The sequence below is a fragment of the Rhinoderma darwinii genome, chromosome 2 (genome assembly GCF_050947455.1).
Source record: "Rhinoderma darwinii isolate aRhiDar2 chromosome 2, aRhiDar2.hap1, whole genome shotgun sequence".
In the NCBI taxonomy this organism is placed as follows: domain Eukaryota; kingdom Metazoa; phylum Chordata; class Amphibia; order Anura; family Rhinodermatidae; genus Rhinoderma; species Rhinoderma darwinii.
The window spans coordinates 103,069,353-103,141,441 of record NC_134688.1 but is presented as its reverse complement, the minus strand read 5'-3'; the positions used below and the strand labels follow the sequence as shown (position 1 = coordinate 103,141,441).

Below are 72,089 nucleotides of genomic sequence, written 5' to 3'. Positions count from 1 at the left end.
TTCACATATCTGGATAACGTCTGTCTACTCCAATTAATACGTTCACATTATTCAAACCAGAAATTTCAGTTCAATGATCTTTTCTTTTTCTGTTTACTTAAAATGTGCAACATTTTCCAGTTGTCTGATTTTTGCTATGGCTCCGTCCTAAGACATGTATACTGTATGTGCATACATTGACGTACAATTTATACTCTAGTCTACACTAGATAGAAAATATAGCTGTAATGTTATATATATGTTCAGGGCCGTTCTTAGGAGTGTTCGAACTGTGCAGTCACACAGAGCATATCATCTACCCTTGCTGTAGCGGGCACCACAATTGACCTGGCATCTGAGACTTGAGAACACCACGAACCCAGATTGATTGCATAACAGTTTTATCTAGACATTGTATAAAACTGTTAGTAGGTTACTGTATCCATAGAACTGTTATTTTTATAATAGAGCTCTGTATTGTGGTATTTACATTCTGTGGCACTATTTTTGAAGTGTATTGTGGTGGCAGCGCTGTATAGCATTTTACTTATACAACTTTATAGAACAGTTATTTTATTTGGCAAAACTATGGCACTGTTTTTTGTGCCATACTGTATGACACGTCTAGTTAGTTTCTTAGACTAACATCCTCCAGTCAGTCTGAACCTCCCGTCTCCAGGATTTTTCTTTGCTGCGCCAGCTCTCTAGAATGTGCTGCCCGGTCCAACATCCATCGTTTTTGGTGTGCCCTAAAAACACATCTTTTTAGGGAGGCTTATGAGATTCCCTAATTTAATTTCTATTGTTTTAACTACTCCTTCTGTATTATTTCACAGAACTCAATGTCTCTATTCAGCAATATCTCTCACACTCCTTGACCTTAATGCCCTTTATACCACAAATACTGGCTGGGTGACTGGCTCATGCAGCTTTATGTGTCTTCCCCAATTTTGTACAAAAGATGGCTAGATCATAGTACCAATCAAGCCCCCCTACATGCTCTTAGATTGTTAGCTCTTGCAAGCTTCTCTAGTTTGAGTAGTTAATTACTTGTCACTCTGCAATGTCTGATTTTGTCCCCAACTGTTGATGCCTTTTAATGGCTAACATAAAAGATGATGACTAATAGCAAGCTCTCGAGACTACTTAGTTTCTTCATCAGGCATGGTTTAACACAAAATCTGAACAGTCACATATTTATACACAACAGGACAAATCACTAATGTAGTATATAAGATAAGTGATGTAAAGCAGAACCATCAGTATAGGTAAATGAGTAAACAGTTGTAGCAGTAAATAGTTGAAGTAGATCATGGATAAGGAGTGTGAAAGTTTTCTTGTCCTGATTGAGATTTGGTCCATGGTTTTGGTGCCCCCACAAGCTCCCGAGGGAAGCGGAACATGTAATGTGGAATGATATAAATCTATGCGACACATTTATTCCTGTTCTGTGTTTGTCAAATATTGTCATAAGTTTGTACTTCCAGACTCTCCTCTTTCTCTGAGATTTGAAATTTTCTTGTAAAACTGGTGTCCGAGATGTTGTGGCTAGGGCTACAAAAATGTTTTGCCACAGGTAGATCTGTCCTTTTTTCTTTTATTGTGCAACGATGAGAATTCATTTTTGTTCTTAGCTTCTGACCTGATTCACCTACATAGAGACCCCTGCTGGACATTTAGTACATATAATTAAATGCTATGTAAACCTTTGAAAGTGCTTTTTTTTTTTTTTTTTTTACTAAAAGGTCAATCAGTGTGTTTTGTGCAACTTTATAATTAGTTTTTAGTAGGCATTATTTTTACTTTTTGAGATACAGCTGCTCTGTATTCTGTATACAGAGCAGCTGTGTCTTACGCTGAATCCTGTACCCGTCAGATCTGTGGGACTTATGGGTTCAGTGTCAGCGGGTCCTCGTATCTCTAACACGCAGGAACCACCTGTTCTCCATCACATCTAAACTCATAACTTTAATGTGATCGATTACAGATGGATCGACACGCAGGACCCGCTAACACTGAACCCGTCAGTGACCCGGACCTGACAGATTCAGGTCTTAGCGCACAATAAAAATTGCTTTTGGAGGTTTACATAGCCTTTAAGTAGAACGCATTTGGTGTAGTGAAGGTGAAGGTACCTGCAATCTTGTAATCCTAAAGTGTGTTGGGAATCTTTATCTTGTCCCTGGTAATTATGTATATGGTGTAGATAGATTTTAAATTTTCTTCGGTTGCAGGGAACTGTTCCTGTTGTTGTTGGAGATGACAGTGAGCTTCTGGACATCATGTTTCTTAGAATAGGTGGCTGCCTATAACACAGAGGAGGGGTTTCTGAAATATTGATTTTAAACTCTCATCTCCCTGTAATCTTGGATAGTTTCAGCTCAGCTCCCCTCAGCCTTTCAAGATGTGGATTGTAGATAACTTCCAGAAGTATTCAATGGTTTTCTTGTTTAGTTTTGTACTGTAGGAGCTCACTTCTTGGTATACTAGTAGCTCTGGGAATTTGATTTTCAGCTGTTTAAATGTCTTCTAAAGGCGGCCAAGTACCAGTCTGTGGGATTGAAAAATATATGGTTGTGTCTAATAGCTGGATTGTAGACTATGGATTTTTTTTATGTGTTTGGGATGGTATCTGTCCCGTACTGTATGTGGGACGGTCAAATTGGATTCAGGTCTCTATTTTATTGCTCTATATCTTGATGATGGTGTCCAAGAAGTTTATTTTAGTATAGGAGTAGATGAGTGTTAAGTTTATGGTGGGATGAAACTGATTGAAATGCTCATGGAATGTTTTTCGGCTGTTGCTCGGACTCAGTCCAGATAATAAAGATTTTGCCAATGTAACGATAGATTGCCAGAAGCCTGGTGGGGCAGGAGAACAAGAAGTCAATTTCAAGCATGGTGTAGCGTCCATGGCCGCGGGCCGTCGGGTCCACTGAAATCATCATCATCATTAACTGCCCTGATTTTCTGGTCTATAAGAAGGCCCCAGGCCTTCTGATCCTTGCCTGAGCGTTGTTAGTCTATCCCAGTCTGTCTCGCAAATGGTTCCTTAGTGTTTCCCCGTTCCAGCTGTTACCCGTGCCCTGTTATCCGTTCCTGTATTCCGTATTGTTCATGTGCCTACCAGCGTTGGAGTCGTGTCGTCTGCCACGTCCAGTGTCGTTTGCCACGTCCAGTGTCGTTTGCCACGTCCAGTGTCTTCTGCCACGTCCAGTGTCTTCTGCCACGTCCATTGTCTTCTGCCACGTCCAGTGTCTTCTGTTTCATCGGATACTGCCCGCCACGTCTGGCGCCACTTGCCGCACCAGCCTCCATCCGTGCTGAAGCCACAGCCACCGTCCGGACTATTTCAGGTACCCAAGCGTTACTGTCTGCCATTTGACTTTCGCATAGACTGTGACCTGGTCAGCTGCCTCCCCGCTATGGCGGAGCGGCCTAGTGGGTCCACATACCCTGTGTCCGTGACAGTACGCTCAGGCCATGGAACCCGCTGGCCAGCCCAAGACCGCAGTCCAGAAGATACAGACAGAGATGCATGACCTACGCACACGTCAGGATCAACTCCTTGAGGTGGTGAATTCTATCCTGGTCCGCCTGGATCTACTCACTGTTCCACCTCCAGTTCTTCCTCCTGAAGCTGTTGCTGTGCCACTGCCCGTTGCTCCTCCTGTTTGTTCCGAATCCACAGTTCCTCTGCCTCTTCCTCCTCGCTACGAGCATGTAGAGGATTTCTCAATCAATGCACGGTGCATTTTAGGCTATGGCCTTATCTCTTCCCCTCCGAGGAGGCCAAAGTGCCGTTTATTATCTCCCTCCTCGCTGGCAAGGCCCTCGCATATGCGAACCCAATCTTGGAGCAACAAGGACCTGTATCCTCAGACCTAGCCTTGTTCCTGCAGTCCTTTCGTGCCGTGTTCGAGGAGCCGGGTCGAACATCCTCTGCCGCAGCCACTCTATTGACCCTAAAGCAAGAAGGCTCCACAGTAGGGGAGTATGCTATCTCCTTCCGTACCCTAGCAGCCGAGCTGGCATGGAACATTGAGCCACTGGTTGCGACCTTCTGTCAGGGACTGTCCTCTCACATCAAGGACGAACTGGCAGCCCGCGACCTTCCTTCTACCTTGGATGCCCTCATCCTGTTAGCCACCTGGGTTGATATGAGAATCCGGGAGCGCTCTCAAGAGGTTCGACAGGAGAGCCGGATCCACAGACCAGCACCATCAGTCCAGAGACCACTATTGTCCACTCCTAGTGCGCTGCCTGAAGAACCCATGCAGGTAGACAGAGTCCGGTTATCTGAACAGGAGAAGCAGCGCAGGCGCTCCTCTGGACTTTGTATGTATTGTGGCCTCAAGGGTCATTTTGTGCGCCAATGCCCACTGAAACCAGGAAACTCCAGTACCTAGGGTTGATTGGAGAGGCAACTCTAGGTGGAACGTCTCCAAACGTTAAAACCTCTTCCAGATTATCGATTCCTGTGGCCATCGTCACCGGAGAGACATCACATCCTTCCTCCGCCTATCTTGACTCTGGAGCGGCTGCTAATTTCATCCAGCAGGATCTAGTGGATCATTTTCGTCTACCCACATTCCATCTGGAGAGACCCCTGGATGTTGCCTCTGTGAATGGTCTACCATTGCCTGATCCGATCATGCTCATCACAGAGCCGTTGACACTACGGGTCGGAGCTCAGAACAGATCTCCTTCCTGGTACTACCCAAGGCTATCAATCCTATCCTGCTGGGTCTGCCATGGCTCCGTCTACACACCCGACACTTGACTGGAATTCTGGAGAGGTTCTTCAATGGGGTTCCAGATGCCATAGCCATTGCCTGTCACAAGTCCGTCCTGTTGTGCCTCCTCTGCCTCAGTCACTTTCCGGTCTACCATCTCAGTATGCCAGTTTTGCGGATGTCTTTTGCAAACGAGAGGCTGAGACGTTGCCTCCACATTGGAATTATGACTGTCCCATTGAACTGGTTCCCAATGCTTCTCTTCCCCGTGGACGAGTATATCCTCTCTCCTTGCAAGAGACTTTATTGATGTCAGCCTATATCAAGGAGAACTTAGAGAGGGGTTTTATTCGAAAATATTCCTCCCTGGCCGGGGCAGGCTTCTTCTTCGTTAAAAAGAGAGATGGATCTCTCCGACCCTGCATTGATTACCGTGGTCTCAATCAGATCACGGTCAAGAACAAATACCCATTGCCACTTATTTCCGAGCTCTTCGATCGCATATGAGGAGCCAAAATTTTTTCTAAGCTAGATCTGCGGTGGACTTATAATCTAATCCGGATTCGACGGGGTGACGAATAGAAGACGGCATTTAACACCCGTGATGGGCACTACGAATACCTAGTGATGCCCTTTGGACTGTGTAACGCTCCCGCAGTATTTCAGGAGTTCGTTAATGATATCTTCCGAGATCTCCTCTATATGTGTGTTGTTGTAATTATGGGGGTAGGGAAACGGACAAGTAGCCCTAATCTACCCGCCACTCTGTCCCTGCCTACTTGCAACGACCCGCCCTAGGCGACGGGGTACAACTGGGCGGCGGTCCCTACGCTCAGTAAGTGCACGAGACAAACAGACAAGGGTGCACAAAGCTAGGGGAAATGGGGCAGTTGCCCACGACAACACCGTGAGGAACAAGAGTGGTGAACGAGCCGAGTCAAACCAGGAGTGAACGAGGTACCAAACGCAGAGCAGGAGAGTAGTCAGAAAGCCAAGGTCAGTATGGAGCAGGATCAAATAGTCAGAAGCTGTAGCTGGGCCAGGAAACCACACGAGAAGAATCACAAGCCAAGGAGGAACAGGAAAGGCAGGTATAAATAGACAGAGGGCGGGAGCTAGCTCCGTCTGGCCAGGCTGCGATAGGCTCTCCCACTCCTAAGCCTGCCATCCTGAGTGGTGGAAGATGGAGTCAGTCTCAGAGGCATAGACTCAGGTGCAGACTGATTACCTATGGGCGTATACACAGAAGTTGTGCCTGGCAGATCCTTTACAGTTGTAGTTTATCTTGATGATATTTTAATTTTCTCCCCAGATCTGATGACCCATCGGAGGCATGTTCGTCAAGTTCTTCTGCGACTAAGAGAGAATCGCTTGTATGCCAAGTTGGAGAAGTGCACCTTTGAAAAGAGGTCTTTGCCCTTCCTGGGCTACGTCATCTCGGATCAAGGCCTTAAGATGGACCCTGAGAAACTAAAGTCTGTCTTGGAATGGCCACGTCCTCAAGGCCTAAGGGCCATACAACAGTTCCTGGGATTCGCCAATTTCTACCTGCAGTTTATTCCAAACTTTTCTTCTCTGACGGCTCCCTTCTCTACCCTTACCAAGAAGGGTGTGAACGCCCAGGTGTGAACTCCAGAGGCAGAGTCCGCATTCATTAGCCTCAAGAAAGCCTTCACTTCAGCTTCAATCCTCCATCACCCTGACGTATCTCGGCAGTTCTCACTAGAAGTGGACGCTTGCTCTGTTGGTGCAGGCACACTTCTGTTCCAGAGGAGCTCCAAAGGGAAGGCAGTGGCATGTGGCTACTACTCAAGACTGTTTTCTTCTGCTGAGCGCAATTACTCCATTGGAGATCGGGAGCTACTGGCTATCAAATTGGCCCTGGAGGAGTGGAGACATTTTCTAGAAGGCGTAGCTCACCCCATCCTGATCTTCACCGACCTCAAGAACCTCACCTACCTTCAGTCCGCTCAGAGACTGAATCCTCGTCAAGCCAGGTGGTCACTGTTCTTCACCCGTTTCCAATTTCTGCTCCACTACCATCCCGCTGACAAGAATGTGAGGGCCGATGCCCTGTCCAGATCATTTGAGACGGAAGACACGGTGGAGTCCCTTCAGACTATCGTAGACCCATCCTGCGTTGTCACCGCTAATCCTCTGCAGCTTAGAAATATCCCTCCGGGGAGAACTTTTGTTCGGTTGGCAGACAGAAAAAGAATTCTCCGCTGGGGACACAGTTCTAAACTAGTGTCCGTAAAACCCAAGACCTGATTGCTCGTCACTTTTGGTGGCCCACGCTACCTAAAGATGTTCTGGACTTTGTTTCTGCTAGCACGGTGTGTGCCTCTAACAAAGTGACTCACTCCAAGCCTGCCGGCCTGCTTCAACCTCTGCCTGTACCCAGTGCCCCCTGGCAGCACATCGCAATGGACTTCGTCACAGACCTTCCTCCCTCAGCAGGATGCAACACCATCTGGGTGGTGGTGGACCGGTTCTCTAAGATCGCACATTTTATCCCGCTGACCGGCCTGCCTTCTGCTCCCCGACTGGCGAGTCTCTTCATTCAGCACATCTTTCACTTGCATGGCTTGCCTCTTCACATTGTGTCTGACCGGGGGGTTCAGTTTACCTCTAAGTTCTGGAGAGCCCTCTGTAAACTCCTGGATGTTAGTTTGGACTTTTCCTCTGCCTATCACCCCCAGTCCAATGGGCAAGTTGAGAGGATCAACCAGATCATGGAAAATTATCTCCGCCACTTCATCTCTTCACAGCACGATAACTGGGTACAGCTTCTTCCATGGGCCGAGTTTTCATACAACAACCACACAAGTGAGTCCACCACTTCCACTCCGTTTCACATCGTGTACAGTCAACATCCCAGAGTCCCTCTTCCTGTGTCGACTTCATCTCAGGTACCCGCTGCTGACTCTGCATATGGGGATTTCCTGCAAATCTGGCAACAGACCCGGTCCTCTATTTTGCTGGCAGTAGATCGCATGAAGCGAAGGGCAGATACTAAGAGAAGAGAGCCGCCTAGGTATCTTCCGGGGACTAAAGTTTGGCTGTCCTCTTGGAACATTCGCTTGAGGGTGCCTTCATACAAGTTTGCTCCCAGGTTCCTTGGTCCTTTCGAGATCCTGCAACAGATCAACCCTGTCTCCTATAAGTTGTGGCTGCCCCCTACCCTCAGAATCCCTAACTCCTTCCATGTGTCCCTCCTGAAACCAGTGGTCCTGAACCACTACAGCAAGACTTCTAGTTCCACAGTTGCCCCCAGCGGTCCTTCTGATGTATTCGAGGTAAAAGAGATCCTGGACTGCAAAAGGGTAGGAGGAAGAACTTTCTATTTTGTGGACTGGAGAGGGTTTGGTCCTGAGGAGAGGTCCTGGGAGCAAGAAGAGAACCTCAGCGCTCCTGCTCTTATTAAAAAATTCCTCTCTCGCTCTGGCCCCAAGAAGAGGGGGCGTAAGAGGGGGGATACTGTAGCGTCCATGGCCGCGGGCCATCGGGTCCACTCACCTCCCGACGCCCGCAGCCATGGATCCGTGAGCGCTGGTCCCAGTCTCCCTCCTAGGAGACGCCAGCGCTCACTTCCGCTCCGTTCGGCTGTGTCCCGTAGGGCCAGCGCGTGCAAATAGGAAATCGTCATCATCATCAACTGCCCTGATTTCCTGGTCTATAAGAAGGCCCCAGGCCTTCTGATCCTTGCCTGAGCATTGTTAGTCTATCCCAGTCTGTCTCGCAAATGGTCCCTTAGTGTTTCCCCATTCCAGCTGTTACCTGTGCCCTGTTACCCGTTCCTGTATTCCGTATTGTTCCTGTGCCTACCAGCGTTGGAGTCGTGTCGCCTGCCACGTCCAGTGTCGTTTGCCACGTCCAGTGTCGTTTGCCACGTCCAGTGTCTTCTGCTTCATCGGATACTGCCCGCCACGTCTGGCGCCACCTGCCGTACCAGCCTCCATCCGTGTTGAAGCCACAGCCACTGTCCGGACTATTTCAGGTACCCAAGCGTTACTGTCTGCCATTTGACTTTCGCATAGACTGAGACCTGGTCAGCTGCCTCCCCGCTACGGCAGAGCGGCCTAGTGGGTCCACATACCCTGTGTCCGTGACACATGGCCATAAAAAGATTTGCATATTGTGGTGCCATTTTACTTCTCATTGCTGTTCTGCTCTGTTGTAAGTATATGCTGTCACCAAATAAGTAAAATAATGATGGTTGCCAATTAATTTGGTAAGTTCCATCACAGATTCAGTTTCAATTGCTTTATTCTCCAAGATGACCTGGCAAGCATTTAATCCATCGTGGTCATTCATGGTGACCAGGATGGTTCCTTCTGCTAGGGCACCTATTGCTGCTGAGTTTGTTTGTACATGTATCCTCCGAATTGCAAAGTGAGGCCAATAGGAACCAAACGCCGAACGTATCCTGCAAACGCAGTGGGAATAGACCCTAATATGGCACACGTAAAAGTCTATAGGCTTATACTGTACCTATGTATGCCTCCAATTTCATAAGGAACCCTACAAAGAATTATTTTCTTCAGATTCCTACACAATCCAAAAGAAAAAAAAATCATGCCATCTTCCATCAGATGCTATGTGAAAAATATATTCTACGCTAGAAACATTGCTTTTAGGGGAGAATACCTCCATAACAGTGAAAATATATAGAATGTATTTATTTGCATAGTTCATGGTATAGACCAGTGGTTCCCAAACTTTCTGACACCGGGACCCACTTTTGGCTGAGACTTTTGTGTCAGGCCTACCATACTTAGCCCCATTTCGTCTGACGTATGTCAACAGTATTCGTAGCTAGATGCCGGTACTTAGCTCAATTAGAAAAATAAGTCCCTGCAACATTGTAAACTATAATTGTGCGGATCAGGGAGGGGCGTGATCAAAGTATCCTGCTGAAGTGCCTCGCTGAAGCCCAACTATGATGGTGAGTCATGTGACCTGACCCATCCATCAATGACCATCAGAGGCATAGCTAGAGATAGCACAGGGGGATGTAGCACAGGGGGATGAAACACATCTGAGTGTGCCCCAACCCAGTGGGCCCCCCACACAGTATAATGATCCCTTAGGGACCCCCACACAGTATAATGTCCTTATAGCTGCCCCCACACAGTATAATGCCGTAATAAATAACTGTACCATAAGGCAGGAAACAGAGTGCCTACGGCTCCTTAGTACGAAACCATAGGGACTCTGTAGGCCTATTTGTACATTAGGCTTAGGAAAACCTATTCCATTAGTATTTATAGTGAATAATGCACATAATGATTTTATGCAGATCATACAGAATTAATGTAATAAGTCACATGTGCTGCAGTTGACCAATTACTGGCAGGTGCCCACATGGAAACAGTGTGGGCGCTATTACTGCGACCAACTGCTCTGGATGCGATTTCATGCTACCGAGAACAGCTGTCACTTACCATAGGCTTTCCTGAGGCCCATCAAATAGCTCCATATAGTTGACAATCTTTGTTCCACAGGCACTGCAAAGACGGCTGTACACTATATCCTGCAGTTTACAGATGAACTCTAAGAGAGATTTTTCCCCTGTGAATGCCCTTCTCTTTATTTGGATCTATCGCGCTTTCACTAGAAGCATGTTCTATGAGGGAATTCCTTGACATTTCAATAATATTAAAACTTACATAACTCCCACGTTAGGGTACTCATCACAAATTCTCCCTCTTTTTTATAAAGCTGTTGGTCCTGTTCTGAAATGCAAAAATTGTGTCTCACTCTGCTGGTTAGTTATACAAAAATTGAGATTATAATCATTCATAGTCATGACAGTGGAGATCATAGTCATGCATAGTCATGACAGTAGAGAATATAGTCATGAAGGATTTGTATACGTCCTGTGGTTAATGTAAGTCAACATCAACAATTATTTGAATTATTTATTTACTTCATTTTTACTTTATATTTGCAAATTATATAGTAAAATCCATTCATTTTCTTAAAATTTAACATGGGGAATACAGATGACTCTTTCTATCAGGCAATATTTTAAGACAAAAAAATCATACTTGTGTATAATTTCAGAATACTTATATGAAAGAAATATTCCCCTCATGTCTGCTTGCTAGTTCATCTAGAGGAATGACGTGTCATAAGACTTCTGGTCTGAACAGGATGACACCTTGCAGAACAGTTGGACCAGAAAGTGTGTCAAAGGTTCACAAATGGAATTGCAACATGCAGTCATTATAGAGTACGATATGCTTGAAGGAAAATAAATCATTAAGCTGCTTCATGCTGTATAAATGAATTGTAAGGCCAATTCCATATAGTTTCGCTTAGTGCCGTTTTATATGTCAAAACCACTATTAAAACTGCATTAAGTGAACACAGCCTAAACTGAATGTCCACCTTCGAACACCTTTTTTTTTTTTTTTATTACTATGTAAATAAGTTCCAAATTGTGTGGTTATTTATTTTTTTATAAATCTTTATAGTGGTCAGAGCTCTGTTTTTCAAATAGAAAGCCCAAAACCCCCTGCATAGACCTACAGTTAAATTATGAAAACTCAATGGGGGAATTTAAAAATGTTGATGTTTGTGCCGTTTCCGCCATTCCCGAAACTTTTTTTTAAAAGTGGGGGAAGCTTAGTAGAAGGGGACGTGGTCACCCGCGGCCCGACAAATTTATCATAATTTACGCCAGAAGCTGGTATAAATTATGGTGCAAATCTACTTCAGCTCATAACTGGCGTTGATCTGACTCTCTGGTGCATGGAAGGACAGGGATGTGCTTAATTTATAAAGAAGAATGAAAAACATTTTACTCCAATTTTCTTTATATTAAGACTGGAGCATGAAACGCAAGCCCTAATAAATTTCCCCCTGTGTGCCTGTAACCACCATAAGGGGGAGCTTAGGAGCTAACTGCATTCATGGAACTCAATAATAAAACAGTATGCAATAAGCTACTAAGCAATCCCTAGTGGTGACTACAGGCCACCAGAATTTCAGAATGCCTATGTAGGGGATTCGTATCTGAATCAGAAGAATGGAATTCCAACCAATTTTTAAAATCTAATCGAATTAGTTAGCACAGAATGATGGCACTAAATATTACATGCTGTTAAAATGTGGACATTCTCTTTGAGGTCAAGAAATATCCTTACAGAGGCATATCCTAAAATACTTGGACACATTACAAAAGCTTATAAGGGCTTTCCGAGCTATACAAAAAAGTAGAAGGGGCAGGAGAGATGCATTAAAAAAAAAAAGAAGAAAAGCCATTACTCACCTCACAGATTTCTGGCGTTCCAGCACCGCCGCGCCGGTCCTCCCCGCTGATGTTTAATGACATGGCTGCAGCGATGATGTGCCCTTAAACACATGCAGGGCCGGCCTTAGGGGTGTGCGACCTGTGCGAGTGCACAGGGCACTACACCCTCCCAGCATGTAGGGGGCGCCACTGGGCTCTGCCTCTGCTCTGCCTTCTGCTCCTCATTACGCCCACAGAGGAAGCAAGAGCAGATGAGGAAGCTCCACCTACAGCCCGTCCTGCAAGAAGCCTGTGATCCTGTCAGCAAGGAGAGATGGTAAGTTTCTATGTGTATGTATATGTTCCAGTATGTGTGTATATGTGTATATATGTCTCAATGTTAGTGTGTATATAAGAATGCCTCTGTGTGTGTTTATATAGGTGTGGGTATAGTTATCAGAGTGTGATATCTGTGGCGTTACATAGAACTGCACTTAAAATCTACTACATTATCTGTACTCAGAGAATTATCACTGTGTGTTAACTGTGGTATTACATAGGACTGCAGGTAACATCTACTACATTATGCGTACTCAGAGAATTATCATTGTGTGTTATCTGTGGTATTACATAGGACTGCAGGTAACATCTACTACATTATCTGTATTTAGAGAATTAGCACTGTGTGTTATCTGTGGTATTACATAGAACTGCAGGTAACATATACTACATTATCTGTACTCAGAGAGTTTTCACTGTGTGTGTTAACTGTGGTATTACATAGGACTGCAGGTAACATCTACTATATTATCTGTACTCAGAGTTATCACTGTGTGTTATCTGTGGTATTACATAGGACTGCAGGTGACATCTACTACATTATCTGCACTGTGTATATATGGGTATGTATGTGAATGTGTCTTAGTGCTTGTGTATATGCACATTTTATGTTTTTGTATATGTGCCTGACAGTGTATTTACGTGCCTGTGTGTAGAAGATCCAAACATAGGAGCAGCACTGTGTCAATAGCCAGAAACGGTTGGTGCTAGCTTCAAAATATCAAGGAGTGACGGGCTCCTCATGCATATATCCAAGAAAAAGAGACTGGAAGCAGCACTCAGCAAAGAAATGTGAATTTATTCACCCAACACAGCAACGTTTCACTTCCTCCATGGAAGCATTTTCAAGCAATAAATGAAAACCACACATTGCACCGCCGCGCCGGTCCTCCCCGCAGATGTTTAATGACATGGCTGCAGCGATGATGTGCCCTTAAACCCATGCAGGGCCGGCCTTAGGGGTGTGCGACCTGTGCGAGTGCACAGGGCACTGCACCCTCCCAGCATGTAGGGGGCGCCACTGGGCTCTGCCTCTGCTCTGCCTTCTGCTCCTCATTACGCCCACAGAGGAAGCAAGAGCAGATGAGGAAGCTCCACCTACAGCCCATCCTGCAAGAAGCCTGTGATCCTGTCAGCAAGGAGAGATGGTAAGTTTCTGTGTATGTATATGTTCCAGTATGTGTGTATATGTGTATATATGTCTCAATGTTAGTGTGTATATAAGAATGCCTCTGTGTGTGTTTATATAGGTGTGGGTATAGTTATCAGAGTGTGATATCTGTGGCGTTACATAGGACTGCACTTAAAATCTACTACATTATCTGTACTCAGAGAATTATCACTGTGTGTTAACTGTGGTATTACATAGGACTGCAGGTAACATCTACTACATTATGCGTACTCAGAGAATTATCATTGTGTGTTATCTGTGGTATTACATAGAACTGCAGGTAACATATACTACATTATCTGTACTCAGAGAGTTTTCACTGTGTGTGTTAACTGTGGTATTACATAGGACTGCAGGTAACATCTACTATATTATCTGTACTCAGAGTTATCACTGTGTGTTATCTGTGGTATTACATAGGACTGCAGGTGACATCTACTACATTATCTGCACTGTGTATATATGGGTATGTATGTGAATGTGTCTTAGTGCTTGTGTATATGCGCATTTTATGTTTTTGTATATGTGCCTGACAGTGTATTTACGTGCCTGTGTGTGTGTCTGTATATACAGTATGTGTATGTATGTTTATATATTTACCTCTATGTATGTATATATTCCAGAATGTGTGTATACATTTGCCTGTTTGTCTAAATATGTCCCTCTATGTATGTACAGTATTTATGTTCCAGCATGTGCGTATCAATATATGCAGTTAGTTTGTGGAGGGCAGCAATAGTGAGTCCCGGAGAGGGCGTCATCCAACCTAAGGCTGGCCCTGTACCCACGTAATTGCTATAGCCAATCATTGGCCTCAGCAATCCTGTGCCATATATCCACTGAGACCAGTGATTGGCTGCAGCGATCATGTGGGTCTACAAACACGTCATCGCTGCAGCCATGTCAATCAACTGCGGCGGGGAGGACCGGAGCTGTGAGGCTGGAACGCCGGTGATCTGTGAGGGGTGTAATGGCTCTTTTTTTTAATGCATCTCTCCTACCCCAGCCACTTTTTTTTAATAACTCGGAAAATGCTTTTAACAGGCATCAACCTCACCAGCAAGCTGTATAGGATCTATATACAATAAAAATATATAGAAAGTATTTATTTGCATAGTTCATGGTATAGACCAATGGTTCCCAAACTTTCTGACGCCGAGACCCATTTTTGGCTGAGACTTTTGTGTCGGATCTACCGTACTTAGTCCCATTTCGTCTGACGTATGTCAACAGTATTCATAGCTAGATGCCGGTACTTAGCTCCATTCGAAAAATAAGTCCCTGCAACATTGAAAACAATAATTGTGTGGATCGGAGAGGGGGCGGGCTCAAAGTATCCTGCTGAAGTGCATCACTGAGGCCCAACTATGACCACTGATGGTGAGTCATGTGACCTGACCCATCCATCAATGACCATCAGAGGCGTAGCTAGGGCTTTAGAACAGGGGGATGAAAGACATCTGAGTGTGCCCCAACCCAGTGGGCCCCCCCCACACAGTATAATGATCCCTTAGGGACCCCCACACAGTATAATGTCCTTATAGTTGCCCCCAGACAGTATAATGCCCCTATAGCTCCCTCCACACAGTATAATGTCCCTATAGTGCCTCCCTACATAGTGTAATGCACCTAAAGCTGTCCCTACACAGTGTAATGCCCTTATAGTGCCGCCCTACACAATATAGTGCCCATAAAGCTACCCACACACAGTATAATGCCCTTATTGTGCCTCCCTACACAGTATAATGCCCCTTTAAGCTGCCCCCACACAGTATAATGCCCCCATAGCTGCCCCAACACAGGATAATGCCCCCACAAAGTATAATGCCCCCATAGCTGCCCCCACACAGTATAATGCCCCCATAGCTGCCTTACACAGTATAATGCCCCCAAAGCCACCCCACACCATATAATGCCCCCATAGCTGCCCCCACACAATATAATTCCCCACTGCTGGCCCCACATAGTATAATTCCCCCATAGCAGCCCCAATAGCTGCCCCCGAACAGTATAATACCCACCATAGCTGCCCCCACAGGATAATGCCACTTTAGTGTATCCCCACATAGTATAATGTCCCTATAGCTGCCTCCAAGGATAATGACCATATAGCTTCCCATGAAGTATAATGTCACTATAGCTGCCCACACAGGATAATCCCCTATAGCTGCCCCCACACAGTATAATGCCCTTATAGCTGCCCCCACACAGAAAAATGCCCCCATAGCTGCCCAACACACTATAATGGCCCTATAGCTGCCCCGACAAAGTATAATGCCCTAATAGCTGCCCCCACAGTATAATACCCCCATATTGGCCTACTCTATACCCAGTATAATGTCCCATAGTACCTAATAGAAAAATAATAAAATAACTATTTACCTATTCTTGTTCCCACGATGAGTGGAGGAGATCCTTCTCCTCCTTTGGTCTGTGCTATGAGTGACTTGGCGCAGACATGCGCGATGACGTCAGTACATCGCCTCTGTCTGCACCGAGCAGCCCACGGCTCACCACATAGTGAATGCTGGAGCAAGGTGCCATCAGCTCCTTGCTCCAGCATTGAATACAACTGTATCTGCATCTTGAAGACATCTGTAAGTGGCTCGCGACCCACCCGGAGGTCTTCACATGACCCCCCATGGGATAGCGACCCACAGTTTGGGAAAAGCTGGAATAAACAATTCAATATGTTACATTCTGTAGCTATGTTATGGTTGCATAGCTGAAAACCAATGTGTTAGGACACTATAATAACAACAGTACCATTATTTTTAATCCCACTTGTCAGTATCTAGAAATTTGCTTCCTAGTTTAAAAGGGTTTGAACTTCAAGAATCCACAAAACAAAATGACCGAAAAAGCTTGTTTGAGACCTCCAGATGAATTTTGGTGAGAGTTTTCCTCTTTGGTGACTATAATTGCATTTATTGGTAAGACATTGTAATCCACATTTTATTATCACAGTGGTAGATGTCTTTATTCTTAGTGGTGGTGTTGGACCAATGACACTGAAAATGTAGGTGATGAATGTATAGAAGAGGTCCCATTAACCTTGAAAAGTTGTTTTGGAAGGGTTATGGCGATATTGTTCTGAGACCATAATAAGGCCATTTCAGATAGAATGTACTGCATATCTGACAAGTATGGGACTAAAAAAGATCTGTAGATATGAAAATGATGGTTTAATAGTGCAAAATAAACTAATCACTATAAATTTTACATAACATATATGTCATATAGAAAGTGTAACGCATATTTAAATTATTTAATAGTTGGGCTCGAATTAAAGAGAACCTGTCACCTGACCAAAAAAAACTGCAGTTGATATCTCAGTTAGTTGTGGCGCCCCATATGCAAAAGAGGCCTTTGACTGTAGAGTGGGCGGTTAACACCGCTTACTTGCGGGAAAGTGAGTCTTACCACTCTGTGCTGTCTAATTAGAGCGTACATTGTATGAGCTGCTCTGACGGAAAGGAAATCATATAGAAGTAACGAAACATCAAAGTGCAAAGTTGGGACTCTGACCTCTAGCACGTGTGTTACTGGAGTTCTCTGTCCGCTGTACATGTCACTGCATTAGACGTGGCTGCTACTAGTTGTATACAGTAGCATACTATGTGTGTCAGCACATGGCTGGAAATGTTGTCTGTGTCCTGCTTCAAAGTCTGTAGTTCTTCCTATTATTGATGATAAATCAAGTTTTATGGAGGTAGTATAAATTAAGCGATAAAAATCTATCTAGATTAACCTTTTCATGCCAAGTGAATTTTTATTATGTCTGGAAGGAAAACTTTTTTTATATAGCAGAATAATTTAATTTAGCTCATCAATTACATAAAAATATGAATCTAAAGCTGGTCATACATTTCTGATAGATGTCGGCCAAATGCTTATTCCGCAAACAGCTATACCTCCCGACACATTCATACACATGCACGCTCGGCTTGGCCGAGCATGCACGCGTTACCAATAGGTAGAAGCCATAAAGCTCCTCTGGCAGCGGCTTATCTCCATGCAAACAAAAGGACTGAGCATGATTCGTCGAGGGTGAGTCGGGACACCGCCATACACATTAGATGGTTGGCCGGTCCCACCGAAATCGCCAGGTACAGCCATGGCCACCATCAGGGCAGTACTGCTGGTACTCGGGGGCCCGGCAACAAGGATTAAAAGAAGGGGCCCGTCCGCTACTTTAAACATTTTATTGAGGGCCCCAGTGTTAGTTACTTGGAGAAAGGAACGGACCCTGCAATGTAACGGGCCGTTCTTTACTCTGAAACTTACGCCGGGGCCCTGAGAGGAAGATGCTGCATGAGCAGGAAACAGAAGCTCCGTGTCACGTGTGGAGGGAGCCACCCACCAGACAGACAGGTCCAGGGGAGGGAGGAATAAGGACGAGCTGGAGAGGAGCAGTGCCACGCAGTTCCCCCCTCCTGCCTGCAAATTGTAACTGCAACTGGGCCACCTTCTCACCTCACTGCATCTCCCTCCATCACTTTATGCTCAATGCACATGATGCATATTACGTACGGTTTTGCTGCTCGTATTTGCGTGTGGCGAATCCGCAGCGTAATAAAGTACCAGCATAATCAATGAGATTCCATGAAATCTCATGTACACGCTGTAGTATTTTTCGGGACAGAATTTATTTTTCCATGGAAACAAAAGATCTGCAGACTGCACTTTTGCTTCCGTCAAAAAAATAAATAAATAGGAAACCTAGCAAACGGAGACAAACGGAAAGCAACTGAAACAAAAGAATTACCATTGAAATCAATGGTAATTCTAACGGAACCGTTGCTTTCCGTTTAATCTTTCAATCCTATTTTCCTCTGTCAGAAGAGAGGTAAACGTATAGTAACGGAAGTGTGAACTTAGCCTTAGAAAGGTACAGGTGGGTACCTGCGTAAATATATCTGCTACGTCTTCAGGTACAGGTAAGAAAGAGAAAAGAGTTAAGAAAATACATTAATGAAGAAACTACACCAACCCCTTAGCAGTCACCCCTTACATACACAGTTTCTTATCCTAAACATATACTATTACAATAACTAATGCAAAGTTAAACTAGCTCTCTTCCTATACTCCAACCATTTATCGTTTGACCCCCTAACTGGTCTGGATAAGAAAATTGTCACTAATTATATCACAATACCATAATATAATATTTTTTTGTAATCTAAGCTAAAATATGACAGGTATTATTGAGTTTCAATTGCACACATTAGTGGCCCAAATTCACCTCATTGCTGAATATTGACCCTGTTCATATCAATGGCATTATCATGAGACTTACTGTAAGATGGTAACTACCCTCCACACAGGACACATTTTGTTAAGGTTAGGTAAAGAAGCCACATAGGTAAAGATGTACAGTAGGATCTGAGCAAATGAAATATTGATAAATCCTTCAGCCCAGACAGAATTCATTCACAGGTATTAAGGGAACTGAGTTCAGTAATGGACAGACCATTGTATCTCATGTTCTTAGACTCTCTTTTAACAGGATCAGTGTCACAGGTATGGAGGACGACTGATGTCGTACCAATATTTAAAGGTAAGAAGGTGGAACTACCGTCCAGTAAGTTTGACATCTGTGGTATGTAAAACATTTGAAGGTATTCTAAGAGTACCCACACATGTAGCAGATTTGTTGTGCTAGTTCTTTCGTTTTGAAAACAGTGTAGCTCGTTGGGCTACTCTGTTTTCATAAGTTTTATTCACTTCTTGGGAAACAGCAGTGCAAAACGCGCTTGGTTGTTTCTGGAAAACCCGGCCACATTCTAACTTAGTGGACTGAGCCCAGCGACAGCTGTAGAAGGTAGGGCCGTGGTAATGGGACCCCATTCTAGCGATTGTCCCAGAGATGGGACCTGCATTTACCGAATACCCCTTTAGTTTGTTTGTAAAATATTACTGAAAAACAGAAATAAGCTAGCAGCAAGGGCAAATTATGGCAGATGAATTTTAATGTCGAGAAATTTAAAATAAGGCAAGTACCAAGTGAGCTCCAAATGGGATGGTTTTCTAATAGACCTTTTGGGACCCATTTTTGGGTCAGAGTCTGGGCCCACCGGAAGATCCTCTGGTACTTTGGTGGACTAGTCTGACCCTGGACCTGAACAGATGATGTTATAAAATGCTGCTTTAAACCAGCAATGCAAAAAGGACAAGGTTCCTTAAAGGAATTGTCTCACTGGACAAACTTTTTCCATATGAGGGCATGTGTATATAATCGTAATCCCATTATTGTTTACTAGCCAGAGTAGAGCACTGCTAACATGAAAGCAGTACTTACCCTGATGGATTTGGGCTATTCATGTATTACACCATGGGTCATTCATTTTGATGGCTGGCATGTAATACTACATTTGCCATGAACTGAGCTGATCACCAGGTACATTTAATAAAAAAAAAAAAAGAGGTTGTCTGGAAGAGACAACCCCTTTAATTTTATTAATAGTGAGACAGGCATTGTATGGTAGCACAAGACCCAATTAAATAAATGAATAAAAGACCAAGACAAATAAATTTGGATTAAAAATGGCCGTGATGTGTATTAATCGTAACTTTAAAAATATAAATAGCAATCATTTAATAATAAATATAATAAACCAATAACTGTTAAAAGAATCAATAAATAAATGACCAAGCCCTCCCAGCATTAGCTGGGAGACTGTACCCCATCTGAAAAACATTGCGACAAGATTAAACTTTATTAAACCAGGGAGGGAGCGCGGGCTCTGGTCCTGAAGGTCCAGGAAAACGGGCACCTGAACAGCTCAGCGATTGCCTATTTCAAGGAAAATCTTCCCGCCATAAATTCTGAAGCTCCAATCAGAATATATCAATATTGAAACAGAAAATTCCAGAACCTGCTCGTATGTTCCATACAGCTGACCTTAGATTGACCTCATAAGGTAAGAACCACTGTCGGAATAAAAAGGAGGGGGGAAAGAGAGCAGGAATAAACCAAGTACCAAAATAAAACATTAATTAAAAATTTATAATAGGGCTGTGCTACCGTGTGTCCCCCAAGCAAATTGCTCTGGGGGGCCCCTCTCATTATGTACAGTGACATCAAATAAGAGATTAAAGAGTTAATAGGAATTGTTCCATGTCTGGCTGACTGCCAAAAGTCCACTGTGTCCAGGTCCACACAATGTCTTGTTACAATCTAGGCTCATAGGTCAACCTGGAGAAATATACCTGGCAAGATTCCAGAGTGATGTAATGCCATACAGAAATCTTCCAGCTTACTCAATCAAACGGCTGGATTGCATATCACCAGGCTAATAGGTTCGTACTATGAGCTGTTAGATGAAGAAGATAGACATTATTAAATATAAAATATTATTTAAAAAAAAAAATGAATATACTTCCTACACTGGGTTATCACAGATTACTTTATAACACTGTGCCTATACTTTTATGACATGAAAATAAGATATTTTAGAAGCAAATGTTATGGAAATTGTATAATTTCGAGGTATATTTTATAAGTTCTACATGTAATCATATTAATAATCACATAATAATTATGCTACCACACGCTAAGTGAATTTTGTCTGTTGTATCTATTGAGATAATTGACAGTCACCACAATGTTTTAGTATCAGTTAATAGTATTATCTTGCATAAGGTACTAATTGGTCCTAACCTGTAATATAGTATTTATAATTAGGCCTCATTCACACATGGATAAAAATAGAGCAGTACTCCACGGAAACCACTTTGTCCCAGCAAATAAATGGTTCCTTTTGAGTTCACCAGAATGGGAACTGCTCTTTCTAGTCACTTTCTGCTTTCACTAACCCCCCCACCCCCTAAAATGTCCATGGGGGTTTTTAATATTACACTGGAGTTTTCTTTTTAGTGTAAGAACAGATGCTATATACTATAATAGTCACAAAAAATCAGCAACTAGTATAACCTATAATTAACTAGAAAAAGAAACAAGTCATGACCAAGTAATTGAAAAATTACAAACAATCTTTATTACAGTCAATTAGACACAGAGAAAACACATAACAACTGTACACAGTAAAATGACATGGACCCTCGTAAGAAGATGGAATCCGAACATAAAAGCAGCCTGGCCCCCCAGATGTTAAGCTGGTCACACGATCCCACAAAAAGCTAAAGTGCATAAATCTATATTTTTAGGCAGGTGCTAGGCATGGTACATTTGCACAGATAGATACCTATATAGAATAAATGCAAAGTGCAGTCTTAGGCAAATATGACATACAATGAGCAGTATACCTACACCTACGCAGTGGAGAATATGCAGGAGATCAGGACCGAGAGGGGAGACCGCTCCTGGACCCGACGCGCGTTTCACTGGTGCTTCATCAGGGGTTTAAATGCACTTTGCATTTATTCTATATAGGTATCTATCTGTGCAAATGTACCATGCCTAGCACCTGCCTAAAAATATTGATTTATGCACTTTAGCTTTTTGTGGGATCGTGTGACCAGCTTAACATCTGGGGGGCCAGGCTGCTTTTATGTTCGGATTCCATCTTCTTACGAGGGTCCATGTCATTTTACTGTGTACAGTTGTTATGTGTTTTCTCTGTGTCTAATTGACTGTAATAAAGATTGTTTGTAATTTTTCAATTACTTGGTCGTGACTTGTTTTTTTTCTGGTTTGTTATATTAGTCACTAGGACCACCGGTATAATTTGGGGCATTGTTCGGTTTGCTATAACCTATAATTGTAAGGCCTGATTCAGACGAACGTGTTTTGCGTCTGTGCCGGCCACGTGGTTTTCACGCGGCTCACGCAGACCTATAGTAGTCTATGGGGGCATGCAGACAGTCCTTGAGTTTTGCTCAGCGTGAGTCCGCTGAAAAAAACTCACGACATGTTCTATATTTAGGCGTTTTTCGAGCATCACGCACCCATTGAAGTCAATGGGTGCGTGAAATTCACGCATGCCCCACGGAAGCCCTTATGTGGGACAAGCGTTATTCACGCAATAACAGTAAAGGAATGAATGTAAACAGAAAAGCACCACGTGCTTTTCTGTTTACAAACATCCAAACGGAGTGTCATAAAGATGGCGGCTGCGCGAAAACCACGCAGCCGCGCATCCATATGAACAGGGCACACAGAGCTGTCAAGTGCCTTTTGCGCACGCAAAACGCCGCGTTTTTTGCGTGCGCAAAACGCACACGTTTGTCTGAATCTGGCCTAAATGGTATTTTATGACATTTAATGATATACTATATGACCTAAAGTTATATTGTCAACCTTTTCAATTGTCATTAAAACACACTATGAATGTGCAAAGCTACATCGGTGATTGTCAATGACATGATGAGGAGAGTTCTAAGGGTCCTACTACACGACCCAATATGGGCCATGAAATCAAGCGACGATCGACGAGACAGATCGTTGATCGGCGCTCGTTTGCTCCTTTCCTTCTGTATGGGGACGAGTGATCGTTACTAAGATCGTTTGTACCCATACTTTTTTATCATGTCGGCAGCACATCTCCCTGTTTACACAAGGAGATGTGCTGCCGACAATGATGATATTTAAAGCTGCATAATCGAGCAGATCAGCCGTTGAACGAACGTCTTCTCAATAATTGGCCTGTGTAATGGGGCCTTAAGACTTTCTCAATACTCGGAAATAATTTCACATATCTGTTATTTAATATTATATCTAAAATCAATAATGTCACGAGACAAGTTGTTGGTGGTTTCTCTAATCATTATTATTGAAATATAGATATAAAGATAAACCTGTAGGCAGTCAAGCCATCTGCTATCCTTCCCGAGTTTTGACCCTCAAATGCCTTAATCCTTAACCTGGCCTTGCTTGTGTAAAGGATTAAAAAGGAAGGCATTTCATAATGTAGATGTTCTTGGTACAGTTTAGAGGCCAGGGGCATTGACTGAAGTTCCTTAAAGTTATTTGAATACTTAGCTTGAAGGGATTGTCCTCTTTGCGCAATCCTTACTTGTCAGAAGGGCCCCTGGACAATAAACTGATTACAAAGTATCGCCCTGCTTGGACCCCAAGTGATCAGCAATAATCTGTGGGAAAACCTGGTAGTAAGTGTTCAATTACCCTGCAGCGCCACCGCAGGTGAAATTAAACAGTATACAGTGCCCATTCAAATCAGTGGGTTGTCTGTGTAATGCATGACAGGATAGGTCATCCTGCGCGAAATACACTCTTTGTAACCCCTCTGGCCAGGAGATGAGAATCCAGAATGGAGAACCTCCTTCTATTAAATATCACTAGCTAGAGGTAATGCCCCCAAATGTTCTGGAGGGGGAGATTCCAAATAATTTATTTTATCCTTTGGACCAATTCCTGTGGTCCACCAATATAAACCCCCGCTATCGCTAATCAGTTACCTGCAACAATGTTTCAACTTTTTATATTCTATTTTCAGAACAGGAAAAATAATAAAGTGTTTTAAAACAAGCTGCGGTTTAACCGTCTTTATTTTAGCTTTGAATAGGCTTGTTTTAAAACGCACTTTCTTATATCTACCTATATTACCTCAGAATTCTCTAATAGGGGACATGAAAATGGGGTTTCTAGAGTAGACAGCCCCTTTAATATCCCTAATGGCAAGTAGCCAACATTTCGCTGGATGAGAGATTATACACCAATGTAAAGAGCATTGCTCTTTGTCACTCAGATTGGTCTTCCACCTCCAAGTTCAGTAAGGACAATATCCACAGTATGTTTCAGTTTGATCATTACTTAGCAAATACCAGAAAATACTCAGCAGTTTTGCAACCACAGAAAAGTGACAGCAGCAGGTAGAGGAGCACGTAACACTGCAGACTCAAAGAAAACCCTGCTCTTCACCTTTGCTCTCCTGATAGAATGTTTAAGCTGCAATACCATCTAATGTTCCTTTATTATAGAAAAAAGAATTGCTAAAAGTTTTTTCTGTATCCTCTTTGTTCAGTATACAGTATATTAACCCCTTCCCGACATTTGCCATATGGGTACGTCATGGAAAGCCAATACTTCCCGCAAATTGCCGTACCCATACGCCAAATGTTTGGCACCGGCTCAGAAGCTGAGCCGGTGCCATCATCGTCGGATCTCAGCTGTATCTTACAGCTGACATTCGGCTGTAACGGCGGGGACCGAAATTAGCTTCGATCCCCGCCGTTAACCCCTTAAGTGCAGCGCTCAAACGCGAGTGCTGCACTTAAGGTGTTTGCAGCTCATCGGAACCCCGGCAATGAAATTGCCGGGGTTCCAGTGGCTGCAATGGCAACCGGAGGCATAATACTGGCCTCCCGGTCTGCCTAACATGGAAACCGGTCAAGATCCGCCCGGCGGCGGAGGCTGATCGGTTTCAGTAGCTGCCGGCAAGATGGCGCCGGGTCAGGAGCTGATCCGGCGTCATCAGCGGTGGAAGTCAGCTGTATATTACAGCTGACATCCACCTGTAACGGCAGGAACCAGAGCTAGCTCCGATCCCTGCCATTAACCCCTTCGATGCAGCAATCGAAAGCAATTGCTGCATCGTAGCGTTTACTAGCAGATCGCCAGCCCTGACAGGCAATTAGGACTGGCGACTGCTGCTATGGCAACAGGAGACACAATGGTCTCCTGCTCTGCCATTATGGAAGCCGATTAGGCCCCGCTGGGAGGCGAAGCCTAATCGGCTTGCTGTCAGTGAATAACTGACAGATCTAATACATCGCACTACGTAGGTAGTGCAATGTATTAGAAAAAAATAAATCTGACAGCTGGACCTTCAAGTCCCCTAGTGGGACTTGAGAAAAAGTGTAAAAAAAATATATAAAAAAGTGTAAAAAAAAAGTGAAAAAAATAAGTTTGAAAACAATAAAAGTTTCAAGTAATAAAATAAAACACAATCCCCCTTTTACTCTTATCAAGTCCTTTATTATTTAAAAAAAATAATAAACCATACGTATTTGGTATCGCCGCGACCGTAACGACCGTAACGACCGTAACTATTATTTATTGAAGGCAGTGAACAGCATAAAAAAATCCCGTAAAAAACTATACCAGAGTTTCTGTTTTTTGATCACTTTGCCCTATAAATATAGGAATAAAAAGTGATCAAAAAGTCGCACGTATCCAAAAAGGGTACCTATAAAAACTATAGCTCGTCTCGCAAAAGACAAACCCTCATACAGCCGCGTCGACAAAAAAATGAAAAAGTTATGGTTCTCACAACTTGGCGACAGAAAAAAATACATTATTTTTACAAAAGTAGTTTTATTGTGCAAAAAGTTGTAAAACATAAAAAAAGTTCTATAAAATATGTATCGCCGGAATCGTACTGACCCGCAGAATAAAGTTAACATGTAATTTATAACACATGGTGAACGCTGTATAAAAAAACCGAAATAAAACGATGCCAGAATTGCGTTTTTTTTGTTTACCTGGCCTCCCAAAGAATAGGATAAAAGGTGATCAAAAAGTCGCATGTACCCCAAAATGCTACCAATAATAACTACAGATCGTCCCGCAAAAAAAAGCACTCATACCACTACGTATATGAAAAAATAAAATAAGTTATGGCTCCATTAAGTCAGGAAATAAAAAATATGCAGTTGTGCCTGAGGGGAACATTTCTTCTGTTTGAAGAGGCGATTTATCAAGGACCTAAAATTAGGGAACCAGGAAAGGGAGGGCCCAAACATATCTGCTGGAAGCGACGGTGCCCGTATTATACCAGGACAACACTTTCCCAGCAAAATTCCCCAAACTGCAAAGGTGCAGAGTGTGAACCAAAAGGGGCATAAGAAAGGACGCCATTTATCAGGGCAACTGCAGAAAGGATCGATCACAACGTAATACACATCTATGGATCATTTTATTGTTTTTTTTTACCCAGTATACCACCTGACTATGCCCCTGATGTACTCTGCCCAGCTTACATGTACCCCCACATTATAAACTGAAACACCAGCAATACTCAAACAAGATTACTACCAAGCAAAATCCGCTCTCCAAAAGCCAAATGGCGTTCCCTCCCATCTGAACCCTACAGCGTGCCCAAACAGCAGTTTTCTTCCACATATATGGCATCATCATACCCGGGAGAACCCTTTTAACAATTTTAGGGGTGTGTGTCTCCAGCGTCATAAGCTGGGCATGACATATTTGCCACTGAAATGGCATATCTAGGGAAAAATATACATTTTTAATTTGCACCATCCGTAGCGCATTCATTTATGGAAAAGACCTGTGGGGGGTGAAATGCTCACTACACCCCTTGACAAATGCCTTGAGGGGTGTAGTTTCCAAATGGGGTCACTTCTCAGGGGTTTCTTTTTATTATTTCACATCTGAGCCTCTGCAATTGTGAACCAATACTTTGTAAATCGCCAAATTAGGCCTCAATTTTCGCATGGTACTCTTTCACTCCTGATCCTGGTCGAATTTGGAAAAAATCTCATTTTCACTCTGCAACATCGAGTGCACACTAATTTCTACAAAACACCTGCAGGGTTAACATGCTTACTACACCCCTAGGTAAATGCATTGAGGGGTGTAGTTTCCAAAATTGGGTCACTTCTGGGGGGTTTCCACTGTTTTGGGCCCACAGGCACCCAGAAACCAATCCAGCAACATCTGCACTCCAAATGGCGGTCCTTCCCTTCTGAGCCCTGCCGTGTGCCCAAACAGCTGTTTATGACCACATATGGGGTATTGCCGTACTCGGGAGAAGTTGCTTTACAAATGTTGGGTTATTTTTTTCCTTTATTTGTTGAGAAAATGAAAAAATTTGCGCTAAAGCTACGTCTTATTGAAGAAAAAGGATTGTTTTTATTTTCACTGCCCAATTCTAATAAATTCTATGAAACATCTGTGGGGTCAAAATGCTCACAACACCCCTAGATGAATTCCTCAAGAGGTGTAGTTTTCTCAATGGAGTCACTTTTTGGGCATTTTCATTGTTTTATCCCCTCAGGGGCTTTGCAAATGTGACATGGCCTCCGCAAACCATTCCTGCTAAATGTGATCTCCAAAAGCCAAATGGCGCTCTTTCCCTTCTAAGCTCTGCTGTGTGTCCAAACAGCCATTTATTACCACATATGGGGCATTGTTTTACTCGGGAGAAATTGCTTTACAAATGTTGTGGAGCTTTTTCTCCTTTAGTTCTTGTGGAAATGAGAAAAAATTAGCTAAACCTACATTTTCTTTGAAAAAATGTAGATTTTTATTTTCAGGGCCTAATTCCAATAATTTCTGCAAAGAAACTGTGGGGTCAAATCACTCACTATACCCCTAGATAATTTCCTCAATGGGTGTAGTCTCCAAAATGGGGTCACTTGTGGGGGGGTTTCCACTGGTTTGTCCCCTTAGGGGCTTTGTAAATGTGACATGGCCTCCGCAAACCATTCCTGCTAAATGTGAACTCCAAAAGCCAAATGGCGCTCCATCCCTTCTAAGCCCTGCCGTGTGTCCAAACATCCATTTATTACCACATGTGGGGTATTGTTTTACTCTGAAGAAATTGCTTTACAAGCTTTACAGTGCTTTTTCTCCTTCAGTCCTTGTGGAAATGAGAAAAAATTAGCTAAACCTACATTTTCTTCTAAAAAATTTAGATTGTCATTTTCAAGGCCTAATTCCAATAATTTATGCAAAAAACCTGTGAGGTCAAAACGCTCACTATACCCCTAGATAATTTCCTCAATGGGTGTAGTTTCCAAAATGGGGTCACTTGTGGGGAGTTTCCACTGTTTTGTCCCCTCAGGGGCTTGGTAAATGTGACATGGCCTCCGCAAACCATTCCTGCTAAATTTGAGCTCCAAAAGCCAAATAGCGCTCTTTCCCTTCTCAGCCACGCCGTGTGTCCAAACAGCCGTTTATTACCACATGTGGTGTATTGTTTTACTCGGGAGAAATTGCTATACAAATTTTGCGGTGCTTTTTCTCCTTTAGTCCTTGTGGAAATGAGAAAAAAAATCGCTAAACCTACATTTTCTTTGAAAAAATTTAGATTTTAATTTTCACGGCCTACTTCCAATAGTTTCTGTAAAAAACCTGTGGGGTCAAAATGCTCACTATACCCCTAGATAATTTCCTTGAGGTGTGTAGTTTCCCAAATGGGGTCACTTTTGGGGGATTTCCACTGTTTTGGCACCGCAAGTGCCCTTCAAACCTGACAAGGTGCCTAAAATATATTCTAACAAAAATAAGGCCCCAAAATCCTCTAGGTGTTCGTTTGCTTCTGAGGCCAGTGCTTCAGTCCAGTAGCACGCTACAGCCACTTGTGGGATATTTCCTAAAACTGCAGAATCTGGGCAACAAATATTGAGTTGCATTTCTCTAGTAAAACCTTCTGTGCTATAAAAAAAAATTGTATTAAAAATTTATTTCTGCCAAAAAATATGAAATTTGTAATATTCACCTCTACATTGCTTTAATTCCTGTGAAATGTGTAAAGGGTTAAGACATTTTCTAAAGGCTGTTTTGAATACTTTGAGGGGTGAAGTTTTTAAAATGGGGTGACTTTTTGGGGGTTTCTAATATATAAGGCCCTCAAAGCCACTTCACAACTGAACTGGCCCCTGTAAAAATAGCCTTTTGAAATTTTCATGAAAATGTGAGAAATTGCTGCTAAAGTTCTAAGCCTTGTAACGGCCTAGAAAAATAAAAGGATGTTCAAAAAACGATGCCGATCTAAAGTAGAAACATGGGGGATGTTAATTAGCAACAATTTTGTGTGGTATAACTGCCTGTCTTACAAGCAGATACATTTAAATTGAGAAAAATGCTAATTTTTGCAATTTTTCGCAAAATTTTGGTGTTTTTCACAATTAAATACTGAATATATGGAGCAAATTTTGCCAGTAACTTAAAGTGCAATGTGTCACGAGAAAATAATCTCGGAATCGCTTGGATAAGTAAAAGTATTCCGGAGTTACTACCACATAAAGTGACACATGTCAGATTTGAAAAATGAGGCTCTGTCAGGAAGGTCAAAAGTGGCTAAAGAGGGAAGGGGTTAAAAAAAAGTTGACATATTTGAATTGACGCTGAGAAATTAATTAGATCGACAGAAATTCTGTGTACATTAATTTATATTCTCAGCATCAATTCATAGGTGTCAGTCTGTATAAGATTATATACGCGCACACGCACACACACACATATAAAAATAACTAGCAGAACTTCCTACTCCCTGAAATCCTACCTGGGGTCCCATGATGCAAGGATCTGTGGGTAATTTTTCTGGCCTACTTTTCTAAGATAATATCCTACGTGTCTGCATGGCATGGTGATATATACATACAGTATTTCAGTTCAAAGTAGTAAATGACAGATTAACATGCCCCATTGCAAACTCTGTAACAGGGCCCCGACATACCATGTACCATTTATAATACCAGTGTCTTCTTATGTGGCAGAGAGGCCTTTGGGCATCGTGAGGCGCCATGCCCCATGTGTGACTGCTACCCCTATAGCTACGCCCCAATCCACGCTATCCTCTGTTTTAAAATTATATGCCTTCTATGTTTTTACCCTCTTAGTCGTTGGCCCTTAATGTGTAAAAAAATCACATCCTAGAGGACAAATAAGATAAATCAGTATTTAATGTTCCAAAGCAGAGGTGGTTTAATGGTAAAGTGTAGATGCATTAAAGAGGATCACCGAACAACGAATTTTAATAACTGTAATGTCACAGAAGTAGTTAAATAGAATTTGTTTATTATTTTTTAATTCTTCCTTCACTGCATATTATATCTTATGGTTTTCTTGGTTTGACTTGTTTCAGAGTATGTAATCCCCTAAATCATTACAAAGGGATCCAAATGAAAGCAATTTGTAGTACAATATATCTTAAATGGCTTTTTTTCTTAGAACTGCAAAATCGTTCCTTTACCGCTCAATGGGGGTCTTGAAGTACCAGACGTCTCTGAATATTATTATGCAGCCTAAATTGCCCTCCCTTCTCAGCCATTTATCCCTTACCCCCTTTGAATATTGATGCCTCTCTGACCCGCAGGCTCCTGGACCAATCTCAACTCTTTATTCCTGTTTATTAGCACCTGGGTCCCAGACTCTTACAGATGGAAGACCTTGGCTCCTCACTTCCTAATACCCAATGGCCCCAGATTTGGGAAACCAATGCCCGTGGCTCTATAAACACATAAATGTTTGAATCTTCATATAAGGTACTATTGTGCTGGTATCTGGTGCCAGTCGACATTGCTTATGTCGTCCTCGGCTACCCCTCAAATTGCTCTCACGGTTTGCGCCTCCTCTGGAGACATGCTCCACACCTGATGGACCTGCCCTGAACTCAGCAGGTTGTGGATATGACTTATGTCTCATGCAAAGCAATATAGATCTCTTCTTTTTTGCTGCCAAGCAGACTACAGTATAGCTAGAGATTGGAAGCAGCAAACTCCTGACTTCTCTGGAGTCAAGTAACAAATGATTTACTACATAATTAACGAGAAGCTAATGGTCTTGTTGCAGAGCACCCTTAAGTCTTTTGAGAAAATTTGGGAACCTTAGAGGGCCTATGCTTTCCCAGCTACTTCAACATCTTTTTCGAAAGTGTTATTTGCCGCTCTACAGGCGTGGTCCAATCTCCTCCCCATTTTGTGTTTCCTTTGTCTTCCCCTATTAGTCCCAGCTGAACCTTAGTTGTTACTACTGTTGGTTCTCCGTCTATGGGCCCCTCCCTGCATTATAGTCCAGGCCAGTCCAGCTTAGTTCTATAGATATCACCAAATATGTTTCATTCTGCTCTTTTCTGCCTGGAATGTGACAATGTTGTATCCAATAAAAACTATTGTTAAAAAAAATAAAAAAATGGCCACTATAATTGCAGGGCTCAGGTAACAGTAGTAATTACATATGATACCGCCTAAGTCATAAAGAAGTTATTGAAACAGCTTTTAGCAGAACAATTAGATAACAAATCTGTCTATTTTGGAATTAACTAGGATATACTGGTCCTGACTCTGCTTCTCCTTGTGTGCTTAAAGAGGCGAGGCGGCGATGTAAGTACACAAATATGCGCTTGCTGAACAACCCTAATTGGTTTGCTTTAGGGTTATTGTTTCCAATTATACATAAGTACGAAATGCTATTGATATATCAAATAATTACCACGTAGCCTAACAACAATAAAACAGTCCTAGTTTATGATGATGTGTCTTTTGTGGAATCTTGGATGATTGATTGTCACAGGTTACCTTTAATTCCCGCAAACACATGTCCACAACCTGCTTGAGGTCACTTATCTGATGCTCGTGTACTTCTTACTTTCAAAAACCTGAAATTACCAGAAGAGAGAGATTTATTATTAATGCTGCACCAGGTCTACTTCATTGGACAAGACATAAGCATAACATATGGACCATGAGGTAGAAATTGAAGATAGTACATTGCTAGAACACCCATACATGAATTATATTGTGCCCTGAACGCAGCAGGAGAGCGGCCGCCTGCACTGTTTGCATTAGCACTATACTTTGTACCCATATTCACCAGATTGTTAGTTACCTGATAAAACAGCTCTCTGCAAATTTGAAATTGAATGTTGAAAGGCACAGCTAATTTTAGAATTATTTTGAGATTATCATCCTGGAAAATGTTTGATTTTTTTTGTATGTGTAATAGGTAATTAACCATTTAATGTCCAGTGTGTTTTGGGCTTTTATGCCAAGAGCAAAATTTTACCTTTTGGAACGTGATAATTCAAAGCTGATTTTGTTCTTGTTTCTTAGTCTACACCAACTGTTTTGTTTATTTTTCTTGCAGGACACATAGGACTTTCTTATTATTTCAAATTGAATTGGATATCAATTTAATTTTGTAGCTATTTTTTTAGGGAAAAAATGTAACTTCTTCCTGAACTTATTAATGCCTGAGCACTTGACGCCCATCCAAAACACATTCATGTCATACAAAATGCTTAAAATTGGTTTGTGTGGGTTTGGAAAAGCGTGCGCTTTTTCTGGGGAGGGGACTTTTTTTTTTGTTTCCTATTTTCTTCTTATTAGTTTTTTATTGTATTTAATTATATATATTTTTCTTACAATAGGGGCACATTATTTATGTTCTCCCTGCTGTACCTATTTAGAAATCCCTAATAGCAGTGATCTAATGTAACAGCCCATTAGATCAATGTTATTAATGATCTGTATACACAGACAGGAAGAGAAGACGCAGAACCACTCTTCTCTGCATGCTTCCAAGCCCTCTCTGTATTGAAAGTCCCTGCGATGTAATTACTGACGTCAGGGGGTTCCCTCACCACCGTCTGAATGAAGAAGCGCTACTGCAAAAGGGGACACAGCCCTCATGTGATTCCAGTTTTTTGTTACAGCAAATTAATTATTTCAGTTCCCAGTCACAGTACAGTATCGGTCTGTGTGAAAGCCCGATCCTGCATATTGCACTGCATGCAGGAACACGCGGTGCCACCAAACATAGCACATAAATGAACAGCTTCTGGCACAGGGACTATGCCATTACTCTGGGAATTTACTTGTTGAAGGCAGGAGAGGGTTAAAGTAAAGAGCATTTAACATTTTTTGACCATACAGAGCCAATATATTGTTAGTTAACGAAAAGAATACCCTTATGACCACAGGGGAGCGTCATGTTTCATTTCCTAGATTCTAGTGAGCTTGACATGGAAAAGGGTTTAGGGGAAAATTGAGGTTAATTGTAGTCATACTTTCATTTTTGGGTTCTGAGCAGATAATAAGCTTTCTTGCTTTAGCATAGACAGTGAAATTTAATTGCAGTTACTGCTATCTACCCACTTAACCCTAAGAGTTACTATTTTGTGATTTTCGAAGCATAGGGAAATTGTAATCAACATAACATTAGCAAATAAGCATCTGTTCACATTACTTCTGGGCTGTTTCCTTCTATCCCTACAATGTAATTGTAAAAAGGGAGCATCCACTACATCTAGAGGAAAGAAGGTTACTACATAAGCATAGAAAGGGTTTCTTCACTGTAATAGCAATAAGACTATGGAAATCTCTACCAGAGGCTATTGTTATGGTTAATTCATTAGAAGAGTTTAAACGGGGCCTTAATGACTTTCTTTAAAGTAATAATATTACAAGTTATGTTTAATAGATTACAGGAGATGGGCCGTTGATTTATTCTGTGTTGGATAGGAACTTTTCCCTTGAAATGAGGAAAATCGACTTCTGTCTCAATGAATTTCTTTTAATTCCTTTTTTGCCTTCCTCTAGATCGACATTGCAGGAGAATAGGCTGAACTGGATAGTTTTATCTCAATATGTTCAATTATGTCCACTGATCTAGCATTTATCAACTTCTTATTGATGTTCTAGTTGGCAATCCCAAGTTTAGTATTTTTATTTATCAGTTACATATTTAAAGGGGTTGTCCAGGATCAGAACAAAGGTTTATCTTTTTTCCCCCCAGAAACAACACCTCATCTGTCTATGGGCATTGTCTAGTCTTGCAACTCATCCTCATTCAAGTGAATAGGAATATGCTGCAATAACAGAAACAACCCATTGACAGATATGCTGCTGTTTCTTGAAAAAAATAAAAAAAAATAATAAATCAGACCCTGTTTTCTAATCCTGGTATGTTTAGGCATCAGATTACTTAAAGTTTCACCAAGAAGATGGGTAAACGGGGCCCCCATTCTTTGAAGCTATTTGAGAGTCCTAAAGCTCTGATTCCCCCACCGATTTTTCCACTCAAAGTGTAACTAAACTTTTAAAAAACTTTTGACATGTTATAATGACATGTCAGAAGTTTTGATTGGTGGGGATCCGAGCATTGAGACCCCCAACTGTTTGCTAAAACAAAGCGGCAGAAGCGCTTGGGTGAGCGCTGTGCCACTTAGTTTCTGATCAGCTTTTCTTGGAACGGTGTACGGGCTCAATAGAAAGTTGCTCGCTCTCTCGATTCTGCCGCTTAGTTTTAGTGATCGATGGGGGTCTTGGTGCTTGGACCCTCACCGATCAAAATTTGTGACATGTAGCTGTGACATGTCAAGCATTTTCTAAAACTTAGTTACCCTTTAAATGGTTTCTCTTAAACTCAATAAGGGATCTTTCAGAACATCCCAAAGCACCCATAGATATAAAGATTGTGACCTTGTCTCGCTGAAATCATCATAGTCACTTCATGTCTATGAATACTTTAATTCTGCAGTCCTCGTCATTATAATAAAGACATGTTACTGTTCTGTATATTGTCTGTCCGTGCTAAACTATCTCCCTCTTTAAATTTTGAAAAATAGCCTATATTCACAATAGAATGGCCAGAAAAAACTCTTTGAAGTTCATTAGTACCATTTGAAGACATACCAGTCTTTTTCAGTTTTCTTTTTAAAACCTTTGCTAAGGACACTAATATTATAAAACAATGTACAGCTGGTGTTATCTATAATACATGCATGGACTTCACCTCCACATGGTCCAGAAGTCTAATTCAATCTGATATATTTATTTAACATGTTCTCCGTTATTTCTTTAAAATCCACCAACCAATTATACCTTCACTACTCAAAATCTTAGTGAAAGAGTAAGATGTTAATTTACTTTTTTCTATTCATGTCTGGGCGAAACACGTGGTGGTGTGTGTTACACCTTGGTCTGTATTTCTCCTGTATCAAGGTATTTGATTGGCTTATTGTATGCACTTTATACTTAACTCCAGTCCTAGTAAACTTATGGGGCTTACATTGATTTTAGCATTTGCACTTTACATATCTGATTGATTATAGACCTTGGGGTTAATCCTTCATTGTGGGTGTGTTTACATCTTCATGTATTTTTATCTATTTATATGTAACAATAAAGTTTTCATTGAATTTATAATTAAATAGAATTTATAATTATATTGTGAGTTTTGCTGTCATTTAGTAGGGGGTACCATTTTACATATGTAGATCTAAATCTACGTATAAAGTTGAGTAACTTTGTAAATACCTTGCATTAGTTATCTTGCACTACCCTGGATTATAGCATGTATTATAGTCCAGGGCTCATAATTCTGCTGGTTGCTATTTGAAACATTGGGTAAGCCTTTCAAGAGGCAAATCTATAACAGGTTAGCAGAGCTCATATAATTGATATCTTAAGCTCTAATGCTTCACCAAACACCTAGTTGAACTTCCAAATTATCTTAGCAAACAACTATAAACTGTTCCTCAACCTAGTCTGTTTGTTTTTGCTCAGCAATCACTAAAGACGTCATCCTAAGGAATTTATCCTGCTTGTGGAGTATAGTCGAATAGTAGGAATAGCTAGCCAATGCCATACATGTAGATTCCACTCTTTCCATTAATGGCACAAAGAGTACAAATTCACGGGCATCCTCATTCCACTGCCTACATTTCTACTTCAGGCACTGACAACTGGCTCCCCCTAATTTATCTGCAAGTAACATCTTCTCAGGTCTCCAAGGACAGAAGCTGAATCCAAAACAGCTTTCCATAACTGCTAATTGGTTGACAACCTTTCTTTTGACTAATTTGTTCAACAATTCAAATATTACTAACCTAAGCTTAAGGCCTATTTACATGGGCCAACGATCATACAAAGGCTTGTTCCTGATCATTGATCCATGTAAACAGGTCAGCGATCAGCCAACAAATGAGCAAATGCTCCTATGTCAGCTGATCGCATATTTTATGCAGCCTATAAAATCATAGTTGTCGTCTGCACATACAGTTTGTATCGGCCTTTGTAAAATGGCTTTTAAATGAGTGGCGATTTAATTGTTATATTGGCACTTGGCGCTCGTTACGGCCAGATGTAAATCAGTCTATAGCCATATGACAGAATGCTAACATATCCCATTTGTGTACAGGTTGCGAATCTTCATTCCCTGATATATTATTGGAGGGCTTAAGTTTCACTGAAACATACCTCTTGGTACTAAGACTCATTCTGGACGTGAAGTATGTAGAAGGCCACACTCATACTGGCAGTGGGCCATTGCTGACACCTCAGGAGAAAAACTAAGTATGCGAACATCTAACCATCGTACCTTTATGAGTATATTGGACATCCCATTTATAAACCATGGACATACATATGAAGTTGGGCCCCCTTTTTCTGCTATAACAGCGTCCACTCTTCTAGGAAGGCTTTTCACAAGATTTTGGATTTTGTCTGTGGAAATTTGTGCCAGGTCAGGCACTGATGTTAGATGAGAAGGTCTGACACGCAATTGGCGTTCCAATTCATACCAAAGGCGTTCGATGGGCTTGAGGTCAGTACTGCCATTTGAGTTCACCCACATGAAAGTCCTCAAACTTTATGGATCTTGCTTTATGCACTGTGACACAGTCATGCCGGAAAAGGAAAGGGACTTGTCACAAAGTTGGACTCATACAATTGTCTAAAATGACCTTGCAGCGTTAACATTATTACTGGAATTGATTGGCCAAACCCAAATCCTGAAAAAAAACCAGCCCCAGACCATTATCCCTCCTCTAATACATTTTACAGTTGGCGCTATGCATTTTATCAGGTAGTGTTCTTCTGGCATTTGCCATATCCAGATTCAACCATCAGACTGCCAGTTAATGAAAGGCGTTTTATCACTTCATAGAACATATTTCCACTGCTCCACAGTCCAGTGCTTTACACCACTCCATCCTGATCTTAGACCTGTGTGCAGTTTCTAGACCATGGAAACTCATTTTATGAAGATTCCGATGCACACAGTTCTTGAGCTGATGTCCCTTCCAGAGGCAGTTTGGAACTAGGTAGCAATTGATACAACAGAGTATAGGCAATTTTTACAGGCTTCACACTCAGCGGCCCTGCTGTGTGAATTTGCGTGGTCTAAGACTCCGTGGCTGAGCTGTTGTTACTACTAGATTTAGCAAACTGACTTGGGGCAGAGGTGGCACCCTGTAATAATGCCACATTTAAAGTCACTGAGCTTTTCAGTATGATTAATACTACTACTACTGCCAATATTTGTCTATGGAGAGCGCATGGCTGTGTGCTTGATTCTATGTACTTGTTTGCAATGGGTGTGGCTGAAACACCTGAACTCAATAATTAAGAGGTGTGTCCACATATTTTTGGCCATATAGTGTATCTCTTGTGCAGTTGCTCTCTCTACTGCCTTCTTTGACCTGACTATTGTTTCCTGACAGAGATCTTCAATGTGGTACAATTGATGTCTATGGCGTCGACTTTTAGTAAAATTTGTTCCTCTAATTCTTTACCAAAATACTAATCCTTTTGTGAAGTGTTTTAATAGGAATTACCCAAACCACTTGTCCTAATCAATCCAATCATAATACTCCCTCTACTTACCATTCTCGTCCCAAGAAATATATAAACAATAATAACATTGATGCAAACTCCAACTAGGAATTTACCTGCCCATAGATTATTCATATTCATCTGAGCTCATGTATAAAAAAAATTAATAATTAGTAGGTTATAATGAAATACTAATATCTTATCTCTAGGTCAGGTTTCTGGGCTTATGTGTGATTTATCATTGCCAATTATTTATAAAGTACATAACAAACAGAGAGAATATATAGACATGTGAATACAAAGGAACAAAAGGTGAACATTTAACAAGATGGGAGAGAGATTCTATTACAGAGGGGGTCCACTCTATATGTGTACTTTCGCTATATTCAAACGAGCGTGACAGATTTACGTGCGTAAAAAACGTGCGTAAATCTGTGCATGTGCGTTGCTTTATGCGTCAGTGTGCTTTGCTTCTTTTTGTTGTTTTTCAATGTAATTGATGCGTGAAACAGGGACAGTGCACGGATGTGTGTCCATGGTTTTCACGCACCCATTGACTTCAATGAGCGACTAGGTGCATGAAAATGCACCAATATAGGACATGCAGTGAGTTTCATGCAACGGACACTCGATGCGTGAAAACTCACGCATGTGTGAATAGCCCCATTGAAATCAATGGGCCAGTGTGCGGTGCGTTGTGTCAACGCACAGCACATGGTCCAGAATCACACTCGTCTGAATGAGTCCTTAGGAGTTAATAGAAATCATATAGCATTATAGAATATTATAGAATAATATTAAATTATTATATATAAAAGAAAAATTGTTAGCACACAACATATTGTCGTAACCTAATTAGTGAGTTGTAATCGGAAATATGAAATCAGTTTATTAGCAGTTTTCCAAAGATCTCTTCATCATTGACCTATCACTACATCATTACACCGCATTCCAAATTATTATGCAAATGTTATTTTTCACTGATTTTCCTAAATAGTCGATGCAAATGACAGTCAGTATAATCTTCAAGCCATCAACCGTTGGAGTATAATGCGAATTTTATTGAACAAATCTCCTAATGATAACAGATTTTTTTTTTAGAAGTAAAAAACTCAAAATGCACTGTTTCACATTATTATGCACAACAGAGATCAAAACATTTTAAAGGTTGTAAAGAGAACTAAAATGGTAATTTGTTGAATTTGCAGGATCAGGAGGTCATATTTACAGAAATCAAAAGCTCTTTCAATCAAAAAAAACGTAACAGGCCAAGTTACATGTTAACATAGGACCCCTTCTTTGATATCACCTTCACAATTCTTGCATCTATTGAATTTGTGAGTATTTGGATAGTTTCTGCTTGAATATCTTTGCAGGATGGCAGAATAGCCTCCCAGAGCTTCTGTTTTGATGTGAACTGCCTCTCACCCTCATAGATATTTTGCTTGAGGATGCTCCAAAGGTTCTCAATAGGTTGAGGTCAGGGGAACATGGGGGCCACACCATGAGTTTCTCTCCTTTTATGCCCATAGCAGCCAATGACACAGAGGTATTCTTTGCAGCATGAGATGGTGCATTGTCATGCATGAAGATAATTTTGCTACGGAAGGCACGGCTCTTCTTTTTGTACCACGGAAGAAAGTGGTCAGTCATAAACTCTACATACTTTGCAGAGGTCATTTTCACACCGTCAGGGACCCTAAAGGGGCCTACCAGCTCTCTCTCCATGATTCCAGCCCAAAACATGACTCCGCCACCTCCTTGCTCACGTCGCATCCTTGTTGGGACATGGTGGCCATTCACCAACCATCCACTACTCCATCCATCTGGACCATCCAGGTTTGCACGGCACTCATCAGTAAACAACACAGTTTGAAAATGAGTCTTCATGTATTTCTGAGCCCACTGCAACCGTTTCTGCTTGTGAGCATTGTTTAGGGGGGACGGAATAATAGCTTTATGCACACTTGCAAACCTCTGGAGGATCCTACACCTTGAGGTTCGCGGGACTCCAGAGGTACCAGCGGCTTCAAATACCTGTTTGCTGCTTTGCAATGGCATTTTAGCAGCTGCTCTCCTAATCCTATTATTTTGTCTGGCAGAAACCTTCCTCATTATGCCTTTATCTGAACGAACCCGTCTGTGCTCTGAATCAGCCACAATTCTTTTCACAGTACGATGATCACGCTTAAGTTTTCTTGAAATATCCAATGTTTTCATACCTTGTCCAAGGTATTGCACTATTTCACGCTTTTCGGCAGCAGAGAGATCCTTTTTCTTTCCCATATTGCTTGAAACCTGTGGCCTGCTTAATAATGTGGAATGTCCTTCTTAAGTCGTTTTCGTTTGATTGAGCACACCTGGCAAACTAATTATCACAGGTGTCTGAGATTGATTACAATGATCCAAAGAGCCCTAAGACACAATACCATCCATGAGTTTAATTGACACAGAGGTATTCTTTGCAGCATGAGATGGTGCATTGTCATGCATGAAGATAATTTTGCTACGGAAGGCACGGCTCTTCTTTTTGTACCACGGAAGAAAGTGGTCAGTCATAAACTCTACATACTTTGCAGAGGTCATTTTCACACCGTCAGGGACCCTAAAGGGGCCTACCAGCTCTCTCTCCATGATTCCAGCCCAAAACATGACTCCGCCACCTCCTTGCTCACGTCGCATCCTTGTTGGGACATGGTGGCCATTCACCAACCATCCACTACTCCATCCATCTGGACCATCCAGGTTTGCACGGCACTCATCAGTAAACAACACAGTTTGAAAATGAGTCTTCATGTATTTCTGAGCCCACTGCAACCGTTTCTGCTTGTGAGCATTGTTTAGGGGGGACGGAATAATAGCTTTATGCACACTTGCAAACCTCTGGAGGATCCTACACCTTGAGGTTCGCGGGACTCCAGAGGTACCAGCGGCTTCAAATACCTGTTTGCTGCTTTGCAATGGCATTTTAGCAGCTGCTCTCCTAATCCTATTATTTTGTCTGGCAGAAACCTTCCTCATTATGCCTTTATCTGAACGAACCCGTCTGTGCTCTGAATCAGCCACAATTCTTTTCACAGTACGATGATCACGCTTAAGTTTTCTTGAAATATCCAATGTTTTCATACCTTGTCCAAGGTATTGCACTATTTCACGCTTTTCGGCAGCAGAGAGATCCTTTTTCTTTCCCATATTGCTTGAAACCTGTGGCCTGCTTAATAATGTGGAATGTCCTTCTTAAGTCGTTTTCGTTTGATTGAGCACACCTGGCAAACTAATTATCACAGGTGTCTGAGATTGATTACAATGATCCAAAGAGCCCTAAGACACAATACCATCCATGAGTTTAATTGAAAAACTAATAATTAAATGTTTATGACACTTAAATCCAATGTGCATAATAATTTGGAACACGGTGTATACCTAAGTTCTGGAAATAAAGTATTCAGCAAATGTTCCAGTAGCAGATTTACTTTTTTCTCTAATTATTCATTTGTAGCATGTACTGTAGAATAAAATTTGCTGGTCATATTCTATTTCGGTAATTTTGAATGTTCCCCATTATTTAAGATTCATGTGATAAATGCATACAATTTAAGTTGCAATACATAAGTGTAATCACGAGGCAAATGATTCCTGCCATTTTTGTAAATTCTTTATCAAATTTTGTAGAAATAATAAGCATTATAGATTCTTGGGGATCAAGTATGCAAAATGTGAATGAAAATTCCTGAATTCACATTAACTAACAATGCACATCTGGCCATTTTGGTTAAATTCCACCGTGACAAACATCCCCTGTGAAAATACAGCCTTACATCTCATACATTTTCATAATCCTAGTATCAGAAGTATCACAGTAGTTCACTTCACTGCTATAAAGATTACCGCACCTGAAAACACAGCATAGTGACATCATCAGAGCTGCTGAACACTGCTGTCATCAGGACTGACAGACAGTTCTCTTGTGTGCAAAGGGGATTAAATGCTTCCTTACTGCATCAACCTTACTCTGGATATCAAATCTCTGCCCTGGGACAAGTACCTTGTTCTCCACGTGGCTATTGGTTTTGAAAAGAAGGGAGACTGTAAATAAAAGTGGAGGGGTGAAGCAATCAATACAAGATAAGAGAGGGCTGTGCTTTCCGAATGACCGACGGTGACAAAAGGGCAAATAATATTTAACACCCTGGCTTTATGGGAGCTTCAAGCACCAAGAGGAGGAGGAGGTGGAGAGTGTAATTACCAGCTGCAGTATATAGGGCAGTGTAACAGGAGCGAGAGGCTTAGTGCCATTCAAAAGTGTTGAACATTACCTGTTCTCCTACAATTGAAAGGATTCTATCTGTGAGTCTTCGGCCTTTTACTATATCTGAGCTGCAAATCTCTACATTTGTAAGTAGTATCTAACTTAAAGAACTCGTAATACAGAAGAGTCTTTCATTTTATAGCCTATATTTTTATCTCATTGACTGCATTTTAAGAGAAAAGTCAGGTCAGGACAGGTGCCTATCCTCAAGATCAACCTGTCGGATCCACCTGGAGCAGTGATTCTGCATCTTTGACCTATGATCTGACAGGAGGTGTCTTGGAGTTAATCCCAGACTCAATAGCCACATGACAGCTAATGCTGGACCAGATCTCTGATAAAAGCAGGATGCTCACTCTGCTGGACCCACAACTACGGAAGAGCTGAAGAAAGTGTTGGTAAACTTGAGACATACTAAAAACAACTTCCGACTTTCTTTTTTCTACTTTTCAAGCGATTATCTGTGATGGCTTCCAGAACCCACAAAGAAGGTATCTGTTTTTATCTGCTTACCCTGTTAGGTGCTTGGGCAGCCTCTACCCAGACTGGGGGTAAAAAGACTGAATGCCCATCCTGTGGAGTCCAAGACAAAGATGCTATGATGGAGATGGCCAAGCAACAGATACTACAAAAATTACATCTTCGGGAAAGACCAAACATCACACACCCCATTCCTAGAGCAGCAGTGGTCAATGCTCTGCGCAGACTGCATTTAACCAAGCCAAGAATGGAGGGTCTTTTTGGGTCTCCAAGCTGGGACAGCAATAGTGAGAATTATGAGACAGAACAACAAAGCTACGAGATCATCAGCTTTGCTGACTCAGGTAAGAATCTTATACTTTTTAACTTTTTGATTTATGATCTCATTATATTTTAATGTAAGCTATGAGATAATATAAATAGAGAATATATAATACAATAATATACAGTATAATCAATATCCCAGGATGAATTGCATATAAGAGCTAATCAATTGACAAGTAAATATACATAATATAAAGAGTTACTGTATATATTAAAGACACTCAATAAAATATTACACCTGTAATAATTTATGGCATAACGATGACCTGTCAACCTGAGCTGCTCGAGGAGGTAGCAAACAGAACAGCAGACTGTGACATACCAAATATCCAGACACAACACTGTACAGCACAGGTCAGGCCGCACTAGGTAGGAGATATATTTACTTAGTGTTATTCTAGCAACACTACTCAAAAGGCTTTAGTTTTTAGCGAAGCCAATTATCAGTCCAAAAGAGTCTTTGACTAGTTTTACGTAGAACTGTAAAAGTGTCAAACTACTTTATGAGATGAAGAAACATTAAAACGCAAACTGCTCTATGAGACAGAAGCTAAGGTTATGCTGGGCTGTCCATTCCAGTACAGCTAGAGGGACGTGAAATGCGAACTGTTCCCCTCAAAATGTAAATAAATTGCAACTTTTTTTCTTAATATGGTAAAACAATATGACTCTTCTAATCTTATACACGACCAAAGAAACAGCAGTGACATCTAATGGACATAGTAGTCTCTGCACTATATAGTATTTGGGAGAACATATAGTGGCATGTGGCTATAGGCTCCATTACCTGCACTTTCTAGCACTTTATATTTTGACTACCATCTTATATTTAGCAACTACCTGATACATTTCCCATGCGGTTTGGTTGTCCCTTCTGGACTCCGATACACATTTGTGTTTGTATCTTGTTAATATGCATAAACATGCCCATTGTACTCACTCTTTTGGTCATTCTTCCACTTTGTAGTGTTCTCCCAGTTGTGTATTTGATCAACGCACCAAATTTCACTTGGTTATTTCCATGGATTTCTCATAGTGTTAAAAATATGGATTGATATAACCCACTTATACTCTGATGTTACACACTGCGTCGTTACTATTTGAGTTAAATCCCTCCTTGGGTATATTTGGTTTCCACTATATAGTATTTGAGGACCAGGAAACCTCAAACAATGATCTGTAGAACAATTAAAAGTTGAACTACAAATAAAATTTATTTAAGCTATGAAGGAAGCTGAGTATCACACCGGAGGTGGCAGGAAGTTGTCAGAAAACGGGAGCCTTGCCAGTGCACCACTATTCATCTCCTGAAACCTTAACTCTCTACATTGATCTTTATAAAAAGTATTAGGAAACTGTGGAAGTGTATGTAAATAAAACATACATTATTAGACGCCTGTATCTATGACTTTGGATTTTAAATAAAATAGGAGAAACTTTTTCATTAAATACGTTCTGCATTTTAATGTTTTTTTTTTTATAAAACTCACCAGCTGATTGATAAGAGGGTAAGATGAGAGATGGTATGGCTTCACTGCAGCAAAGCTGCCTGTTGTCTCGTCTGAAATAAGTTCAGTGCCAATCTAGCTATAATCTGAACACCTAAGTAATTTGAATGGTTGCTAAGGCTACAATAGTTTTTTAAATTGGGGTTGTCAGGTAATATATCCCTATTAACCAAACTCAAATTACTGAGGTCTTAAAGTATTGAAGTAGATTTGGGCTTAACTAAAATCACACTTTTCTAAAATTAAATTTATTTCAAGAACTTCTTAAATAATTAGTGTCAAGTTTTATGTCAAGACTTCCCATGTACATTACAACAAGCTTGACATTCTTCAAAAACACTAAAGGACACAAATCAGCTAAAATTAAGTGATTGCAACCAGTTTGTAAAGTTATGATCCAGTATAAAAAGTGGATTAATGTAACTTATTTCTTTATTCTACAGAAAAAAATAACAAGTCTAGAACAACTCTGTCTTTCCAGTTTACCAGAGATAATGAACAAAATGTAAATGTTCTCCAAGCCCATCTCTGGGTGTACATCAAGTCCAACAGAACTCACCGGGCCAATCAGACTATTAAATTATCCCTGGTACAAGAGTCCGAAAGAACACGCATTTTAATAAATGAAAAACATCTAGAGCCAAGATGGACAGGTTGGCAAACATTTCCTTTGAAACAAATGCTGCAAACGTTCTTTGATGAAGGAAATAAAAGTTTAAAACTAGAACTTGATTGTGAGGGATGCGAGAACATGCCCTTCATTGTCAATACCAATGATTCCTACCAACCTTTTCTCGTAGCACAAGCAAAGGTACGAGACCGAAGCCACCATGCCTCAAAAAGAAGCCTTAAATGTGACCAGAATTCTAACCTTTGCTGTAGGAAAGACTATTATGTAGAATTTAAGGACATTGGGTGGAATGACTGGATTATAAAACCTGAGGGATACCAAATAAATTATTGCATGGGCCTCTGTCCAATGCATGTGGCTGGTGCACCTGGCATGGCCGCCTCATTCCATACCACAGTCTTCAATCTCATTAAAGCCAACAATATCCAGACAGCGGTAAGTTCCTGTTGTGTTCCAACAAAAAGGCGGCCTCTGTCCATGCTTTATTTTGATAGAAATAACAATATTGTTAAGACTGACATTCCTGATATGATCGTGGAAGCATGCGGATGTAGCTAAAGGCACGTCCACAAAGGAATAAAACAGAGAGAAGCTGGCTTGTCTCTTACGCATCCTATGCTTGCAGAAAAAAGACAATAGACGTGAACTAGCTTCCGAGATACACATGGAGTCTTGAAGATTAGCCTATGGCTTTATAATACTTGACAACTGGATAATTTTGCAACTCTTTTTGTAATATTGATTACAAATGCATTATATATGACTGTACAAATCCACCACAATGGGAGGCATGTATAAAAACTGTCTCAGGTAAAAAAGCCTTGTTGCCAATAGCAAGAATTCGGCAGGGATCAGCTTTTATTTTCTAAACTGGACTGGAAACATGATTGTTCACTAAGAGAAGCACTTTTTCTCTGAGTAGTTTGGATACTTGAGGCTCAGACTGTGTATAACGCATCACACATCACAGGTTCCCAAGCCTTTGATGTGAGGTAAAGCACATGCATGGTATCCTTTTAATAACAATATGATCAATGTAATGAACACTACCAAAGATTATGCACCCAACATTCTAAATGAAGACAGAACTATAAGACTCTATCCAGTTTTACCTGCAATCTTGTTACATTTAGTGCCAAACTAAAAATCTGTAAAGAGGAAATGCAGCCTTCATGGACATTTTATGCAATGCCCCTATTACACAGAACTGTTGTATGTGTCACTTTATGAAAACTGAATGTCATTATCAAGTGCTCATCTGTGTTTTTTCTTGCATCTTTTAGGCTACGTTCACATCTGCGTCAGGGCTCCGTTCCGACGTACCGTCGGAGCTGTCCGTCGGAACGGAGCCCTGACACACCAACGCGTAGTCGACTATGCTATTGATTCCGTCAAAACGACGGAACTCTTGCACAACGGATCCGTCACAATTGAAATCAATGGTTTCCGTTTGTGTCAGTCAGGGTCCCATTCCGACGGAAAACTCAGATGGAACGTCAGAACGGGACCCTGGCGCAGATGTGAACGAAGCCTTAGATTATATAGCACGACTAACTTGTATTGTATTTTATATTTTATTTGTATATTATTATTATTTTTATTACTTTGCACTGTTTAATAAACAAACATAAAACAAAAAAGATGTGTTCCTTATCGAATTGAAGCTTTATTAATGACATTAAGGGCAATTACCTGTAGAAATTCAGGTACCAAAGAGGAGACAAATGTTTTCTCTTAAACTCAGGAAAAATGGCTCTAAAAACATACAGCATTAAGTGATACATGGTGCTCTGATAATTTGGTGCAAATGAAGGTACTCCGCAAACGAAAATGTTTTTGTAATGCTCAATTGAATATTTATTAGGGCAGTCCACATGAGAACATTTTTGTTTGCGGCGTACAGACGTAGCCATCTTTAACTTGATTCTGATAACTTGCTGCCGCGTAATATCACACAACAAAAGCCATTGAATTGTCATTGAAAAAGTCAAGATAAGAGATCTAGCCATTGTTTATTTAATGTGTTAAAAGTCAAGGTAAAGACGGCTACATCTGTACCTTTTATTTTTATATAAAACCATTTAACAAGTACCGAATTTATACAGTATCTCAGGAGCCTGTAGGCAAAAATGATCTGGCGCCTTAAGCCCCGCCTATGAAGGAGGCCACACAGTACGACTTTTAAACGTTTGTGTGATTTTACATAAATAAAGAAGAACAATATTGGCATGCTTCTTATAACAACTGGCACACCCGCCACATTCCCCTTGTCTGTCCCTGGGTGTCATCCTCCTATTCCGTAAGAACTGTCGGAGCCTAATTAAAGTATAACTCCACATAATAAATGTCTGATTTCATAATGTTCAGTGTATTTATATTTAAATGTTCCCTCAGTAGTCGCCCTTCCTACTGGCCCACCTATAGACACAGACCCACAGTGCCTATAGGTGAATTTGGCCCTGCATACAACTTTAAATCAATACAGAAACCATTATTAATAGGATGTTAAATGGCCGTAGTTTACATTCAAAACCACATGAATACATGAGAAAATGGGAATCAGGAGGAGTGCTAGGTAAGTATCTAATGGGGATCTCAGATACCATAAATCTCCAGGGCTTAGTTGGGGGGGGGGGGAGGCAACAAGCTATTGGGACTTTAAGATAATTCAGATCAGCAGCAGCATGCACTCTGAAAACATAATCTCAGATGTTACCTGTCCTAGTTTAGCAGCCCCACCACACTAACAAGACCTAATTCCTCCACTTTCTTTAATTTTCCAATATTATCTTTAACAACTTATATAGTTATTTAGGTTTAAAGAAACTGAATATATGCCCCAGGTGAATAAAAGCAAAGCTAGGCATTTAGCAACTGGTCAGACAGCAACCATGACGCCGAAAAGCCAGATAGAGGCCGTGTACAATTCTGTATTGCCATCCTGCCTGAAGAATAGAAACACATAAACAATCATTTCTGAATGATGAAAAGGTTTTCAAATCCCAAAGCAGGAGCTTTGCTATAGGGGTGCAGAGGTAGCAGTCGCACCAGGCCATGGAGCCTGAGGGGGCTCAAAAGCCCCTCTGACACATAACAAGATGCCAGCATTATAAATGGCACGTAATAGGTGGGGACCCTGTACAGATTTTTCCATTATGGCCCTGGAGCTTCAGGTTGCGCCTCTGTCCCAAATACATGCTCCTCTCTCATTTACTGCTTTGAATTTGACTACGTATATCACTTTCTTAAGATTCATACACAAACTTTTACATTGTGAGTCTCATTCTCTTTCGTTGGTTATTTAAAATGAAATGGAAATGCTGTTTTGTACAACATGGTAATGACCAGTTAACAAAATATAACCAATACAACAAGGAGTCAATGGCTAATGGGGGGTTTATTACTGTGATGTAAAGTAATAAAACATACAGGGAATGTTTTTCAATGAACTTTTATGTTTAAGGGATTCTCAGTAAGGCCTCATTCACATCACGTTTAGGCCTTCTGTCGGTGGTAAATGTCGGGAAGACTCCCGACGGACACCTCTGACAAAAGGCCCAAACATTTCACACTGTATGGCACACAGAGGGACATGTTGCCCGGGGACTGGTCCTGGGAAAACTCCTGTAGTCACTGTGTATATATGGACAGTGACCTCAGGAGCAGTGCTGGAGTCCTCAGGCAGAGCACTAGCTAGCGCTCTGCCTGGGGACTGTGGCGCTGTGGAAACTTCTGACGTCACTGTCCAGAAAAAAGGAAATAATACTTTTTCCCACAAAACAATCAAACATAAATAATTCTATACAAGTATATTTTAAAAAACACACCACCTGGCCAGGATTATAAATAGTACAGCAAAGTACCGTTTTTATAAGACTCTATAGAAAAACAGCTCCAAAAACGGCTGTTAAAAACGCAGAGAAAAATGCAACTTTGAATAAAAAACGGCTGAAAATCGGGAGCTGTTTTCCCTTGAAAACAGCTCCATATTTTGAGATGTTTTTTATTTTGTGCGTGCACATTCCCTTAAAAAAACTAGTATTTTTGTAAAGTTCTTTTAAAACTACAGGCAATTTTGACGCATTTTCATCGCATTTTTGCCTGCCTTTGGTGTGTTTTTTTGATGCTCAATCAGAACTTCCATTGACTATAGAAATTAGGTGCGATTTTGGCGCATTTTCGGCGCGTTTACATGCAAAAGAATTGACCTGACAACTTTTTTTACGCGACACATTTTTAAACAAAACACGTCATATGCACTAACGGCGCGCTATACCATTGTCAATGGGACGCTTAAACCAAGCATTTTTTACGCTTTTTTCAGCGTGACAAATGCACAAACAAAAGCACCAAATGCCGACAATACTTAACAATGATAAATGGAGTGGGGGGCACCAAAGGCCAATTCCGCACAGGGCACCCTGTAGCCTAAGGCCGGCCCTGCCCGCAGCTATCTCTAGAACGGGACCCCCTAAACCCCTTTCTATCTTACTTGGCTCTGCTATCTCCCGGCCACTTCCTGGTTACATGGTCGAGTTATGGAAACAAACGAGTGCTCCCTGAGCTACGCTGTTTCCATAACCCCCATAGAAGTGAATGGGAGTTACGGAAACAACGTAGCACCACAAGCTACGCCGTTTCCGGAACTCGGTAGCTACGAAAACAGCGTACATGGTCGAGTTACGGGAATAGCGTAACTTGCTGAGCTACGCTGTTTCCGTAACTCCCATAGAACTGAATAGAAGTTACGGAAACATCGTAGCATCCTACGCTGCTTCTGTAACTGCCATTCCCTACTATGGGAGTTACGGAAGCAGCATAGCTCAGCGATTCTGCTCATAACTCATCCATGTATTGCAGTGTATTGTACCAGCCATCTAATGATCACTGGTTCAAGTCCCCTAGGGGCACTAATAAAATGCGTAAAAAAAAAAAACTTAGATACATTTCCAGGAGTGTAAAAAAATATTAAAAGTAAAAAAAAATACCTTTTCCTATTTTTCCCCAAGCACAATGTAAAAAATAAAAAAAAGGAATGTAATAAAAAGTGATAAAAAAAATCGTATGTACCAAAAAAAGGCTCTCAGAATGTGGTGAAACAGAATAAATAATTTTTTTTAACAAATAGATTTTGCTTTAGTAAAATAGTAAAAAATGATTTTTTTCCCCCAATATTTTGTGGTCTAAAACCTGGGTGTGTCTTATAGTCAGGTGCGTCTTATAGTCCGGAAAATACGGTATAGTGTTACACCTTCCCAATATATATACAGTTAGGTCCAGAATTATTTGGACAGAGGCACAATCTTCATGATTTGGGCTCTGCATGCCATATCCTGTGAAACGTTTAGGAATTGCAACCATTTTTCTACACAGTCTCCTCATTTCAGGGGCTCAAAAGTATTTGGACAAATTAACATTACCATAAATAAAATAGTTATTTTTAATACTTTGTAGAGAATCCTTTGCAGGCAATGACTGCTTGGAGTCTGGAACCCACGGACATCACCAAACGCTGGGTTTCCTCCTTTGTGATGCTTTGCACGGCCTTTACTGCAGCTGTCTTCAGTTGTTGCTTGTTTGTGGGTCTTTCTGCCTTAAGTTTTGTCTTAAGCAGGTGAAATGCAGCTCGATCGGGTTGAGATCTGGTGACTGACTTGGCTATTGCAGAATATTCCACTTCTTTGCCTTAAAAAACTCCTGGGTTGCTTTCGCAGTATGTTTTGGGTCATTGTCCATCTGTCCTGTGAAGTGACGTCCAATCAACCTGGCTGCATTTGGTTGAATCTGAGCAGAAAGTAAATACCTGAACATTTCAGAATTCATCTGGCTGCTTCTGTCTTCAGTCACATCATCAATAAACACTAGTGACCCAGTGCCTTTGGCAGCCATGCATGCCCATGCCATCACACTGCCTCCACCATATTTTACAGAGGATGTGGTGTGCTTTGGATCATGAGCCAATCCAAGCCTTCTCCATACTTTCTTCCTCCCATCATTCTGGTACAGGTTGATCTTAGTTCCATCTGTCCATAGAATGCTGTTCTGGAACTGGGTCGGCTTCTTTACATGTTATTTGGCAAAGTCTAATCTGGCCTTTCTATTTTTGAGGCTGATTAATGGTTTGCACCTCGTGGTGAACCCTCTGTGTTTGCTCTATGGTAGACTTAGATACTAATCCACCTACTTCCAGGAGAGTGTTCTTCACTTGGGTAGATGTTGTGAAGGGGTTTTTCTTCACCATGGAAAGGATTCTGCGATCATCCACCACTGTTGTCTTCCGTGGACGTCCAGTCCTTTTGTAGTTCACGAGACCACTAGTGCCCTTTTTTTTCAAGAATGTAGCAAACTGTTGATTTGGCCACTCCTAACATTGCTGCTATCTCTCTGATAAATGTCTTCATTCTTTTCAGCCTAACTTTGGTCTGTTTCACTTGCATTGAGAGCTCCTTTGACCTCATGTTGTGGGTTCACAGCAACGGCTTCTAAATGCAAATGCCACACCTGGAATCTACTCCAGACCTTTTACCTGCTTAATTGATGATTGATTAATGAGGGAATAGCCCATGCAGTCCATTAAATAGCTTTTCAGATAATTGTCCAATTACTTTTGGTCCCTTGAAAAAGAGGCATCTACATATTAAAGAGCTGTAATTCCTAAACTCTTCCTCAAATTAGAATGTGACTACCCTCAAATTAAAGCTGAGAGTCTGCACTTTAAGCCCATATTGATTATATAACTGTATATTCAATATGGTTTGGTAAACAGCTAAAATGCCAAAACTTGTGTCACTGTCCAAATAATTCTGGACCTAAATGTATATCTCTCCCTAAAATGCAAACATGATCAAAAAATTGCGGTTATATATTTTTACAACTGGACCTGAAGCAAAAGAAATTAAATATAATGTCCAGCTCAATTTTGGGAGTGAAAGAAAGTATAAATACCCAGAGAAATAGCAAAATAATTCAAAATAATTCAAAGGGACAGATATACTTATTCCTCTTCTCTCATAAAGTATTTAAACAAGTAACGAAAGACATTTACAGGATGACAGACTAAATAATCTGACCATCAAAACTGGATGGAACTTGGTCTGACAGCTACATATATGTCCATTATAACATCGATTGCATAATGCTGGTATTTGAGACAAGTTGAAAAGTATAGGTAGAGATTTATACTCATCTGTATTTATCTTTCTATTTTTGGTGAAGACAAGTGGCGTAGCTATAGGGGTCGCAGCGGTCGCATTTGCGACTGGGCCCCTAAGCCTGGTGGGCACACGGGCCCGCGTTGCCACACCACATACTTTTTAAATAAGTCTTCTGTGCGGTGAAGCCGGCACTTCCTGGTTACGGTCACATGGTACACTTATTGTACCATGTGACCGTGTTGTCATGTGACACGTCTTCCAGCCTGTGCAGTGGAAGAGTCGGTGCGGAGGACTCCAGGTGAGCTGCAGAGTTTGTAATGTATTGTAATGTATTGTGTTGTGTTGTATTGTGTTGCCTTGTAATGTATTGTAGTGTAATGTATTGTGTTGTGTTGCCTTATAATGTATTGTGTTGTGTTGCCTTATAATGTATTGTGTTGTATTGTGCCGTTTGCGGTGGAGAGGGGGGGCCATTAAATTACTGCCCCCCCTCCTCTCTCCACCGCAAACTGCACAATACAACACAATACATTACACACCGTGGGTCGCGTCCCCCTGGGGATTCTTGTTACCTCCGAGGGGTCGCGAGTTACTCACCGAGGTCCCGGTTCCATTCAATGCTGGAGCAAGGAGCTGACGTCTCCTTGATCCAGCATTCACTGTGCCCTGAGCGGCTCGACGCAGGCTGGCGGGTGCAGCGACATCATCGCGCCTATCTGCGCTGAGTCACTCATAGCACACACTGGAGGAGGCGAAGATTCTCCACCTGGCGTGGGAACGGGGATAGGTGAGTAATTATGTTATTTTTATATTATGCACATATGGGGGCATTATACTGTATGGTGGGGCTGATATTGCGGGGGGGCATTATACTGCATGGGGGGTTGATATGTCATGGGGGCTGATAAGATGGGGGTGCATTATACTGCATGGGGGGCTGATATGGGGGAATTATACCATATGGGGGGCTGATATGGGGGGCATTATACTGCATGGGGGCTGATATGGGGGAATTATACTGTATGGGGGGGCTGATATGGGGGGGATTATACTGTATGGGGAGCTCATATGGGGGGCATTTTACTGTATGGGGAGCTCATATGGGGGGCATTATACTGTATGGGGGGCTGATATGGGGGGATTATACTGTATGGGTAGCTCATATGGGGGGCATTATACTGCATGGGGGCTGATATGGGGGAATTATACTGTATGGGGGGGCTGATATGGGGGGATTATACTGTATGGGGAGCTCATATGGGGGGCATTTTACTGTATGGGGAGCTCATATGGGGGGCATTATACTGTATGGGGGGCTGATATGGGGGGATTATACTGTATGGGTAGCTCATATGGGGGCATTATACTCTATGGGGAGCTCATATGGGGGGCATTTTACTGTATGGGGAGCTGATATGGGGGCATTATACTGTATGGGGAGCTCATATGGAGGCATCAGTGGCGTAACTACCGCGGTAGCAGCAGTAGCGGCTGCTACGTGGCCCGGGGCTTGAGGGGGCCCGTGCCGCCAGCCGACACGCCCTCCCAAATGCCCGGTGGCGCCGCTAGCAGCCGTTATGGCTGCTACAGGGGTAGCACCTCTACTGTGGGGCCCACGCCACCGAGCCTTACACAGGCACTCTCATGCCTGTAGGTGTCGCTAGCACCGGAGGGGGCCCCGGTGCTAGCGGCAGCCAAATACATGTATTAGCACTGAATGGCCGGGCATGTTCCGTGCCTGACCATCCAGTGCCTTAAAATGACACTGATTGGCTAGCGGCGCGATGACATCATCGCGCCGCTTCCATGCTTGGAAGGTGCTGATTGGCGGGGCAAGTCATTCTGCCCCGCCAATCAGCGTCATTGAAGGACGCTCATTCAGCTCCTGCAGACATGCTCAGAAGAGAGCATGTCTGCATCGCCAGTGAACAGCGTGGGAACCGGAGAATGTGAGTATGTCAACTTCATATATTTTTTTCCTCATAAAAATGTGAATGGCATTATCTATAGTGGGGGGGTCTATCTACAGGGGGGGTCATCTTTATGTGGGCTATTATATATAGGGGGTCTATATGTGGGGCAGTAGCTACAGGGGGGTCTATATGTGGGGCAGTAGCTACAGGGGGTCTATATGTGGGGGTGTGGGCCACTATATACAGGGGGGTCTATATGTGGGCCACTATATACAGGGGGGGTCTATATGTGGGGCACTAGCTACAGGGGAGGTCTGTATGTGGGGATGTGGGCCACTATATACAGGGGGGGTCTATATGTGGGCCACTATATACAGGGCGGGTCTATATGTGGGGCACTAGCTACAGGGGAGGTCTGTATGTGGGGATGTGGGCCACTATCTACAGGGGGGTCTATATGTGGGGCAGTATATGTGAGACACTATACAGGGGTGGGCTATATGTAGAGCACTATCTATAGGGGAGCTATTTTTTAGGGTACTTTCTATAGGGGTGGGCTATGTGTGGGACACTATATACAGGGGTGGGTTACCTGTGGGGCACTAGCAACAGGGTGGCTATATGTAGTGCACAGTCTACAGGGGTGGGCTATATGTGGGACAATATCTACAGAGGTGGGCTATACGTGGAGCACTAACTGTAGGGGAAGCTATATGTAGGGCAGCACGGTGGCTCAGTGGTTAGCACTATTGCCTTGCAGCTCTGGAGTCCATATGTGGGCACTATCTACAGGGGCTTCTATGTAGGTCACTATCTACAGGGGGCACGGTGTGTGTGTGTGTGTGTGTGTGTGTGTGGTGTGTGTGTGTGTGTGTGTGTGTGTGACAGTTATATTTAGAGGTGTTGAGAATTTTAACTTTGTTTACAGGTGCAGAAATGTTTTAAAAGTGAGAAGCTGAAGACATCTAAACGGAAAACTGCAGAAATGGGTCATGGCCGGGAGAAATCCATCATAGATGTCTGAACCGGAGGGAGAAGAAAAGAACTAGAATCTGAGACGTCACCGGTGAGTCACTTAATGTAAATGTTTATTCTGCCTCTAATCAGTATTGTAGTCACTGTATGATCTGCAGCGAGATGATGGTGGTATGATTTTTTTTTGTGAAACCGCATCTCCCAGCATATCCTTATCATTGTTTCGGCCATGCTGGGAGCTGTAGTTTTACGCCGTACAAACCTATGCGCAGTGGCGTAACTACTGCTATAGCAGCCGTAGCGACTTCTACGGGGCCTGCATCATGAGGGGGCCCGTGCCACCCGCCGGCACGGCCCCTCCCATGGCCGCATGCTCCGCTATCAGCCGCTATGGCTGCTACAGCGCGACGCCACTGAAGGGGTTGTTCCTACAAAAGACATGCATCCCCTAACCACAGGATAGGGGATACATGTGGGATCGCTGGGACGCCCAGCGATGAGGAGAACGGGGGACCGAAAGTCCCCCCTAAGTTCTCCATGACAAACCTCGGACTTCCGTAGTCTGTCTGCAGCTCCATGGAAATGACTTGCGCACCGGTCGTGCTTGTGCGCATGCGTGACCAGCGCTCCTTTCATTTTTATTGAGCTGCGCAGACGCCGGAAGTCCGAGGTTAGTCATGGAGAACTTGGGGGGACTTTCGGTCCCCCGTTCTCCTTATCGCTGCCAGCGATCACACATGTATCCCCTATCCTGTGGATAGGGGATGCATGTCTTTTGTAGGACAAACTATAGGCCGTTTTTTTTGGGGGGGGGGGTCTGTATGGCGTAATCTACAGAGGGGGCTGTATGGCGTTATCTACAGAGGGGGTCTGTATGGCGTTATCTACAGAGGGGGCTGTATGGCGTTATCTACAGGGGGGGCTGTATGGCGTTATCTACAGGGGGGCTGTATGGCGTTATCTACAGGGGGCTGTGTATGGTGCTATCTATAGGGGGGCGCTGTGTGGTGGAATCTATAGGGAGGCACTATCTACAAGGGGGGGGGTTGTGTGATACCCAGCAGAGGGGGGGGGGCCCAGTCAAAAGTTTGCTATGGGGCCCAGTCTTTCCTAGTTACGCCCCTGGGAGGCATCATACTGTATGGGAGCTGATATGGGGGTGCATTATACTGTATGGGGAGCTGATATGGAGGGGCATTATACTGTATGGGGAGCTGATATGGAGGGCATTATACTGTATGGGAAGCTCATATGGGGGGCATTGTACTGTATGGGTAGCTCATATGGGGGGCATTGTACTGTATGGGGAGCTGATATGGGGGCCATTTTACTGTATGGGGAGCTGATATGGGGGGCATTTTACTGTATGGGAAGCTCATATGGGGGGCATTTTACTGTATGGGGAGCTGATATGGGGGCATTATACTGTATGGGGAGCTGATATGGGGGCATTATACTGTATGGGGGCTGATATGGGGACACTATAATGTATGGGGGCAGCTATGTGGGGCATTATACTGTGGGGGCTGATATGGGGAGCATTATACGGTATAGGACTGTTATGGGGGCATTATACGTTATGGGGCATTATACTGTGTGGGGGCAGCTATGGGAGCATTATACTGTGTGGGGGCATTATACTGTGGGGGCTGTTATGCAAGGCGTCTGGTCATAGGCGCGCGCAGGGGTCTGATGATGGTGGTGTTGGAGAGGGGTAGGGGTGCCCAAGCTGAATTCTTGCACCCGGGCCCATGAGCCTTTAGCTATGCCCCTGGTGAAGACCGCTTATTCGTTTTCACATTAAATGCGGAGGATCATCCCTTTTTGTATAGCTCACTTCCCTTTTTCGGGAGAAATATATCATTTTATCCTGGTAGTAAATACTGGCCGTTCTGGACTAACAGAGCACAGTCTCAGCTCTGCTGTCTCCCAGCTCAGGTGCATCCATATGATAAGGTTGCAAAAAAATCCTGGTTATTCAGGTGGGTACAGACAATCCCCATTCACCGAGGCTCAAGTTCATTCATTGCCTTTCATCAGGTTAAATTCCCCTGGTACGATAGTTGCAATTTTCGCCAGAAAGGTATAAACTTTAGGTGGGAGAGATCCCAGTATTTAGCAACCCTGGTATTAAATTTAAAACAGCGTTGTCCCGTATCTCATGCAGCTTTCAGCAACGCTTGTGAGTACATGGCATGGTGACGTCATTCCTTGCCGTGCGAATGTTAATTGTAACAACTGAAGCATTTCATCCCCAACAGGATTTCCTTAGAGCCATTCAAGCAGTGCAGAGTAGTATGGCATCTTATAGTGCTGCTCTTAAAGGGAACATGTCCAAAATGTATATAATATATAAAGACCTTTGAATTGATGTTAAGAAAATTCCATTATCTATTAGTGAATATCAATTGGGAGACATATTGCTTCATACAATCAGAAGGAAGATAATAAGATTCAAGTTTTCCATGATTTAGAAAAACTAAAGGTGTCCCTATCATTAAATATATATATATATATATATATATATATATTAAATTAAATTATAATGTTAAATAGCTATTTAATCTAAGGTCATAATACATCCAATCAAAATTGTTCAGGTATCGAAATGAATTCAAATGCAGTCTACATAAATGTTTTAAAGAAAGAGAAAAAGTCTAATAGGATCCGTTTTAGGACGGCATGGAGTCGGTCAGGGGCCAAAGGCACATGACCGGGTCCCCACCACCCAAAAACAGATCGAGAAATCTATAAAGGATCTAAGTAGTTTCTCAGTGTCTATATAGGAGTTATCTCTATTTAGTCAGATCCTGCTCTAGATACATATGTATCAATATAGAACCCAAAAGGAAATAGATTCAGAGCTTTTCCCATCTATTCACAATAGAATCCTGGATATGATTCTAATCCCAAGAAATGAATATGTATGGAATTAAATAATGGCTTTCAGGTAGAGGATTTTACCTAATCAACTACATCAAATGGAGAAAATTATCCTCATGATTATGGGATATAAATTCAGAAGATCCAGATTCATGTATCTAAAATATGAATCTTCTAAAGAGCACACAGACTATTCAGTTTGTCTCTAGGTGGAGGGGAGTCAGTGAGCAGCCAAATGGTTTGCACACCAGGTCCCCTTCAGCCAGAGCCAAGACCGAAGAACTCTATGATTGTCAATAAGGTTTTCTATTCATATATTGTTTAAAACATAACATAACTGGAATCACCCTTGTAAGATACAGAGATTAAAACAAAGCATCTTACAGCTTCTTAATCAGGTTATCATTAGCACGAGCAAAACCAAAAAGACATCCACCGAATTGTCCACATTTCTTCAATGAAACCAGAAAAAAAAATGGGACCCAATGGGGTAGAGAGGGCAGGAGGAAATCTGTCCGAGGGGACGGGGAGAAAATTCACCATGAGAGTATCCTCATGTACCCAGTCATCGCATCCAAGAGTAGAAGCCTCTCAGTGCATACAGATATAATGAAGGGGCTTAACATAATGGCAAGGGACGTGCCGAGATCCCATGAGGCGCTAGTATGCAGCCAACCCAGCGAAAATCCACACATCCCTGGTCACTTGGATGTAACTATTAAAGAAACATATTACATTGTATTTTATTTTTAAGGCCCTCCGGACTTAAGTTAACTAGGGTATAAATCCACATAGTTTCTTTTTGTAAGAGCAATCGATTTTTACCCCCCCCCCATCTTCTATCACTGGGTAGTTGATAGATACCCATAAACTTCAATCCTACGGGTGATTGTTGGTTGAAATTTTTGAAGTGTAAAGCTACAGGATTTTTGAGCTCCCCATTGTTGATGTGCGAAATGTGTTCACTTATACAAGTTTGTAGTTCTCGTTTAGTTTTCCTGATATACAGGACAGGTGATTGAATACACTACCACGTTAGAACGACAGTTTATGAAAGTATATACTTTGTATTCCTTCTTATATTTTGCATCGGAAAATGTATCAGATTTAAGGACGTATTTACAACAGTTGCAGGAACCACATTTATTCATCCCTCTCGGACAACTTTTTAACCATAGTTGGTTGCTTTGACTTTTTCTTTTAAATTCAGAACTAACCAGGAGATCCTTTAGGGTAGGAGCCTTCTTAGGGACCATACTAGGGGTTTTCCCCACCAAGGAACTGATTCTATTATCTAGACTCAAATGTGACCAATTTTTGATCATTACATTTCGTAAGAGATTCCAGTGTGATCCATACCTGGAGATGAATCGTACTTCATCATCACTCCTCCCTGTTTTCCTTCTGTCTAGGATCTCCCTCCTATTACACCTCAAAGCTCTAGATCCTGTGCCTCAGCTTTGAAATCCTCAAATTTCAAACAATTTTGTCTAATCCGCAGGAATTGTCCTACTGGAACTCTGTTTATTTGGGACGGGGAATGGTGGTTGCTTGCTGCTAGTAACGTATTCCACGCTGTTGGATTTTGAAATGTAGTGGTAATTCGTTTATTCTCTTTCTTGTTTATATTAAGGTTTAAAAAGCTAATAGTTGATTCACTATAAGTGAATGTAAGATTTTTATCTTATTAACATTTAGATCCCCCACAAAAGTATGTAGGGAATCCACTGATTCTTTCCAACACAACAGGACATCCATCGTCCATATATCTAAACTAGCAGGCTGCACACTTTCTGAAGAAAGGGTGTAAATATACAATGAATTCTTCCTACCAACCTAAATGTAAGCAAACATATGGGTGCACAAGTAGACCCCATGGCAGTTCCCTGTACTTGGCAGTAATATTGTCCATCAAAAGAGAAACAGTAAGGCTGGGTTCACACAACCTATTTTCAGACGTAATGGAGGCGTTTTACGCCTTGAATTACGTCTGAAAAAACGGCTCCAATACGTCGGCAAACATCTGCCCATTACTTTCAATGGGATTTACGATGTACTGTGCCGACGACCTGTCATTTTTCGCGTCGCTGTCAAAAGACGGCACGTAAAATTACAGCCTCGTCAAAAAAAGTGCAGGACACTTCTTGGGACGTAATTGGAGCCGTTTTTCATTGACTCCAATGAAGAACAGCTCCAAATTACGGCCGTTAAAGACGCCCCGCAAAACGTGAGTACATGCAATTACGTCTGAAATTCAGGAGCTGTTTTCTCCTGAAAACAGCTCCGTAATTTCAGATGTAATTGCAGTTATCGTGTGCACATACCCTTAAAGTTCAATAAAAATTCTAGCACCTCTATGATAAATTAATTTTGGTGAGCCCAAGCTCCTTCTCGTTTCTCCAGAAAGTGTGCAGCGGCTTTAAGGCCGACATCATTGGGGATGGAAGTATATAAGGATCCCACGTCTAGGCCCACTAATAGGAAGTCTCCTTCCACAGTCAAATCCTCGATTCTTCTTAAAAGATCTCCCGTATCCAAAGCAAAGTATGGTAAACTACGCACAAAAGGTTTTAGTTTTTTGTCATTTTACTTCCCAAGGTGGTCGGTAGGGCTATCACAGCCTGAGATAATAGGTCTCCCAGGTGTAGCTTCTCTATTGTTATGAACCTTGGAGAGTATATAGATAGCGGGTATACATGGTTCTCTGACCTCTAGATGATAAAATTCACATTTACTAATCAGGCCCTCATCAAGGGCATATATTAATTTTCTATTTAGTATACAGCTTATTTCACCCAACGGGTTCTCATTCAAGGGAACATGACTTTTACTCTCAAGTTGTCTTTTAATCTCACCGACATAAGACTCCTCCCTGAGGAGGACAACATTTCCAACCTTATCACTAGGTTTAATAATAATATTTTCCAATTTACATAACTCTTTTAGTGCTTTCCGTTCCTTTTTAGTTAGGTTGTCCTCACTCGAGAAGGAGGACTAGTCGATGAGGCCAATATCCCTGTTCATTGCCTTCATGAACGCATGGGTGTAGCGATTAGAATAGATACTAGGCATTGTGCCACTCTTTTTCCAAAGATCCGAGAATTCCGCAATAATGTCAAGAATATTTATCTCTAAATTATCTTCGCTATCAGGAACATAGCCCTCTCTCCAAAGTTCATCTAGGTCAGCTATATATCTGCCCATATCTGAAGGTTATATTTTTATTTGCAAATTTAATTTAATTGATTTATAAGAAAAAAGTTTCTCTAAGGTATTATCCTTATTTTTATGCCCATGCCAGAATCTCAAGAGGATCTTTCTCATAAAAAGATGAAGGTCTTTATGAATTTCAAATTCATTCCCTGCTGTAACAGGTGAGAAACCCAATCCTTGGTTAAGTAAAGAGACATGGCTCGGGGACAAAGCAAAGTCAGTCAAGTTAATGATATTGTTCACATCACCATCTACCTGCCCCTGAGTTGCCTTGTATTTGGTCCTAATTTTTCTCTGCTAATTTGTCCTCTACGTATCTTCCTTTGTTTCGATCTCCTAAAAAAGAAACCTTATTTTGTGTCTCATCTGTCTTAGTATGTCTCCCTACTTCATTGTCACTGGAAGCATCACTAGTTGTTTCCCCATCAGTGGACGCGTATGTGTTCCTTCTTGCCCATGGTCTCTGTCTATTTGGTCCCTCCTCTTTGATTGGGAAGGTAAAGATTTGATCCTGTTCGAAATCATAAATATCCCTCTGAAATTTCTTCCACGTACGAGTAGAAATCTCTTTCAACTCAAAATCGACCTCCTTTTTTAGGTTAGTATTGAGTTTACCAATTTCTGGGTGAGTGCAGAATTCATCCAATTTTTTAACACTGATTTCGATCTCAGTTGTAGGTGATCCTAAAAGGATCTTTTCTTCCTCTATTATTACTTTCATTCATTTTTTTTAGAATGATCAAAACTCTCATTATTCCATTATCTCATTATTATTATTATTATTATTATTATATTTTTTATTTTTTTTGGAGGAGCGGGACACCTTTAGTTTTTCTAAATCATGGAAAACTTGAAACTTATTATCTTTCTTCTGATTGTATGAAGCAGTATGTCTGCCAATTGATATTCACTAATAGATTGTAAAGGATCTGCCAGGCACAGCTTCGGGGTTAACTCCCAGAACTAATCAGTCAGCACCTGAGAATACATCCCTGAGACTGACTCCTGCTTCCACCATTCAGGCTGGCAGGCTTAGGAGTGGGAGAGCCTATCGTAACCTGGCCAGACTCAGCTAGCTCCCGCCCTCGGTCTATTTAAGCCTGCCCTTCCTGTCCCTCGGTGCTTGTGATTCTTTCCTTGTGGTTTCCTGGCCCAGCTACAGCTCCTGCTATATTTGATCCTGCTCCATACAGACCCTGGCTTACCGACTACTCTTCTGCTTTTCGTTTGGTACCTCGCACACTCCTGGCTTGACTCGGCTCGTTCACCACTCTGGTTGCTCACGGTGTTGCCGTGGGCAACTGCCCCTTTTCCTTGCTTGTGTTCCTTTGTATGTTTGTCGTGCACTTACTGAGCGCAGGGACCGCCGCCCAGTTGTACCCCGTCGCCTAGGGCGGGTCGTTGCAAGTAGGCAGGGACAGAGTGGCGGGTAGATTAGGGCTCACTTGTCCGTCTCCCTACCCCCTGCCATCACAAGCCCATACCTAGTCTACCCCTGGTCCCTGACACCACTATGGATCCCCGTGAGACCCTGGCTCAGCAAATGCAGGGTCTCTCCCTACAGGTCCAGGCCCTGGCTCAGAGGGTCAACCAGCCTGATGCTACCCTGGTAGTTCCCCTCACCGCACCTCTTGAACCCCACCTCAAGTTGCCCGACCGGTTCTCAGGGGACCGGAGGGCTTTTCTCTCCTTTCGGGAGAGTTGTAGGCTTTACTTTCGTTTAAAGCCTCATTCCTCAGGTTCTGAGAGCCAGCGGGTGGGTATAATTATGTCCCGGCTCCAGGAAGGGCCCCAAGAGTGGGCCTTCTCCTTGGCTCCTGATGCCCCTGAACTTTCCTCCGTTGATTGTTTCTTTTCTGCTCTCGGACTTATTTATGACGAGACTGACAGGACTGCCTTTGCCGAGAGTCAGCTGGTGACCTTAAGTCAGGGTAAGAGACCTGTTGAGGAGTATTGCTCTGACTTTCGGAAGTGGTGCGTAGCTTCTCGGTGGAATGACCCTGCCTTAAGGTGCCAGTTTAGGTTGGGTCTGTCGAATGCCCTGAAAGACCTGCTAGTTAGCTATCCCTCTTCTGACTCCCTAGACCAGGTTATGGCTTTAGCGGTACGACTTGACCGACGTCTCAGGGAACGACAACGTGAACGTTTATGTGTTTTCTCCTCCGACTCCCCCATGATGCCTCCCGAAGCTCCGTTGCTTCGTTCCTCCCCGAAAGATTCAGAGATACCTATGCAACTCGGGGCCTCCGTGTCCCCCCAACAACGTAGAGAATTCCGCAGGAAGAATGGTCTCTGCTTCTACTGTGGGGACGACAAGCATCAAGTGAACAACTGTCCTAAGCGTAAGATTGCAGCCAGAGAACTTCCGCGTCTAAGTGATCATCGGGGAGGTCACTTGGGCGCACAGGTGTTTCCGGTAAATATGAAACGTACTAAGATCTTGCTTCCCTTTCAGGTCTCTTTTGGTGGTAGGTCTGCTACCGGCAGTGCCTTCGTGGATTCAGGGTCCTCTACTAATATCATGTCTGTGGAATTTGCTATGTCCCTTGCTATGCTTCTGATTGATTTGCCTAAACCTGTCCCGGTAGTGGGTATCGACTCCACTCCTCTTGCTAATGGTTATTTTACACAGCATACCCCTGTTTTTGAACTCCTTGTTGGCTCCATGCATTTGGAGCAATGCTCTGTACTGTTGATGCAGGGATTATCGTACGATTTGGTTCTAGGTCTTCCCTGGTTGCAGTTGCATAATCCCACGTTTGACTGGAATACTGGGGAGCTAACCAAATGGGGTAATGAATGTTGTACGTCATGTTTTTCTGTTAATTCTATTTCTCCCCCTAAGGAGGCGAATACGCTACCCGAGTTTGTTCAGGACTTCGCTGATGTTTTCTCTAGGGAGGCCTCCGAAGTGTTACCTCCTCATAGAGAATACGATTGCGCTATCGAATTGGTACCAGGAGCTAAGCTTCCTAAGGGTAGGATATTTAATCTTTCTTGTCCCGAACGTGAAGCTATGAGAGTGTATATCCAGGAATCCCTGGCCAAGGGTTACATTCCTCCCTCTTCTTCTCCGGTAGGTGCTGGCTTCTTCTTCGTGGGGAAGAAGGATGGTGGTCTTAGGCCATGCATTGACTACCGTAGCCTGAATAAGGTCACGGTAAGGAACCAGTATCCCCTTCCTTTGATTCCTGATCTCTTTAATCAGGTTCAGGGGGCCCAATGGTTTTCTAAATTGGATCTACGGGGGGCGTATAACCTTATTCGCATCAAAGAGGGGGATGAGTGGAAGACTGCGTTTAACACGCCCGAAGGCCATTTCGAATACCTCGTCATGCCCTTTGGGTTGTGTAATGCCCCTGCGGTCTTCCAGAATTTCATAAATGAGATATTGAGAAATTACCTGGGGATTTTTCTGGTAGTGTACCTTGATGACATACTGGTGTTTTCCAAGGACTGGTCCTCCCACATTGAGCATGTCAGGAAGGTGCTCCAGGTCCTTCGGGAAAACAAACTGTTTGCCAAAACCGAAAAATGTGTGTTTGGGGTACAGAAGATTCCATTTTTGGGTCAAATCCTCACTCCTCATGAATTCCGCATGGACCCCGCCAAGGTTCAGGCTGTGGCGGAATGGGTCCAACCTGCCTCCCTGAAGGCGTTACAGTGTTTTTTGGGGTTCGCTAATTATTACAGGAGATTTATTGCTAACTTCTCGGTCATCGCTAAGCCCCTTACGGACCTCACTCGCAAAGGTGCTGATCTCCTCCACTGGCCTCCTGAGGCTGTCCAGGCTTTTGAGGTCCTTAAGAAGTGCTTTGTCTCGGCCCCGGTGCTGGTTCAGCCCAACCAAATGGAGCCATTTATCGTGGAAGTTGACGCATCTGAGGTGGGAGTGGGGGCTGTCTTGTCCCAGGGTACCAGGTCCCTCACCCATCTCCGCCCCTGTGCCTACTTCTCCAGGAAGTTTTCGCCAACTGAAAGTAACTATGATATTGGCAACCGCGAACTCTTAGCCATTAAATGGGCATTTGAAGAGTGGCACCACTTCCTGGAGAGGGCTAGGCACCAGGTAACGGTCCTTACCGACCACAAGAATCTGGTTTTCCTAGAATCTGCCCGGAGGCTAAACCCGAGACAAGCTTGATGGGCGTTATTTTTTACCAGATTCTATTTTTTGGTTACCTATAGGGCTGGGTCTAAAAATATTAAGGCTGATGCACTGTCGCGTAGCTTCATGGCCAGCCCTCTTCGGAGAAAGATCCTGCTTGTATTTTGCCTCCAGGTATAATCATTTCCTCGATCGATTCTGATTTAGTCTCTGATATTGCTGCTGATCAAGGTGCAGCTCCCGAACCTTCCTGAGAACAAGGTGTTTGTTCCCCTGCAATTCCGGCTAAGGGTACTTAGGGAAAATCATGACTCCGCACTATCTGGCCATCCAGGCATCCTGGGTTCCAAACACCTCATTACCAGAAATTATTGGTGGCCTGGGTTGCCTAAAGACGTTAAGGCCTACGTCGCCGCTTGTGAGGTTTGTGCTAGGTCCAAGACTCCCTGGTCCCGACCAGCGGGCTTACTGCGTTCGTTGCCCATTCCCCAGAGACCTTGGACACATATCTCCATGGATTTTATCACCGATTTTCCTCCATCCCAAGGCAAGTCGGTGGTGTGGGTGGTGGTGGACCGCTTCAGTAAGATGTGCCACTTTGTGCCCCTCAAGAAACTACCCAACGCCAAAACGTTGGCTACCTTGTTTGTCAAACACATCCTGCGTCTCCATGGGGTCCCTGTCAATATTGTTTCGGACAGAGGGGTACAATTTGTTTCATTGTTTTGGAGAGCCTTCTGTATGAAGTTGGGGATTGATCTGTCCTTCTCCTCTGCCTTCCATCCTGAAACCAATGGCCAAACTGAGAGGACTAATCAATCTCTAGAACAATACTTAAGGTGTTTTGTCTCTGACTGTCAATTTGATTGGGTCTCTTTCATTCCCCTCGCCGAATTTTCCCTTAATAACCGGGTCAGTAACTCGTCAGGGGTCTCTCCTTTTTTTTGTAATTTTGGGTTTAATCCACGGTTCTCCTCCGTTTCACCTGGTAGTTCCAACAATCCCGAGGTAGAGGTCGTTCATCGGGAACTGTGCACAGTCTGGGCCCAGGTTCAGAAAAACCTAGAGGTGTCCCAGAGCGTACAAAAAACTCAGGCTGATAAAAAACGTTCTGCTAACCCCCTGTTTATGGTCGGGGATCTGGTGTGGTTGTCGTCTAGGAACTTGCGTCTCAAGGTTCCGTCCAAGAAGTTTGATCCCCGGTTTATTGGGCCGTATAAGGTCATTGAGGTCCTCAATCCTGTCTCCTTCCGGCTGGAGTTACCACCGTCTTTTCGGATACACGACGTGTTTCATGCCTCCCTCCTCAAACGCTGCTCCCCATCCTTGGCTCCCTCGAGGAGACCTCCTGTTCCCGTCCTCACCCCTGAGGGGGTGGAATTCGAGGTGGCCAGGATTGTGGACAGCAAGATGGTCCAAGGCTCCCTCCAGTACCTGGTCCATTGGAGAGGATACGGGCCCGAGGAGAGGACTTTGGTACCCGCCCGGGATGTTCACGCTGGGGTATTGGTCAGGAGGTTCCACCTGCGTTTCCCCAGTAAGCCAGGTCCACTTAGAAAGGGTCCGGTGGCCCCTCATAAAAGGGGGGGGGGTACTGTAAAGGATCTGCCAGGCACAGCTTCGGGGTTAACTCCCAGAACTAATCAGTCAGCACCTGAGAATACATCCCTGAGACTGACTCCTGCTTCCACCATTCAGGCTGGCAGGCTTAGGAGTGGGAGAGCCTATCGTAACCTGGCCAGACTCAGCTAGCTCCCGCCCTCGGTCTATTTAAGCCTGCCCTTCCTGTCCCTCGGTGCTTGTGATTCTTTCCTTGTGGTTTCCTGGCCCAGCTACAGCTCCTGCTATTTTTGATCCTGCTCCATACAGACCCTGGCTTACCGACTACTCTTCTGCTTTTCGTTTTGTACCTCGCACACTCCTGGCTTGACTCGGCTCGTTCACCACTCTGGTTGCTCACGGTGTTGCCGTGGGCAACTGCCCCTTTTCCTTGCTTGTGTTCCTTTGTATGTTTGTCGTGTTTGTCGTGCACTTACTGAGCGCAGGGACCGCCGCCCAGTTGTACCCCGTAGCCTAGGGCGGGTCGTTGCAAGTAGGCAGGGACAGAGTGGTGGGTAGATTAGGGCTCACTTGTCCGTCTCCCTACCCCCTGCCATTACACAGATATTGGAATTTTATTAACACATATGCTTTATTCACTGGAAATTACAATTTACTTACAATTTCATATTCTTTCACTAATTGAGGATCAATGTTCCACTATATTTGTCCATTGATTGACCAATACTCCACTAATTCAAAGGTCTTTATATATTATATAAATTTTGGACATGTTCCCTTTAAGAGCGGCACTATAAGATGCCATACTACTCTGCACTGCTTGAATGGGTCTGAGGAAATCCTGTTGGGGATGAAATGCTTCAGCTGTTACAATTAACATACGCACGGCAAGGAATGATGTCACCATGCCATGTACTCACAAGCGTTGCTGAAAGCTGCATGAGATGCGGGACAACGCTGTTTTAAATTTAATACCAGGGTTGCTAAATACTGGGATCTCCCCCACCTAAAATTTATACCTTTCTGGTGAAAATTGCAACTATCGTACCAGGGGAATTTAACCTGATGAAAGACAATGAATGAATTTGAGCCTCGGTGAATGGGGATCTTCTGTACCCGCCTGAATAAGGGTATGTTCACACGGCTTATTTTTGGCTGTTTTTTGGGCTGTAAACGGCGGCGGAAAATAAGTGCATGTCAATTCTTGGGATAATTTTGGAGCCGCTTTTCATTGACTCTATTGAAAACAGCTCCAAAAACGTTCGTAAAAAAAATATCTGCCCCTTTGAATTATTTTGCTATTCCTCGGGGTATCTATGAATTCCTTCTCTCCCAAAAATGAGCTGGACATTACATTTAATTGCTTTTGCTTCAGGTCCAGTTGTAAAAATATATAACCGCAAATTTTTGATCATGTTTGTATTTTAGGGAGAGATATATATATACCGGGAAGGTGTAACACTATACTTTGATGTACTATTTATTATCCTGGCCAGGTGGTGTGTTTAAAAAAAAATATACTTGTATAGTATTATTTATGTTTGATTGTTTTGTGGGAAAAGTATTATTTCCTTTTTTTCCCTCACATTGATATTGAATTATCTAAAAAAAAATTGAATAATTAAAATCTATAAACTTTTCTCATCCCAAAGTGTGCTTGTAGTTATCTGGAATTTTTTTGTGTATTTATTTATTTTTGTAAAAAAAACACTCTTGGTCTTCGTCAGGATAATGGATCCCTATGAACACGTTTATTATATACGTCAGGAGTTTTACCAACATACACAATGAACATAGGACAATAACGTAAAGACCTTTTTACACTCAGATCTATCATCTTTTATGAAAAAAATGGGAACATGAAATAAAGAGGAAAATGAGAAATGGATATAATCCTTTAGGTCAATTCAAAAATATACGGTTGTCTGTTATTACCTGGAGACTTTTTATAAAATTATTTCGAACAGTGCCAGATTAAGGGCGACATGGGCTTGGAGCTGAAAATTATGAAGGCCCTTTTGTGAGCAGAACATGACATTCACTGACTCACAGGTGACATCTTCTCTATTTGAAGTAGCTCTCTTTTCTTCTACATTCAGCCCAGAAGGCCGTGACGACTTCTCCTGTGCACCACTTATCTCAGCATAGTTTGACCCATTAATCATCTTTGTGCTTTCTAACAAGACAAACTCCTCATCCTGCTGCCCTCTTTACCTGTGTCACGGCTTTACATGGAGCTGGCCTGCTTCCCCCAAAGAGCAAGGCTGCTGCTCTTTCAATATTGTGCCTGGTACTGAACTCATACTGTGTCATGCTGCTACCATACTACCCATTCATTTTTAAATAGTGTTTCCATAGTGCCCCCTAAGATAGTATCACACATAGCGCCCCCAAAAATAGTGCTGCACAGTAGCACCTAAAATAGTGTCACACATATAGGTGGCCCCAAAATAAGTGTCATACATAGTGTCCACTAAAACAATGCAACATATATCAAGAGCGGGACCTCTCACCCAATCAGTGGCGTAGCTATAGGGGTCGCAGCGGTCGCAATTGCGACTGGGCCCCGATGCCAGGGGGGCCCGCGGCCCACTGCATCACATCAATAAAAAGTTACTATAGTAAGTGGTGCCGTGGGCCCCTGTTACTATAGTAACTATAGTAATTACCTTCCTGCTTCCGGAGCGCAGCGGAGGTCCTGACGTCACAGCGCTGTGCGCAGCGCATGCCGTCACAACGCTATGCACCGCGCACAGCATCCTGATCCTGGATAGAGTCAGGACATCAGCTGCGGCTGAAGAGGAGGGTAAGATTAATATCCCTGTCTGCTGAAGCTGATTGGCGGGGTCCGACTCCCGGGACCTTTTTCGTTAAGCCCCGCCTTAGTAATGGAGGTTGTCAATCAGCCAGCGGACATTACTAAGGCGGTAATAATAAAGTTTAAAAAAATACAAGGACATAGAAAAAATATTTTATTGAAATAAAAAAACACACACAACCCTCATTAACCATTTTATTGAGAATAAAAAAAATGCTGTCATTGAAGTAGTCCTTGAAACAGATGTAGTCCAACGGTCGAACCTGTAAAATAACACAAACACACAAAAATAATTAGTAACACAAAGACGCAAAACAATTAGTATTTTTACCTTTCCTGGATCCAGCGTTGAAGCCGCAATGTCAGCGAGCTATATCTAATCCTATAAGGTGTGATACTGTCTGTTGAGCTACTGTATCTAATCCTATAATGTGTGATACTGTCTGTTGAGCTACTGTATCTAATCCTATAATGTGTGATACTGTCTGCTGAGCCACTGTATCTAATCCTATCCATAGTTTATAGGGTCATAGTGCTATAGATATGCTGTCTCCTATACACACACATACACATATACAATTATATACGGATACAATTGCTTACATTAGCGCTGGCGAGAAAGGGAACTATCCGTTTCCTTCCTCCTATTCGGCGCTTTACTAATGACACAGTCGGCACGATGATGTCATCACAACCAAATATGCAACTCAGCTCTCTACTCACTGAAATATCTCAACAAGGAGATGAGCAACCGGAGCAGGTAAAAAAGAGGTGAAATCCTCAACACCACAAAAAACAGAGACAAATTGATAGTTTTTTTTCCCGCTCAGACGGTTGTAGATATAAAGTCTGAAGTGTCCATCAAGGGTTTGACCTTCCCCCAGCTAGCATGCAGAAAAAACAATCCAAATTTTCACTGGTGTGTATATCTCGCTGGTACTTATCTCTGCAAATTCCACGAGTTTATTCCATTTATTTTAAAATTGGCTGTTTTATATACATAAGCAATTTAAAACTGTTGTATGTTAAGAAGACTGACAGCTATTTAAACACATGTATGGTACACGCCTATATGCCCCAGAGGAAGCCAGAAGGCCGAAACCCAGGGTCAGGTTGCATTATTTGGCGTGTTACAAGAGCTTATCTTATGCTTTTATCTATATCTGTTTTTGTAAGTATGGAATAAACTTGTGGAATTTGCAGTTTCGAAAAGGTAGTACACTATCTCCTTTTTCTCCCTTGTTGGAAATTTAGAACATCAAGTACGAGGATATACACAGCAAGCAGTTGCATTTCTGCAGTTTCATTTCTGTGTGGAACCACAAGTATCAGCGAGATACACCAGTGGAAATTTGGATAGTTTTTTATGCATGCTAGCTGGGGGAAGGTCAAACCCTTGATGGACACTTCAGACTTTACATCTACAACCGCCTGAGCGGTAAAAAACTATCAATTTGATGATGTCATCACGCCGACTGCGCCATTACGATGGATGATGCCGTCTGGTCTCTGACCACTCCTCCGTCGCTGGAGGAAGGTGCGGGAACGGGGACAGGTGAGAATGTTTTTGTTTTTTCTGGGCAGCGTTGGGGGCAATAGCTATAGGGGGCATTATCTACAGTGGGCATTGTAACTGGCGCCATCTGCAGGGGAGATTATCTACAGTGGGCATTGTAACTGGCACTATCTACAGGGGGCATTGTGACTGGCGCTATCTACAAGGGGCATTGTAACTGCCACTATCTACAGGGGACATTGTGACTGGCCCCATTTACAAGGGGCATTATCTACAGAGTGCATTGTAACTGGCTCTATCTACAGGGGGCATTGTGACTGGCGCTATCCACAGGAGGCATTGTGACTGCCGCTATCTACAGGGGGCATTGTGACTGGCACCAGCTTCAAGGGGCATTATCTACAGAGGGCATTGTAACTTGCACTATCTACAGGGGGCATTGTGACTGGTGCTATGTACAGGGGGCATTGTTAGTGTGTGTTTTACTTTACAGTGTTTGACAATTTAATTCCTGGGCACAGTGTATGGTACTATTATATTCAGGGGTGCAGTGTATAATACTATTATATTCAGGGGCGCAGTGTATAGTCCTATTATATTCAGGAGTACAGTGTATGATACTATTATATTCAGGGGAATAGTGTATAATACTATTATATTCAGGAGCACAGTTTATAGTACTATTATATTCAGGAGCACAGTGTATAGTACTATTATATTCATGGGCGCAGTGTATGGTACTATTATATTCAGGAGCACAGTGTATAGTAATATTATATTCAGGGGTGCAGTGTATAGTACTATTATATTCAGGGGCGCAGTGTATAGTACTATTATATTCAGGAGTACAGTGTATAGTACTATTTAATTCAGGAGTACAGTGTATAGTACTATTATATTCAGGGGCACAGTGTATAGTACTATTATATTCAGGGGCTCAGTGTATAGTACTATTATATTCAGGGGTGCAGTGTATGGCACTATTATATTCAGGGGCGCAGTGTATA

General features: G+C 42.5%; 1 protein-coding gene and 1 long non-coding RNA gene across 3 annotated transcripts; one reads left to right on the top strand and one right to left on the bottom strand.

The window, feature by feature from the left end:
* Positions 1–19,999: 19,999 nt before the first annotated feature.
* Positions 20,000–41,765, bottom strand: LOC142742358 (uncharacterized). Its single transcript, XR_012881361.1, has 4 exons — positions 41,584–41,765; positions 31,652–31,731; positions 20,678–20,781; positions 20,000–20,398 (listed from the first exon to the last, which is right to left on the bottom strand). It is a non-coding gene; the product is annotated as an uncharacterized LOC142742358 (long non-coding RNA).
* Positions 41,766–41,908: 143 nt separating this feature from the next.
* LOC142742357 (inhibin beta B chain-like) lies at positions 41,909–46,582 on the top strand. Of its 2 annotated transcripts, XM_075851994.1 has the most exons (3): positions 41,909–42,085; positions 42,175–42,823; positions 44,755–46,582. In XM_075851994.1, the coding sequence occupies exons 2-3, from the start codon at positions 42,466–42,468 to the stop codon at positions 45,498–45,500; spliced, it is 1,104 nt and encodes a 367-aa protein (XP_075708109.1). In that variant the 5' UTR covers positions 41,909–42,085; positions 42,175–42,465; the 3' UTR covers positions 45,501–46,582. The 2 variants fall into 2 exon arrangements, with proteins under 2 accessions (XP_075708109.1, XP_075708108.1); XM_075851993.1 differs by having other exon boundaries at positions 41,909–42,823.
* The last annotated feature ends 25,507 nt before the right edge of the window (positions 46,583–72,089 follow it).

Bases quoted from the DNA above. Each gene is read 5' to 3' on its own strand.
- LOC142742357 (XM_075851994.1), top strand. From the start codon at position 42,466: ATGGCTTCCAGAACCCACAAAGAAGGTATCTGTTTTTATCTGCTTACC. The intron at 42,824-44,754 runs GTAAGAATCTTA...TTTATTCTACAG, and splicing joins CATCAGCTTTGCTGACTCAG to AAAAAAATAACAAGTCTAGA.